The following is a 69,979-nucleotide window of genomic DNA, read 5'->3' on the forward strand; positions in this document are numbered from 1 at the left end:
AAAGGGTATGAATAGACTGTTCTCAGAACAGGCTCTTACACGTGCAGGGCTCCTACGAGTCCCATTTCTAGGAAATTGTTCTAGCAGTGTTTGTGTATACAGAAAATGAAAGTTGTATGACACTGAAAGTCACAGCAGCATTGTTTGTAATGGCAGAAGTAAACAACCAGCCAAGGGCTAGAATATTGTATTATATGCTTGCTAGAAGGTTTTGTTTGTTTGTTTGTTTGTTTGTTTGTTTGTTTGTAGTAAGGAATAGTGGTACTCTATGATCTCAGCACCTACCAGGTTGACGTAGGAATATTATGAGTTGGGGGCTAACCTGTGCTATATATATAGCAAAACTCTTTTTTAAAAATTTGGCATTTTTATGTTTATGTCAAGTTGACACAAAGTAGAGTCATCTGAGAGGAGGGAGTCTCAGTTGAGAAATTCCTTCCATAAGATGAGGCTGTGGGCAAGTCCGTATGGCATTTTCTTAGTGATTAAAGTGGGAGGTGCTAGCCCATGTGGGCTGCTCTACCCCTGGGCTGGTGGTCTTGAGTTTTATAAGAAAGCAGGCTGAGCAAGTCACAAGGACAGACCGTTAAGTAGCACTTCTCCATGGCCTCTGCATCAGCGCCTGCCTCCAGGTTCCTACCTTGCTTGAGCTTTGAACACCTCAGGGTAAACTGAATCAGGCAGTGAGGTGTGGTGGTGGTGTTTGGGGTCAGTGATGACAGCAGCTGATGAGGGTCAGTCCTGATAGCAACTGACAGGGACTGCTGCTGCCTGTGGTGGCCAGTGATCAGAGAAAAGGAAAGGGGAACCACACACACACACACACACACATATACATACACACACACACACACACACACACATACATACACACATACACACGTACACAGACATATACACATACATAACACACACATATACACACATACACACACACATACACACACATACACACATATACACATACATACACACACACATACACATGTACACACACAGATATATACACATACATACACACACATATACACACATACACACATACACAGACATATACACATACATACACACACATATACACACATACACACATACATACACACATATACACATACACACATAGACATACACATACACACAGACACACACATACATACACACAGACATACATATACATACATACACACACATACAAACACACACACACACACACACAAAGTGATTGAAGCAAAGGCAGACTCCAGCATTTTTTCTCTTAACCCTTTTTATACCCCTTAAGACAAAATTTTTCTGTGTAAAAAAATTACCTCATAGACACAAGTTACACATTCTCTAAAAATAATCACCACAAAAACATATTCTTCAAAAACAGATTAAAATCATGACACAAGAAAAAATTCTGACAGGGTTATTTGTTATGTATTCCTTTTTTGAATCCTTTATCTAACTAAATAATCTCATCTTTTTTTTTTTAAGATTTATTTACTTTATGAATATGAGTACACTGTTGCTGTCTTCAGACATACCAGAAGAGGGCATCAGATCCCATTACAGATGGTTGTGTGGTTGCTGGGAATTGAACTCAGGACCTCTGGAAAGAGTAGTCTGTGTTCTTAACCACTGAGCCATCTCTCCAACCCGCTTGTCTTTCTTTCAACAGGTTTATTGTAACCCTAAAGCATTAATTCTTTTGTCATAGATTAACAAAGTTTAAGCAGGCCAAGTCTGTATTAGCAGGTTTCTCCCTGTGCTTGATTGACAACAATCTGTAGTTACTAAGGAACAGGACATCTATCTCATGTCTTATTTTTGAAGTCTTGATCAGCTAGACTGGCTAATCATCTGTTCTCCATCCTTATACTCAGAATTGTTTATTCTTTATTCATAATCTTTCTATTTCATGGTGCACACCAAAACCTGTCACCTCATCCCTAGATCACAAGACCAAGGAACACAGGCCCAGCATAAATGCTTTCATTGATCATTAACTCGTCCAAGCCTGGTTTTCTTGCTGCTACAATTACATGCTTGCAATGCATGAGCGCTCACTGTGCTCCTTTTTCTAACTCATGCAGCTCCTGCCAGTCTATAAGGAAGGGGCACATTCTAGTCTTGATTCTAACCTTAAACTTTCTATCAACTATTCTGACATCCCAAAATTATTTAAATCAAGCTAACTTCCTAAAACTACTTGTATCAGGAATTCCATAAAACCACTAATTCATCTAAACAGCATTATCTCAAGAACTTTCGCCTTCATGATGGTCTGCAGGAAGCTTGCCCAACAGAGTGGGTTGTCACCCAGGAAGTAATCACACCAGGCTTTAAGCAGTGAGGGTCACCCAGTGTTCACTCACACCAAGCCAGATGAATGAGGAACATGGCCGTGACAAACATGAGAAAGCACATCAGTATCAAGGAATCCTGGGAGAAGTCTGGGCCATACCTTTCCAGAGCACACATTGCTGTCGCTCTAGGGAGCTCACTTGCCTACTGTAGCTCTCCCTGCAGAGCGCCCACTAGAACTTAAAAGCTATAAGGTAAAATAAACCTTTTTCTTCCCAAGTTACTTTTGATCATGGTATTTTATTGCAGTGGCAAAACCCTGACTTACACAGTGTGCTAACATAGGAAGATCACTTTCCACCACATACCATGGTAAACAGAACTTTTAAGCTAGGTGTGATGGCGTGAATCTAGAATCTTGGCCCTCAGAAGGTGGAGTTGGGAGTTCGAGGCCATCTCCGACTATATAATATAATAATATATATATATAATATATAATATAAGTTTAAGACCAGCCTAGGCTGCATGAGACCCTCTAGCCAACATTCAAAAACAAAAGGAAGAGTAAAACCAAAGCTAAAACACAGCTTTAACTTATTTTTGTTGGTTCGCTCTTTGACAGGTTCATACGTTTTGTTATTGATTTTGATTGCCGTCGTCTCACCCTCCTAACATCCCCTCGTCCCTGTCAGATCCTTCCCAACACCACTGGTCTCTTTGCTGGACTCATGACTTGGGTTTGTTTTGTGTCCCTTTAGTTTGACTAGGCCTTCTGTTTAAGCATTAGATTGGAACTATCACTGGAGCCTGGTGGGGTCACCAGTGGGAGGGGTCACCAGTGGGGAGGGGTCACCAGTGGGAGGGGTCACCAGTGGGAGGGGTCACCAGTGGGCACTCCTTAGAGTCTCCTTGACTCTAACGGTTGTAAATAGTTGAGCAGGAGGGGTGCCCCCCAGCCCCTCCTCCACCTATGCCTATCAGTAGGCCAGTTGTGTTGCTTTTGTTTTACATTAACTTATTATTGTGTGTGTATGTGAATCATGTACCATTATATGGATTCCAGACTCAGATCACCTGATTCACAAGGCAGACACTTTTACCCACTGAGCCATCCTACTAGTCCCCATGGGCCGTTCTGGGAAGACTCAGTCAGTGCACGCATGCATCCACAGCTGCAGTGAATTCATTATTGCAATGGTTGTGTCTTGCCCAGATAGTGGCATTTTGTGGCTCTACTTCCAGAGCTTTCACTTCCACTTCCTCTTCTGAAATGTTCTCTGAACTTTAGAGGGGATAGAGTAAGTGTCTTGTTTTAGGGATGAGCACTAAAGCACCATATACAGTCATGAGTCTTCGTTCACCGCCGTTCACTGGAGAGAGAAGCTTCTCTAATTGAAGCTGAGAGGAACATACGTCTGTGTGTATAAACATATTTAGAAGGCAGTTTAGTGCAGTAGCTGTTTTTCTAGACATCATTCAGTCCCCTCCCCTGTAGGGCTTTTGGTCAGGTTTGTCATACTAGACGTAGTGTCCTTCTGTAGAGCAGGCCTCAACGCCAATCAGAGACCAGTCATTTACAGCTATGACAGCAGTGCCACTGTTGTGCAAGTGGGGCTTCTTACCTGGTAAGAGGTCTCATAATTTGTAGGGTCACAGGTGGGTAAGACCCTTTCTCCTTCAGTAGCTTAATAGAAGCTTTTGGAATTATGAAAGCTATCCAGCAGGGGGAATCTTTCAGCTCAGTTCCAGTTTATTTCTCTGTATCATGCTACCAAAGTGTGTTGTCCTCAGCAATAAGCTTTTATTGTCTAGTTCTGGTGAGTAACCAAGAGGAATGGAAAGAACCTGTGTTGTTTTGGGGAGCGCTGGAACCTCCTTAACCAGTAACTCCTTACTCAGTATCCCATCCTTGGCACTGCTCTTTTGTTTAATAATCTATAGCTTCTAGGAACAGCTTTTCCCAACCATGACAGGTACCTTAGTAGGTTTCCATGTGACTTTTCATATGCTAGGGTAGCTACCCCTCCTTGTCTCTTCTTTCTCAACACCTGCCTCTTCCTCTTAAACCTTTCCATTCCAGTGTTCCGCATCTCTGCTTTCATAGCACCTATGTTCTACTTTATTCCTCTCTTAAGACAGCTTCCTCTCGATGGCCTCTTTAGAGTTTCCTGATGTCTGCAGTTTCTCTCTCTCCTTTTAAAAAGTCTCAATGGGCTTGAATTAGAAATGCCCTGTCTTGACCTCCCTGGGAAAGAACCACCACACCTGTCTCAAAGCTAATTTCAAAATGTATTCCTTTTCCGAGTGTGTGTGTGCGTGCGTGTGTGTTAACAAGTTTTTTGGAATTTAGACATTGAATAATTTACTATAAAACTTCAAGAGTATGAGAGATGGCTGAGCAGTTAAGAGCACTGGCTGCTCTTCCAGTGGTCCTGAGTTCAATTTCCAGCAACCACATGGTGGCTCACAACCATCTGTAATGGGATCTGATGCCCTCTTCTGGTGTGTCTGAAGACAGTGATCATATACTCATATACATAAAAAAACAACAACTAAAAACTTGATTTGTTCTCTTTCAAGTGTATCTTCAGTCTTTGTGAAGCCCCTAGGCTATGGCCCCAAACATCAGTAGCTTTGCTGTACGTCTCCTCTTTTTCCTTTCTATCCTGAAAAGACAACCTCTAAGTCTGTGACTCTTCATCAGGAGCCTCGCTAATACCTCTGCCTGCCCTGTCTTTCCACAGAGCCAGTGGCAGCCTCAACTGCAGCAACTGCGTGACATGGGCATCCAGGATGACGAGCTGAGCCTCCGGGCCCTTCAGGCCACTGGAGGTGACATCCAAGCAGCCCTGGAACTCATCTTTGCTGGAGGAGCCCCATGAACTTCTTATACCTGAACACCTAGCATATTGCAGAGGCTGTTCCTGCAGGAGGCACTTACGAAGTTGCTTCTAGATTCCCCACCCAACCCCACTCCAATATATCTGATGCTCCCCTTGCCTGCTGTGTCCAGTGCTTGGCCTTCCTATTGATTGTAACTGGTGGGAGCAGCTTAGCAAGCAAGATATATGGTTTTGGTGCTATGGTGTCAGGGTTCAGGTTGATCCTGAGTAGGAGATTTGGGGCCAGTGTCATGGGGGTGCTGTGTAATACCCATGTTCACCTTAGACAAGTCCCCAGCAATGCCCCCATCTGTTTTGGTGCTTTAGAGCCTGAGGCTGAAGCGAGCTACAACTCAGTCTTCAAGGGTAGTTGCTGAGTTACAGAGAAGGCCAGAAGAGACTGTGACCTCTGATGAAAGTCTAGGGAGTGACCCAGTGAATTCCGGATGTGGCAGGAGAGAATATTTGTCAAATGATTCCATGTCCCTACACTGACTGTGTCTCACCAAACATCCTTTGATGTATGTTCTGTAATTCAGGAATCAAACTGTGCCAGGAAATGTGTCCCTTTCCCGTGTCCTAAAGATATAAAGACAAGCGGTTAAAAATAATACTAGCACCAGCAGTACAAACAGAGCTGAACTTTAATACTGAGGAGAACCCAGCTGCTACTGATCTGTCTATGCCCTGGTTCTGAGGTATTTCCTGCAGTGTCATAGATATGTCCAAGTTGACAACGTGGGTTTCATGTGCTTCAAGTCGGTTAGGGGAAAAAAAGTCTATCCTTCAATAGTTCTTGGACTCATTTGGAGCTGATGTGATAGGCAGGCGCTCAGAAGTCTGTCCCAGCTTTGGTTTTGTCAGACATTCCATTCACACCATCTCCAGTCATGGCCATGTGGCCCCTGCTTGTCTCCTCTTGGGACAGAAAGTTTCCCATGAAAATATAATTCTTTTCACCTCAAGGAGCCACATGGAACTGGTCTGTGCTATTTCTCCACCTGTAGTTTAGTTACTTGGTGACTCTGTATGTCCCTTTGACCCATCCTCCTGATCTTGGTCCCCAGCACATCTTGGGCCGTCTGACCTTTGTGTTAGTAATAATCTTAATGGGAGGTACTCAGAAGGGGACATTATTCCAGATAGACCCTCAGCAGCCCATTTTACCTTCTCTACAAAATTTTTGAAGTTTCTGCATTTCCTTCATGATCCTGAGTTGATGTTGAGAAGTATTATGGTAGAAACAAAGGCCGAGGGCAAGTGAGGTCAGATGGTACTGATGCTGCCCCTCCTGTGCACTCGCCAGAGCTGGCCTCCTCTCTTGTCCTCTGCTCGAGGCTTGTGAACTCACGCATCCCTTTCTGTGCAGAACATTTGGGTGTCCTGGCTCTTTCTGGAACAACTCTTGGTACCTGTTACACAGCTTCCCAGAATTGAGCTAAACAGTTTCCCTTGTTTGTCAGGTCTTTCCTCCATGGGCTTGGCACATTGGCTTTGCTTCCTGTGGTCATATTTAAACAGTCCATGTTGGGCCTGATAAGTGCCCCCACTGGGCCCGGGGCTTTCCATGGGCTGAGGGCTCCTTCCTTGCCATTGTGCTTTTCACTCTTTCAACAAACAGTGAACCTCTATGTCATGTAAACATGGTGGCCTCCTTGCTCCTGAAGAGCTATGCTATTGGTAAGACAGGCAGACCTTGCCCACCAAACCCCGATGAAAGCTGGGCCAGGTAAGGCCAAGGTTGAGTGGACAACTCATGGAGAAGGAAGGTCATTTAGATTGGTAGTATGTGTGTAAGAGGAGCTGCCTGGAGACAGTGGTATTGGAGCTAGGATGGAAGGTTAAGGAAGGAAGTGCGTATGCTGTGTGGCTAGCCATGGAGAGGGATGTCGATGTGCTGTGTGGCTAGCCATGAAGAGGGGATGCCGATGTGCACCTGTTGGTGTGGAAAGGAAGTCAGAATTTTAACTGGGCAAGCACCTTTGCATCTTAGGTCATTCTGGCTTCTGGTTGGTGAACAGATTGACGAAAGACAAGGGAGAAAAGTGGAAAGGTTGAGGCAGTGGGCCACTTTGATTGGCAGAGGTCTGGCCTGGCAGTACAGGAGAGCCTTGGGATAGTTCTATGATTAAAACAGACTTCAGTCTTTGGGAGAGTGTACTACTAGCATTGCCGTTAAACAGATGGAAACAACAAGGTTCAGAGGAGAAACCCTGTCTACGATTTTGTGGTTAGGAAGTGGACAACTAGATGACTCTGGCACAGTTGTTTTTTCTGCACTCGTGGCCTCTGAGATGGGAGGAGTAGGTGGTGAGGGTCGTCAGCAGGCTGAGGCGCTCTGGTTCTCTCCTGAGGGGCTCTCAGAAGAACACACTATCCCAGGGATACCCCAGCAGATGCCCCTACTTTACTTACTCTGCAAAAAAAAAAAAAAAAAAAAATTTAAGTTTCCACATTTCCAGTCTTGGGTTGATGCTGAGAGGAGCATTTGCCCTGGCAACAAAGACTCAGAACTCTCTAGGCTTCTGGGTGCCAAGCCTTTTGTGCCTCAGGAATCTGCCTGGAGTCCTGCCTTGTGGAGTGTCTATGCAGGACAGTGGGGCGGGGTGGGGGTGGGGTACCAGATTTGTATGTGAGATAATCCAGCAGCTGTGTGGAGGCTGGCTTTGTGGGAAGTGAGACTGAGAATGGGTAACCAGTGAGAAGGTTCGTTATCTCCAGATGGGACACTAGGACCTGCAACCAAAGCTGCAACCGGAGCTCAGAGGAGGGGAGGGCTGTGAGGTGTGAAGGGCAGACCAAATCTGGGGGTGGGGGAAAGGGGAGAAGCAGGGCGTGAGTAGGTAGATGTTGATGCTGCCAAGGATAAGGAACTGGGGTCACATTTGGAATAACACAAGACCAGTTTGGACATGGTGAGCTTGAGGTTCCAAGACAGCCAGGCAGTGGTGCTTGTGCCGAGATAGAAATCAGGACATTTAAAGTTCAAGGTTGTGTTGGCATCATATGAGGAAATCATCTCTCCAGGAAGACGTGGAAGAAAATAGATAGCTCCAAAGGAGTTGGGCTTTATGGGAAATGGTGACTGGGAGATGTGGGAAGGAGATCTACTTCTGGAAAGGAGAAGGGGTCACTAAAGTGGGGTGGAAGGAAGTGGACAGGGCATGGTCAGTGGTGTCAGCCTGGTCACAGAATGCCTACCTTGCACTTGGGGACTTAAGCCTTGGTGACCTTGGGGAGATGTTACACTGGAGCTGGGTATCGAGAACTGGCTCTGAGTAAGTAGTGGGCAGTGGAGGCCAGGAGGCCAGTGATCCTAGTGAGGGAGAGGAGGTAGGGCCCAGTGAGCGTTTGCAGTTCAACAGAGGTGAAGTTGGAATTGATGACGAGAACTTTTCTAGGAAGCTAAGGGGAAAAAAAGGAAGAGAGACCCCAAAATAGAATATGCAAATATACCGAGATGGGTGAGCTTTCTGAACAGATCTTTCTCCTGATATAACTCAAATTTGGCTGGGCTGACATGGACTGGGCTGGCACAGCTTGCTGGGCACATGGGCCTGGGTTCTGCTCCTCGCCTCAGCCCCATCTGGCCTGGGCCCCAGACCAAGCTCTCAGAGCCCTACCCTGAGGTGGCTTCTCATTTCCTCTGCCACGGGCCTTGGCAGTGACTGTTTGGTGAAGATGTTGGGGGAATTTATTGACATGCCTCTCTGTTTGCCTCCCCTGACTCCCACGTTTCAGCCTTCGCTGGCTCTGGGCCATATTCATGTCAGCTTAGTTACACTTGTTCCTTATGGGCTTGGCCATGTCTTGGTCCCATATATTTATTCTGCAGTTGCTGGTAACAGAATTCAGCCTTCTCCAGGCCAGAAATCCCTTTTCACAAAGACCCAGGCTTCTGCCTCAGCAAAGCTAAGTCCCAGCAGTGCCATGCAGTAATGCTCATTTATTGGGCATCCCGTGCTGGGATTGAGTTGGGACCCACGGTGCCATCTCAGTGCATTCTTATAACAACTTTAAAAAGCAGGTTTTTATTATCCTGTGCCCATGAGTGCTGCCCGTGAGGAGACGTGACTATGCGTTGGGAAACCAGTCTTTCTAGGGCTTGGGTGAGAAAGTGTATCCAGCATAATCCCATCCTTACCGTCACCTAGGCTTTGTCCCCATCCCACAATCTGGAAGCTACCTGGGCTGAAGAGTGTATTAAACCCTCACCCTGAGAGTAGCGGTTTAGGCATGAGAGGGAACAAACTTCTAAGTCAGACCAATCAAAAGTTAAATCACTTCCATACATGGCTTGTATTCTGGAAGCCTCGGTTGTGTCCCGTTTGCCATTTTATTCTATGCCTGTAGATAGTGACAGTGTGTGTATCAGAGACACAAGGCACTCCAGAGCTGGGTTGGGGACTATTCAAGGAGTTGGAATCCTACCACCTAAGGTAGCACAATGGAAGTCTAAGGTAGAGGACTAGAATAACCCTTTCATTGAGGACCAAAAATCCAATTGCTAAGGGGCTAGAGAGATGCCTCAGTGGTTCATAGCACTGCTCTTCAGAGGACCTGAGTTCAATTCCAGCAACCACATGGTGACTTACAACCGTCTGTAATGGGATCCAGAGCACTCTTCTGATGTGTCTGAAGACAATGACAGTGCACTCACATACATTAAATAAATAAAATACAATGTGTCCTGGCTTCAAAAAAGAGGACATCTAAAAACAACAACAGTAACAACAACAAACCCTGCAAATTTGGGGTTGAAGAGATGGTTCAGTGGTTCTTTATTGAGTATTCAGTTCACAACTGCCTGTAACTGTAGCTCCAGGGAATCTGACACTTCGGCCTCTGAGGGCATCTGTGCACACAGGTACACACACACAGACACACTTAAAAAAAGATTTCAAAGAATGTGACCTAAATTTGTGAAGGGACCGTATTCTAGAAAGAGTGACTAGACAGGACTGTGTAGGTTTAGAGGGTAAATTTCGGACACTATTTGACAGTCTTCCAGAGGAAGAAACCTTTGTGCAGAGCTCAAGAAGATGGGCAGGGGTCCTCCATGATGGGGCACATTGTCATCAGAGGCATGTACTTAGAGGCTGTCTGAAGCCACGAGGGCTGTGGTAAGAGGCTCCCAAGTTGGATTGCATGCGTGCCTTTTGAGTACTGTGTTTGGTCCCAAGAAGTGCGATTCATGAGTTCTTACATTCGTGAGAAAAGGTGAGTGGTTTGGGGGAACACCAGTCTACATACATGTGGTCTTATCTACATGCATGTGGTCTTATCGATAGGGTCCTAGCAAGCCCAAGGATCATATAAGAGATAGTAGGGTTCATGGAGCCCTAGTAAAACATAGTAAAAGTACATGTAGCCCAGTGTCCAAGCCAAAAGGAAATGCAGAAGGTGGCGTGAGAATGCTTGATTCCAGTCCAGAAAGGAGCTAGGTTAGGTAAACAACTGCGTTAGCTCCTCTTTCTCATTTTGTAAGCAAAGAAACCGTGGTGGCTTACACCTGCCATCTCTGCAATACTCAAGAGGCTGAACGAAGCAGGAGGACTGCTGTGAGTTTGACACCAACCTGGACTACAAGAGAGTAAGACCCTGTCGAGAAGAAAAAGAAGAGGAGGAAGAGGAAGTGGAAGAGGATAAGGAAAAGAAGGAAGGAGGGGAGACGGAAAAGCAAAAAGAGGAAGAGAAGGGAGAAGGAAGGAGGAGGAAAAAGGAAGGCAGGAAGGAAAGAAAAAAAGAAAGAGAAAGGAGGAAAGAAAGAAAAAGAGAGAGAGAGAAAGAAAGGAAGGAAGGAAGGAAGGAAGAAAGAAAGAAAGAAAGAAAGAAAGAAGGAAAGAAAAAGAAAGAAAGAAAGAAAGGAAGGAAGGAATCAGAGTTGGCATGGGACAGGGCATTGCCAAATAACTTAGCCGCCAAGCTGAGATAGGAACCTTCCAGATCCATCTAGTCAGGAGATTTTGTTAGAACTGATGGGTCCCGTGTGACTTCATGTGATTGTATCTGTTCCAGGGCCTGGAGACGAAGAATGGACACTCAGAGATGGGTCTGTGGCCTGGGCTGGAGGGAGGGGCTTTCTCTGGAAAGGTTTGGGAATTTCTGTCCTGTCCCTAAGACTCGTTTGCTCTACAGTAGACACCAGGTGGCGCTCCCACCACAAGCCCAGTGCCACCTAAGGATCCTGAGCTGTCTCATCCAGTCATACTCGGGCTGACTGCCTTAACGGAAGGTGAAAAAGTCTAGCTCTAATCTGCCTGTCCTCACTAAATATTCCTCTGTGGATTTTCACCTTTTGATCTCATTGGGTTTTTAACAATTTAGGGTAGAGATCAAATAAAAACGTGTGTATGGTGACAGATATATGACAGGCATAGGCTGGCACTGGGCAGTGCAGACCAGGGGGCTAAGTAGTGCGTGTTGATTTTGAAGCCAGTTGGTAGCTGGTAGACTCTGATCTGACTTAAGGAGGGAAAGCAGGAACTTGAGAACAAGATGGTGAGGGTTTGGATATGTGTGTAGCAGTGAGTTATGGTACTGGGATACAGAACCTAAATGACTCTGCACTCACTCCTACCCAGGCACAACTAGGCATGCGGCCATGAACTATGGTGACTAAAGCTATTGTACCATGCTTGTGAGACGGGCAGGCATGATGTGCAGAATGGTCCAGATGTGGCCTCAAAACCGTTTTGTTTCTTAAAACTTTATGTTTTGGGGCTGGAGAGATGGCTCAGCGGTTAAGTGCACTGACTGCTTTTCCAAAGGTCCTGAGTTCAATTCCTAGCAACCACATGGTGGCTCACAACCATCTGTAATGGGATCCGATGCCCTCTTCTTGTGTATCTGAAGACTGCAACAGTGTACTCATATACATAAAATAAATAAATCTTTAAAAAAACTTTACGTTATTTATTTATTTATTTATTTATTTATTTATTTATCTGTGTATTTGGGTGTTTTGCCTGTTCACATGTCTGTGCACCATATGCATTCAGTGCCATCAGCCTCTGGAACTGGAGTTCTAATCAGTTGTAAGCTACCATGTGGGTACTGGGAATAGAACGTGGGTCCCCTGGAAGAGCAACCAGTGCTCCTACCCATCAAGCTATCTCTCTAGCTCCTAAGACATGGCATCAGGCATCTCTGTTAACTTTTCTGGATTATCTGGTGATGCTTTTATCTGATGATCTCTTTAAACCAGACAGTGTGAGCAAAGACTTAAGTTTCCAACTTCACTTGAAAAGCCAGTCTGTCTGCTGACGCTTTCCGTGGCCCCCACGGTCTGGAGCTGAGTAGCAGCTGTCCTGTAAACAGCATTCCACCCATGACCTGCCTGGTCTGTGTGCCTCTGACAATTAGGGGCCGTGAAGATGAGTAAATAGTTCCTGTTGTTAGAGGCAGGCCTGGGTGGAGACTTTATGGCAGGCGTGGCATCCTACATAAGGAGGACACTCAAAGGATGAAGCTACCAATAAACCCAAGCATTTAGATTCTTAGACTATTGTATCTGTGGACATTAGCATGATGGTCAACATGTGTGCATGTTGTATCTCCTCACTGGATCCTTGGGGCTCTTGTTGGGGTAGGTCATGTCTTCAAGGTCATGCCATGGAATCAAGACTGAAGGAAGCTTGGGAAAGGAGCACACTGAGTTTAGTCCTGAAGGGTAAGAGGCTCTGTTGGAATATTGTGATGGACCCCAGGACCTCTGCTGGTTCTAGGCCACGAAGCTCCAATCTGTACGTGTCCAGCTCCTTTGATTTCAAGGACACATGTTGGATTTGGCTGCACCTCTTCTGCCCACAGGGTGCAGGCCTGTATCCTTCCTAGTTCTTTTGCCTCCCACTCCTCCACTTCTGGAGTCATGTGAGGGGAAGCAGAGGTGTGTCTCCCCTGGAGACTTGTCATCATCTGCATCTGTTGCTTCTTCTTCTGGTCCTTCTCCATCACTGGTCATGAGTTGGGGGTATGCCTTGGTTCAGGCTCAAGAGCCAGCTTTGGATTCTAATGAGGCAGGCAAGCCGGTCACTACCTATACTGTTTTGACTTCCCTGTGTTACTTGAGTCAGGAAACACCCCCCCCCCCAAGCCAGTGCTGATACCTGTTCACTTCTGTTGCTTTTTCCTCTATAGGACCAAGGAACAGGCTACCATCTGGCCTGGCCCTTGGTCCCAGGGTCTGTCTCGGAGAAAAGACAGCCTTCAGCGCCACTTCTCACTCTAGCATGCAGCCTTGAAAAAATGCTTTGGCTTCTACCCCTAGTTTCCATCTGTTCCCTATTGCTTAGGAGGCTGAGTCTGGCCCCTGGCCTGCCCTTCTGCTCAGCACGCAGTAACCTAGCCCTGTCTGGGTCCTTCTGAGGATTGTTTAGACCCAGACTGCAGCCAAGTACCAGAGGCAGCATGCAAAGACACATTACACTGATGGAAGCTAAGGTGTTGGCCCTAGAGAGACCACCTGAGTTAAAGTCCCAGCTCTGTCTCTGTCCATCTGAGCAAGCTTGGGTATATTGTATCACCTTTCTATGTCTTAATTCACCTGCTTACAGAGAGATATGAACTGTAGCACCTAGCTCCTAGAATCACGAAGTCTGTGTTAAAATGAGACAGTGGAATGTACGTAGCATGTAATAGTAATCACACTATTGGCAATTGTTATTAGAGTCAGAAAACTTGGCTTTCTGTCTCCATTCACTAATTTCTGATTGATCTTAGACGGACTCCTGTTGTCCTGGGTGCCTCAGTTTCTTCCCTAAGATGGAGTTGTGCTTCCTTATTCAGAGGGAAAGAATGTAGATCTGGCAGGAATGATGTAGGCGGAAGTGGGTTGCATTTTATGAGTTACTGTGCACATGGGCAATGTTTTCATTTGAATTCTTGGTTCTTAAAGGCAGGGATAGGTGACTTCTTAAGTTGCCTCAATCATTTATAGAAATGAGGACACTGGAGGGCATAACTGCCTAGAAAATGAGTCACTGGGCTAGAAAGCAAGTATCATTCTTCGAAGTTACTTTGGCCTGGTCAGTTTGCCAGCTTTAGGGCCACAAGATTCAGTGCAGGTCTGGGAAGGAGTTCTTGGGCTGTCTGTAGCCTTTCCTCTCTGGGGTTGCCACCCTAGGCATCATGAAGGTAGTGACTCTGTGTATAGTGTACGAAAGCTAGCCCTGCAATGTCTCTAGACCCTTCCCCTCATGGAGATCTGGAGGAATTCACCTTAGTAGCGAGGGTACTTTAGGGCTTTCGGGAATGGAGAAAACAGCTAGAAACAGAATGTGCAGTTGGCAGAGGTGAGATTCACGGTATCAAAACTTGCTGCCCACAGAGCAGTGAAGCGGCCTGGCTCTGAGGTCAGGGCATCCTGCCCAGTGTCTTTGCCTGTGTCTGCAGCGCGCTCGGTTTGTCTAGGTCTGTGGGTTTTGAAGGTCGAGTCTCTGTTTACTCCTGTTCCCTCTTCCTCACTCTGTCTCTCCTTGGTGCAGTACACCTTAGACTTCATATACAGTAAGCAGTAGATAAGGACATGCTGACCTGATGAATTTCTCAGTTATGACACCCGGGGGGGTACAAGCAGAGTTAGGGAGTCTGTTCCATCTCCGGCCCAAGGGACATGGGAGACCCTTTCAAAAAGAGCAAAGTGCCTCTGGGACCATAAGCCAATGACAGAGTTCCCTGGGTTGTTCAGGTGACTGCAGAGGGGCTGGGGCCTGAACCCTCTGATGGAGCTACACCGGGTTACCAGGTCGCCTTTGGTATAAGTAACTGAGCCTTAGGCAGAGAAAGAGATCCCTTCAACTGGTCTGACCTTCCTTCTCCGACTGAGTCTCCTGCCCCTCACTTTTTTCTTGGGGAAGGGGCCTTCCTAATTATATCCCCCTCAGCGCACATGGAAATGAGTTTGGATTTTCTGAGCATACACCAGCTGGCTGGGGGGAGGCAGCCCAGAAGGCTGTTGGCTGGGGAAGGGAGGAGAAAGGAGAGGGAGAGGAGGGAGCCAGGCCAAGATGAAAAATTCCCAGTGTTCTCTCAGGCAGAGCAATAGTGGGGCGTTGTGGGCACCCCACACATCCTAGACCTCCCCTCTCTCCTCCACACAGGAAAGCCTCCTGCTCTGGCTGTTAGGATCAGCAGAGACCCGAGTCCCACTCTGGCAAGCCCATTCTCCCGAGAATGGTTCTCTGACTACACACCACTTAGCTGACAGCAAGGGGGGGGGGGGGTTGTCCGGTGTTGGACTCATCCATGCGCTGAGAGATCCTTACGGATTTCCTAGGCCTTTCTTTCCACTGGGGCGAGGGAAGTGGAACCGAAGCCCAGAGGAGGGATGGGATCTTCCCCTCACGACAGATCACAAGTCTGTCTTCTTTGCAGCTGGGTTCTCCCGGTGGAGTTGCCTGCGTGCGGGTAGCGAAGGTCCTCCTGGCAGCGGTCACCTCACAAGCTAGGGGGCCACCGGCAAAGCTAGAAAAGGCTGCGAGGGGCGGGGGGAGGGGCGGGGTGGGGTCAGGAGCCTGACTCCGCCTCCTGGCGCTAGGTTCTGCCTGCGGCCGGGCGCTGGCTCAGTCTCGGCTGCTTGCCGCTGTCGCTCCGGGGCTGCGGGATGACGCCTCCTCCTCCCGGACGTGCCGCCCCCAGCGCACCGCGCGCCCGCGTCCTCAGCCTGCCGGCTCGGTTCGGGCTCCCGCTGCGGCTGCGGCTGCTGCTGGTGTTCTGGGTGGCCGCCGCCTCCGCCCAAGGCCACTCGAGGAGCGGACCCCGCATCTCCGCCGTCTGGAAAGGTAGGCGGCGCCGCGCGGCCGGCGGGGCGCGGGATCGGACGCTGTGCCGGGCGGGTGCAGAGTGTGCGGCACCCGGAGAGAGTGCGTGTGCGCAGCTCTGCGGGTCTCAGGCTGGCCCCGAAGGGAGCGTGTGGGTCCCGGTGAGTGTATGTGAGTGTGCGTACTGTCACGCCGGAGCGGGCTGGAGCGCTGCAGCGTGCGAGCGAGTGGCTGGGGCCCGGGCCCAGCTAAGTGGCGCTCCAAGTCCAACGGCAGCTCTGAGCCCGAGCCGCATCGCCCGAGCGCGGGGGGAGGCTGCGGGCCCCTGCCTCACCGAGGCTCTTTGGCTCTCCGCCACGGTGTCTACTATACAGGACCCTTCTTTCCCCTGGGCAGCTTCCTCACCCCGACCTCCTCCTTGCGAGCTGCGGGCTCTGCTGGCACGCGGGGCTCAGGCTCGGCTGGTGAAGGGGGCGCGGACCCATTGCCGCCGCCGCTGCGCTCGGGCTGCGGGAACAAAGACCCCGCCGCCTGCCCCCGCCCCCGCCCCGGCCCGGAGCGCGGGCCAGACAAGGGGGTGGGCACCCTGCGGCGATCCGGGACAAGGTGCGATGCAGGGGCTCCGTGTACCTGGGCGCTGTCTCCGAAATGCTAGGACCAGCCGCTCCCCCCTTGCCCGCACGTGGCAGTTGTCACCAGAAATCAGCACTAGCACGGGAAAAGGGGACAGTGCCCGTTGGGTGGGGCGAGGCCATCGGGACCCCCCCCTCCCAAGCGGCGTGTCTGGGGAGGAGTGTGCAGCCTTAGGACTGTAGTGAATATGAGAACCTGAGGGACTGGAGTCTCTCCTTCGGGCATCTCAGTTTAGACCCACGGACGGTGGGACAGAAAGCTGGCTAGCTTGGGGTTGGAGGCTTTCTGCCACTAGGGACTGAGCTTCCCTCCCTGCATTGCACACAAATGCCTCCCCGCCCCCAGGCAAACTCAGCTCTGTACCCAAATTTGGCATCTCTGCAGCCCCTCCCCTAGTGGTGATGGGGGACTCACACCGAGGGCTGGGGGTACTGGTCTTGTCTGTCCCTACTGTCCCTTTGATGCCTTGGCAGTTTGCAGGGATTGCAGAAGTCTGAGCCTTATCTGGGGCAGGTATTCTTAGCAGAGGGGGGGAAACCCACATAAAATGAGTGGCCCGAACTGCCGCAGCAGCTCAGAGAATGTGACTTGCCCAAGGTCACTGGGCAGTGTGGGCACTCACTGTGCAGGAGGGGGCTCTGATCTGACCCTGGATCTGTCCTGGGCCAGAGTTAGGGAGAGGAGAAGGGTTTAGATGGTTCTCCAAGCATAAACGAGATACTCTGGTCTCCAGCTCCGCCATCCAGCCAGGTGTGCCTGGTGGAATCGGAGCATCTTATCTGGACTCTGGACCTCCCGTTCATGGTGCACACCTGCACCCACCACAGTCGCACCACTTCAGCCTCTCTTCTTCTGTCCCTACCAGCATTTTAACTTCCTCCGTCCTCTGGTGTCTTGGACAGCACAGCGCATGAGTACGCCAGAGGAGACAAACGGCTATGTTTGAGTGTTCTGGAATCTCCCTCTGTATCAAACTCCTTTCATTTGATTGTGCTTGCCCCCCACCCCCGACCCCCCCAAAATCCTTCCTTGACCTCCTGCCACATACTTAATGCTTCCCCACTTGTTAGCACTTAATGCATGCCTCTCTGTCCCCAGCACTTAGTCCTCTCTTACCCTGAGACTATTTAAAGCTGCTCTCAGCCCTCTTACCCACTTTTGAAGCTCCCAGCCCATCTCTATGTGGCCGCTTCCCTTGCCTGCACTTCAATGTGTGACCACACTGGTAATGCACTATTGACCCCCTCTGGCTGGGATCCACCAGACACTCACCAATCTTGTCCAAGGACAGTCTGCAGTCTCCTTCACAAGTGCCAAGTGCCCCACTGGCCAGACAGGCTCTGCCATTCACCTGCCCCCAAACCCCCAGGGCCACCAGCTGGTGATGGTGTGCCCGGCTGACAGCTGCCTCCTGTCTCCTATGGGGTAACACATGGCAGTCGGGTAGTAGGGAGTTTGGATAGGGCTAACCTAGGCACAGAGTGAGTGAGAGACTCTCGGAAGCTTTGCAATAGGTCTAGGGCCCCGTCTGCCAGTGGATGGGACATAGCAACCTTCAGGGTTGACTAGACTACGGCTGGTGGTAACCCCACATACATTTCTCTACAAGACATAGGTTTAGAGTTTAGTTTAGAATCGGGACAGAATGCGGACTGGGACAGGTATGAAAATGTCTTTATTGTCTTTGCTTGGTTCCCACCCTCACTCTAAGCCTTAGGGAAAGATTAAAGGAGGGGCTCTGAGAGGGTCCCAGACTGCAATTGTTTGCAACCAGATGAAAGCCTGGTGCAGAACAGCTTGGGCCTGGGAGAAGGGTGTTCCGTCACAGCCTGCTGGGTATCCTTAGCTCTGCACCTGTCTTTGACTCTCAGAGGCTGCCAGAACAGGAAGAGCTCTGGAGGTAGTCCCCACGGGGCCATCGCTAACTTGTGAGTCAGTCAACAATGTAAGCGTGTGACTCTGATCTTCCTTCAAACAAGGGCGGGAGACAGAGGATGGCAGGTGAGGGTGTAGTGTGGCAAGAAGTTGGTATACTTGTTAGGCTGTGTATTTCTTCCCAGGAGTTGGAGAAGGAGAAGCCCATGGAGTTCTGACCCCCAAATCAGAGTGATCCAGCCTGTCCACAGAAGGAAAACAGTCCAGTCTCCAGTCCCTCACTGCCCAGCTGGTTCTTCCCCCTCTGGCCCAATTAAACAACAGGATGTTATTGTTGACTTAGGAGCTGCTGGGTAGCCATTAAGGTACCACTCCCCAGGGTAGGGGTGTTGTTGTCACCTCCTCCAGGGGATGAGGTCACAGCTGTGGCTCTCCGAGCATCACCATTTCCAGTGGAAATCCCTGCCCCCTTGGGGGACTTAGATGAGTTCATCACCTTCAAGGTGAACCCCTTGCAGAACTGAGGGGGGGCAATCCCCAAGAGGAAAGGGGGTTTCCTGAGCTGCTAGAGATGCTTGGTGCCGTCCCCAGAAGCTCCCTACCAAGATTTCTGATGGCTCTGTGCTGAACATTGAAGATTCTGAGAGGAGCTGCAGATCTAAGTCGACTCAGTTGACTCTGGCACCTCGGGTAGAAATAGGTGGGAAGTCAGTCAGGAACCTAGTTCTGGCCTAAGTGTTCTGGCTTCATTTACTCTGTGACTCTGAGTGAGTCTGCCTTTTTCTGAGCTTCAGCTCAGATGTCAGAGAGACGGGGGTGGTGGTGGGGAGACTCTCATCTGTTGGTGGGCCACAATTCCTCCAGATTCCTTTTTCTTTAGGATGAGGAGGGCAAAGCAGAGGCTGTGGTGGCCAGTTTAGATCTTGGTGTTAAGTAACTGAAACCCAGGCAGTCAGGGGAAATCCTTGAGCCTTGATTCCTTTTTCTCTTTCTTATCATAGGCTGAAAGTCAAGGATCGGTTGCAGGGGATGGATGGCCTATTGGCTGTGACCTCAAGGGTGGACACACATTTAACAGGCGCTTTCCGAGTTCAGCTTTCTGCTGGTTCTAGATTGGACTCAAGAGTCCAGCCGAGAAACTAAATGAGTTAGTTAATGTCCTTGTAGCTAGGAAGCCTGGGCAGATAAACCTGTACGTACACTGACAGGATCTCAACAGAGGGTAGTCACGGGGCTGGGGAAGTCTGCCTGGCCAGCGGATGCGGTAGCAAAGCTGAGATGACAGAGGCAGAGAATTGGCTGAGTGAGGAAGGGACAAAGGAAATGCCTGTCTGACAGGGGTGAGTCAGCTTTGGCCAGGGATCCAGCAAGGTGTCCCCCCAACTCCCACTGTTTAGCCTCAATGGCCTGGAACTTGCTATGTAGTCTAGTGTGGCCTTGATCTCCCATAAATCTACCTGTCTCTGCCTCCCTAGTGCTGGGACTAAAGGCCTGTGTGTCACCATACCTGACTTCAGCAAGTTTCTTGGAGATGATATGTGAACCGGACCTCTTGGCACTACATGGACAGCCTTCTAGAGAAAGACAGTGGCAGGCAAGGTTATCCTAGGTCCCTGAGGAAATTGTGGTGGGGTCCAGGCCCACTAGGACCTCCCCATCAGCTCCTGACTAGGGGAGGGTTCTTCACGGAGGAGGCCTGCCATGCCCTTTCTCTGCATGTAAGGCAGAAGAAACTCCCTTGTATCCAAACCCTGTATTGCAGACAGGGCAAGCACGATTCATCTGACCAATTTCTCCTTCCAAGAACCTTGGTCCCTTTTGAGAATAGATAATTCTCTAGGCTGAATATGATGTTTTCTGCACTTGGGAGAAGTAGACTGTTCACTTGTCTTTGAGGAGTGTTAGGCCAGGTGGTCTGTGAGGCTCAGCCTGCAGGGGGCAGTCATGAGAACAATGACCCTAGAGTTGTCTGCTAGAATTGCAGCTGACAGCCTGGCCTCCACCGGCTTCTATACCCCTCATTGTATCCCAATTCAGGATGGCTGTGTCTTAAGAGACTCATCACACTTCCCTGTCTCTTACTAGCAGCTCTGAACCAAAAGGCTTCCGCTTCTTAGGTTCCTTTTTTGGCCACCCCAGAAACCTTGCTCCTCTTCAGAGATAGGAGAGACAGACTCTTGATCTGCCCTGGCCATGCAAGAAGGACCAGCTGCTAGATGTATGAGCATCTGGCTGTCAGTGAGCCAGGCAGACCAAAGAAAAAAAGGAAAGAGTAAAGAACCACAGCCCTGGAGCCATAGAGTCCAGAGGCTTCTACCTGCCTTAGCAAGCCCAGGTCCCAAGTTGCTGCCCTACCACAGGAGAAGGCTCTCCAAGCCTTTTCCTGCATCAGGCCTTCATCCTGTCTGGACTGTCCCATATGTAGGTTGTACTCTGACATCCTCAACACATTTCTGTTCCTCTGGGACACTCCGCTGCATATTCTCCCCTGAACACACAGCCGTGCAGGCCTCTGCTTCCTCAGAGCCTGATGTTGCCCTCTGGTTCTTCTCTCCATCCTTTCCATTCCCCACTGCTCCCCAGGGCATCCTCCCTGCACCCTACCAACCCTCCTCCTCAATCCCCTCCTCCTGCCTGTCGATTCTTTCTCAGTTCCATTGAGGAACCTTCTGAGATGACCACAATTTACCCAGCCTGACGGCACAGAATTCAGGGTGTGAGAAAAATGTCAGAGAGAAGCTGGGCCAACCACACTGGCCCCACATAGGGGAAACTAAGGCCCAGAGATGGCAGAACAGACTCAAGGTCACAGGGAAAATAGGTAGAACTAATGTCAAGGCTGTGTTTTCCTGCCCTGAGCTTACTGGTGGCCCAGCTCTCTGCCTCTTCCCAATTCCGAGTCTAAGGATTCTAAAGCCTGTTACCTCCTTGGTCTGTTTAAACTGAACCCAGAGACTTCCTAGCCACACCCACCAAGACCCTCAGATTTGGACCCGCTCCGCTCCGTATAACTCATGTCTGGTCTTTACTGAACAGAGCTTGGGTCTCAGGGGGCAGGTTGCTCTGTGTCATGGCTCAGGCTAATCTGGATTTAACCACAACAGCAGCCCGGGGATTAGGTTGATCCTTTGGGGCCTCCTGTACCCCTGCTTCTAATCAAGACCCCGGGCTTTGGGCCAGCATCCTGGGGACCCTCATTGTAGAGGGCAGCCAGCCCTTGACCCCTGCCTGCACCTTCATTCAGTTCCTGGGAGAAGGAAAGCAGGAGAAGCCCCGTGCCTGCCCCAAGGGAGCCATTAGTGATGGAAAAGTTTCCCCCTGGGAAGTCAGGAGTGCACAGCCAAGACTATGACAGAAGGTTGACATGGGTGATGCAGTCAGGGGAAGAAGAAGGAAAGAGAAAGGGATGGGGACACAAGGTATAGCTGCCGCTGTGCCTCAGCATACCAAGTGAGGTCACCATGATAAGCACTGTGCCTCATAGGTGGCTCAGGAACCTCTTCTAAAATGTCTGCTCCTCTGAAGAGTGCTAGGAGGCTACCCCCTCCTAATGGCTGGCCCTGCCTATCTTGCCCAGCCCTGGCAATGGACGGTGGGCCCTCCTTCGCAGCACCTCACGTATCTGGTGAAATTCCACCAGACCCGGGGTGATCTGAGAGAAGGGAACACAATCAGAGAGTGCAGGGCGGAGTAGTGGAGGCTGGGGCGTTCTGGAACACTTCCTGGAGCCAGGGGATTTGGGCTAGATGTTCAAGGACAGTGAGAGCCACGTACAGCGCAGAAAGGACGGGGCAGTGAGCACTGGCCGTGTGCACATGGGAGTTAGGCATAGTGGGGATGTTCAGAGACAGGCAGGCCTCGACTGCCCTGCTTTTGGGGACTGGTCCCCGCTGGGATGGACAGCCTGGGAGTGGTGGTGGGGTCCTGAGCTTAGAGTCAGGGTGGAGATGAATGGCTGAGAGCCTGGTTGGGTGTATAGTTGAAAAGGGCTGGTGTGTATACTCAGCCCAACCGCTTCCTATTAAGGACAGATATCCCAGATCTATCTTCCTGGTTTGTCATACTGGCTAGCATTTAGGGTGAAGGTGACATACCGCACCCCAGATTCCTGCCCCACCTTCGGGCATACTCATGCTCACTCAGACACACTTGTCAAGGTGTCACAGGTAGAGGTCAGGCATTTGATGGCAAGTAGCCTTTGTCTGGACTCTAGCCTCCCTTGGCTTCAGCCACCTCGGAGTTATAGAAGGGGCTACCCTGGAAGTCCCTGAGAGTCCATCCCTGGAGTACAGCCGGATACTTTCAGGTTCCAGAGTTGGTCTGTATCAGGCTCTGCTTATACCCAGCTGTGTGGTTCTGGATAGGTTGCTTAGCTTCTCTGTGCCTCACACACCTTATCTGTGAAGCAGAGCTAATAAGAGACCAGACATCATATGAGCTTAGTGATTTGCTGAGTTAATAGCTCTAAAAACCACTTGAGACAGCACCTGGCAGATCCTGGAGAGGGCTGGCTTCACCATTGCCATCCCCGTCCGTCCGTCTCTCCACTTTCCTCCCCTCTCCCCCTCCTCCTGCAGCATCTCTGGTTTCTCTTGGAATGCAGTTCTGCAGTTCTGGCACCCCAGACCCTTCCTTAACGCTATGCTGGCTGCCTGCCCTCACACCGTCCCCTGCTGGTCCAGGCCAAAGCTGAGGCTGGGAACCTTCTGTCTCACCAGAGTCGTCCACCTGTCTTTCTCCCTACTGGGCTGAGGTAGGCATCCTCTGCCTTCTCGCCACCCCTGCCCTGGCTCTGAGCCCAAGAGCAAATTCTGTACTTTTTGCCCGTTACTGCTTTGAAGCAGCCATTAGCTGACCTTTAGGGCTTTGGGAAACTGCTTGGCCAAAGAACAGCTAGGAGTTAGATAGGGTGTGGTGTTGGCTCCGGGCTTCCTGCCTTTCTGGGATTGAGCTCAGAACCTCCTCCCGGCTCTAATTGGGCTCTGTGACTACCTTCCATCTCCACCAGAGCCCTTGAGTCCTGCTCAGTTCAGCTCTCCTAAAATGTACTTCTCATCAGAACTTTGTCCCAGCCTCTTTGTCTAGCAGCCTAAACCCTCGGGTCATGGTGATATATGCAAGTGGTCTCAGCTCTTGGGTGCTTTGGAAGGGCCTTAGTTTTCCTCTCTGTAAAATGGGGATACAGAAAAGAAGGCAGAGATGTCTTGCCTTCTTTGCAGGGTAGTGGGGATTTGTTGGGCTAGTCAGTGGAGGCAGATGAGGTTGTTGCTTTTCCAGTTTCTCTCTGCTTTCTGAAAGTTGTGCTAACATCTTTAGCATACACACTCATGTTTTCCTCTAACGACCCATGGACTTAAATCTTGACTGCTTTGTATTCGTTCCTGGAATCATGATGGGTCATAAAACCCAGGCAGTACTAGTAACCCCCATCTCCACCAGCCCCAGAATGGGAAACTGAACTTAGGGAGGCCCTGCCCCAGCTCACAAACAACAGCCAGATGCTTGGATGCCAAAGAAAGTGGGTGGTTTCTTAGAGCCAGGGCTGAACCAACACCTGAGATATCTTCTCCTCCTACCCATGGCTGACCTTGGCAGTGGGTGTAGGCTTGCTGATAATGAGGGTAGACGTCTCATTACTCCAGGAGGGACACTACCACATTAGGGCCTTGCCACCCATGCTGGCCTGGCACTTGTCTGGCAGCTGGCAGAACCCAGCCCTGTACAGGTGTTACCAGTACCCTGACAGTAGCTGTAATCAGCTCTTAGCACCAGGCCAGTGCCATCTGGAAATGGGCATATCGGAGGCAGAACCAAGGAAACATCTGTCCCTGTGTGTCTGCCGCCACTGGGAGGGGTTCTCCTCACCACCCTGCCTTCCATTAGTCATGCCTTTGGATTAGTTACTAAAGGCCGTTGGGAGATAGGGTCCTACCTTGCAGGTGGATGGGTGATTCCCTTCCTTTATTAAGTTAGCGACTCTGTGCCTGGTGAATGAGGGCGGAGGGTTAAGGAGGGGATGGTGGGAGAAATGGGAGTTTGAGCAGCTTTCTCACCACAGTCCCTCAGAGAAGTCCTGCGTGAGGGAGGCTTCTGAGGGACATAGTGGCAGATGGGTTCCCAAGTCTGTGAGCCTCCCTTGGGTGTGTGTTTGCCTTTGGGCTAATGCCACAGCCTCGATGGCCCCCGAGTCTCCCTGCTTGGCGGCTGTCTGGATACCTGCCTTGATGTGTATTATGGGAGACCCAAAGGGTGGAGAGACTGCAGGTTAGCTCCCGAGCGCCACGCGGCTCTTCATTTTCTCTAAGGGTGAGGATGTGAGTGGGCCTGTAAGTCCAAAGTGGGACACAAGTGTGGGAGGAGGTCCCTGCCAGACGTGGCTGGGTCCCCAGTTTCTGGTTGGCCAGGCTCTTGCTCCTTGGTGACTTAACTCAGGCATTTCCTACTGGGACATTCTTGCCATTCTCTGCCCACTTTCCAAGGGCTTTTGGAGGTTAGCATTCAAAGCTGATGGGTTCAGTAGGTCAAGGCCAGCCCTCCTCGCTCCTTTTGTAGGCAGTAACCCTCGCTCTACCCTTCCCAGCCTGCCCTCCTCTTTCACAAGCGTGCAGGCTATGGGGAATGATAGAAGCAGATGGCACAACATCCAGAGTGAACGAGGGGAGGACGGATCCTTCATTAGGCAGGCCTGCTTTGAGAAAACCCACCGTTTTTCCAAAGAAAACCTCCCTATTTCCTACAGTCAGTTGATGGTTGGGACGGTGATGGGAGAATGGCTCCCAAAAGGGATCAAGCTTGTTTTTTGTTTTTTGTTTTCTTTTGCAATAGAATCAAGGCCTTGTGGGCACCCTGTCTGGAGTGCTATGTCCTCACGGGGCCACTTCCTGTAGTCTTCCCAACACTCACATCTGTCTACAACTGGGTCTAGGCCTTGTGCACCCTATACTGAGAGAAGGTGGGGGCTCAGGGACCCGTGGACCAGCTAGCTATGGGACTGCCTGGGGACTCTGCTCAGGCGAGCCATGATTGGCTCTGAATCACATGGGGTGGGGGGGTGGCCATTCTTGTGACTAGCCTGCCTTGAGGCCATGTCCTCTCTGTGTGCCCCTAGCCCCCTCCCCTGCCTGAACCCCTGGTTATTCTGGGAGCTTTTAGCTACCACTTAGTCAGCCACTAATGCGTCAGGCTGGGGAGTGAGGGGGGGAGACACCGTGCCAGACGGTGCTCCTTTTAGACACACAGGATGGAAAGGAAGCAGGGGAGCTGGGAGCCGGGAGGTGAGGGACTGCCAGAGGAAGGGAGACATTCCCACTCCGGGCCCTGCTCCTTGGTAGCAGGCAGTAGGAGAGACTGGTGGTCAATATGGGCTATCTGTGCCTTTCTTGCCCCACCACTAAGGCCTAACCTTCTGGATTCTTCTTTCATTAATTCTCCGTCAGGTAGAAGTCTTCTGTTACTATACACTGAGCTATGTTCAGGCTGTTTCCTCCGCTGGCACACCCCTTCCCCGTTTCTGGCCAGGCTAGCTCTTATCTGCCTTCCCATCTCTTTGGATTCACAAGAATCCAAAGAGCAAAAAGAAAGTGTTCAGGGGATCAAACACTTAGGCTAGACCTTTTAGAGGTCTAGTTTGCTCAGCCCCTGTCTAGGCAGGGCCTTGAATCCATCCCTTCCTCTGGCCTAACTTTCTCTGAGGTGATCCTGGCCAAAAGGGCTTGCTGCTGCCTTCACTTCCAGGCAGCCCTCCTGCCCAGAGCCCCCAGCGCCACCCCCCACCCCCAATCCTGTTGCCCCGAACAAAGCTTTCTTTCATGGATTCACGGAGCTGCCGCTCTGACACTTCCTGGGCACAATCAGGCCCTTTGAGGGCCTCGGGCAGTGCCGGGAGCCTGGGCTGGGGCAGCGATGGAGAATGGGCCAAGGTCTTGTCCTGGGGCTGAGCTGGTGCCATCTCCTTCCTCCCCCTAGTTCATAACACATCACCAGGCACAGCTCTGGGAGGGGCAGAAACCTGAGGGTCATGGGAGGGTTGGTCCTAAGCTTCTGTTTGTTCTGCAAAATGGGGCCAGCAGTCAGTCCATGCCTTCCCTCACTCTGACCTTGCCTTGGCTTGAGGTGAACAGGCTTGCAGATCAACAGAGTGCTGCCCTGGCTGTATCTGTTACCCTTACTCAGCTGATGCCATCCTCCCCTGCCCTTCAAAGCTTCTAAGGGTCTTCTGGAAGCAGCCTGGGCTCCCTCCTAGGGCTATCTGCTTAGTGAACTTCCTGTGGTGTGGGTGCCACTTGTCTACACTTCTGAGGAGAGCCAAGTACCCTCCTCGGGCTTAGTCCTTGTTTCTTCCACACTCCTTCACCCTTTCAGGACTGCTCTTTGACAGCCTTGCTGCTTCCAGACAAAGGCTCCCTCCATGGTCCCCTCTGGTGCCATTTTCCCCTTGAGTTAACTTGTACATTAGCTCTGCCTGTCCCTTCCTGTCCCTTGCCTGTGCCTTCTTGCACATCTCTGGCCCATTCCTGGTTGATCTAGCTTTTCTCTGTTTCCCCATCTCTGAATCCACGAGGCAGCAAAGAGAAAATGTTTCGGGAAGTAAACGCTCAGGCTAGACCTTTTAGAGGTAAACTCCAGTTTGCCCAGTCTCTGTTTAGGCAGAGCCTTAAGTGTGTCCTTCGAAAAGCAGTGGGAATGGGGAAGAGGAATGGGGAAGGGGTGGGCAGGACTTCTTTGGGGTCCAGGGTGTTGACCTTGATGTAGGTGCCTGGGAACTAAGGAGACTGGTGGAACTGGCCAGCGCGGCCTGGGAGTACTTCTTTTTCTTAGCTTTGTGGCTGTGGGTCTCAGTGACCCAGCATCCCCAGGTGCAGATATAGACCTTTCCTCCTGTCTCCAAGTCTGGATGATCTGGAAGTGTGGGGGATGTTGTGCTACCTGGGACCTGGGCTCTGGGCTGCTCATGCTGCTTAGGCTTTGGGTGAAAGGAAAGCCAAGAGTCAGGAAGACCAAGCGTCTGCTGCCTGCTGAGCCCGGCTTTACAGTTTTATCTCAGCTTTGCCACCATTGAGCACCTCTGTTCAGAAAGCAGCACAGAGCTGGGCTCTCCGCCCCTGCCCTGCTCATCTGGGGCTAATCTAATGAGAGACAGCTTTGGTGGGGGTCTAGGGTGTGAGAGGTAGGGTTCCTGGCCCTCCGTCCCCACCCTCGTTGCTGGATCAGGCCGTTTGTGTGGTGTGCCCCAGGAGAACCAGGTCAGTCAGAAGGCAGCGGACTCAGCATTTTAGTCTGTACCCAGCGAGGCTCACATCTCCAGGAATGTTCGTGAGAACTGATACTGTCCGGATGAAACATTTTACCCTGCTTGCTGATGTGACCTTGAGCCAGGCTTGTCCCCCAGAGGGCTTGGTTTCCTCCTCTACACAGTGAGCCAGGCCACAGCAAGATGCAGAATCTGAGTTATTCCCACTCTCTGTCTGGGATCACCTGGCTGTGGAGAAGTGTGTGTTCGGGAAAGGAGATGAGTCGTGCACTGTATGTTCCTGCCATTCCTTGCCTCTGATGGGTGCGGGATCATTAGGAATAGCTTAAGTAGCAGCAAGAAGGATTTAAGGCAGCCCTTGAAGAACTGGCATGTTTGTTTTTGCCTGGACTGGGTCATGTTCTGCTTGGGTGTTACTGTCAAACTGGCTGTCCCAAAGTTTGCTGCAGCTAAAAAAAACAAAACAGTGGTCAGGCCAGGTTCCGGGGTGAGGCCCAGGCTAATCAGAGGTGAGAGGACAGTGGCTACGGTTGATTGCCGAGGGCATGGCCATAAACCATCTCAATCCTGTAATTTAGTCCTGCAACCAGGACAACCTCAACAATGTCACTAGAGATGAGACAGTTTCTCCCTGGAGGCAATGGCTGCAGACAGTTTCTTTTTTGGGCAAAACTGCCCTGGTCAGCCCTTCTGCTGAAAGGCGTAGGCTGTACTTTTTGAAGGTCCCCTGTCCCAGAGTTGCTGAGTCCCAGAAGGAGCTGGCACCTGGACAAGTGAAATCAGGCTAGAGATTAGCTTTGGAGACAGAGCAGGGGGACTGACTTAGGGCCCACTCCCACCTGCTTTCCTGTGTTTGGGGGTTGTCTCTTCCTTGACCTGTTTTCCCAACTGTATAATGGGAAGGAGAAGATGTTGAGATTTGTTCCAGTTCTGAAATGGCCCGTTAAGGCCCTGGGGTAAGCCAGGAGGGGTTGGAGACAACTTCTCAGTTGTAAATAACATGGCAGCCCAAGGATCCGAACCCTAACTGGGGAGCTTCAAAGCCCTGCTGTTTGCTTTTGGAGAGACTGAGATGGAGGGAAATGGAGATTCCCTCCCAGTACAGAGCGATGGTCTTCCCATACCTGCACAGCCCCTCGGGAGTATGTGTATGTTTGGGAAAGGGGACTGGTCCCTAAGATCTCCAAAGTGCCCCTCCCTCTGAGACAACACACATTGTGGGGAGGAGGACTGTGACTTTGGGTGAGGTCAGGCGGTTGCTGGAGTCCCCAGGGCATTCCTTCCTTCTCAGGTCCACCTAAACCAGACCTTGTCTCTGAACCTTCAGTGCCCTGTGCTTGGAGCATTAATTAGCCAGCAGGGTCTTGTATGTCTGTGGGAACTCCAGGGTCTTCCTGCTCAGGGTGTTTTTCTCGTTCATGCTGCACAGGGCAGGACCATGTGGACTTTGGCCAGCCTGAACCACACACCGTGCTTTTCCATGAGCCAGGCCGCTTCTCTGTCTGGGTGGGTGGACGTGGCAAGGTCTACCTCTTCAACTTCCCGGAGGGCAAGAATGCCTCCGTGCGCACGGTGAGCTTGGGTGCCTGTCCTCCCCTCTTCCTTCCTGTAACATGTCCTTGATTCTAGCGACAGCCCTTATGGAGAAGGAAGGAGATGGCATATCTTTCTACACATGGCCTTCTACCTCCATCACCTCACACACGGGTCCTGGGGGAGGCTTCTACAGGTAGTCCACCTTGGAGCAGGGAGTCTATGAGGAGAAAAGCTGGGAGCTAACACACATGGCCAGGCAGTGCTGATGGGGTATCCAGGCTAGGAAGCTGGATTCCAGAACCCATAGCCTGCCTTTGGGGGATTGCTAGGCTCTGCTCCTGGTATCAGACAAAGCTTATATGACCTTGGGAAATGTGCCTACCCTCTCTAAGTCTCAATTACATCTGTGGAAGATGTAAAAGATTATAGTCTCATCCAGAGTTTGCCCTGAGGCTGTGTGGGCAGCGCTTCAGGGCCATCTCACCCCCGGAAGGGAGAAGATTAATGCTTCTCCCCCTCCTCCAGGTGAACATTGGCTCCACAAAGGGGTCCTGTCAGGACAAACAGGTGAGTCCGGGCAGGGACCAGGGGAAAGAGCGGGCTCCTTGGGGAAGAGGGAGAAGATCCTGAGAGCCTAGGAAGGGAGGGAGCATGGCTTTGCCCTGTGGTCTCTATATGGCCAGTCCTTGGATCCCTAGACAGAAGGAGAGAGATAGGCTCCTGACGTAGGCCTTGTTCACTGGGTGATAGAGCCAGCTGTCCTGGGTGGCTGCTCTCCGTGCTCAGCCCTTTTGGGTGTCTTCTTTCCTAAGACCTTGCTTGGTCTTAGTGTCTTCTGGGCCTGCCAGGGGCTCCCACCCAATTCTCTCCTTCCCCACACAGGATTGCGAGAATTACATCACTCTTCTAGAGAGGCGGGGTAATGGGCTACTGGTCTGTGGCACCAATGCCCGGAAGCCCAGCTGCTGGAACTTGGTGAGAACCCTTCCCGTGTGCCTGAGTAGTCCCCATTTCCTGGGTGGGTGTCAGCCCCTCATGGCTAGACAGAGGTGAGAGATTCTGAAACTGGCATTACCCTAAGCAGAATCTCTGGGAGAATAGGCTCTTGCCTGGGAAACTGACCCTCCCAGGGTGCAGTGGCCGGTGGTCACGTGGCCATCTGCACCTCTGATCTCCTCCAGGTGAATGACAGTGTGGTGATGCCACTTGGTGAGATGAAAGGCTATGCCCCCTTCAGCCCGGATGAGAACTCCCTGGTTCTGTTTGAAGGTAGAACAGCATTGGGCAGGGACCCCGGGAGAGTGCTACTGCACCAGGCTCGGGGTAGGAGGGTCAGCCCCTTGTTCAGGGGCCCGAGCCTGGGGGAAGACGTTATAGAAGATGTTGCTCTTATCCACACGTCCTCCTACCATCACAGGGGATGAAGTGTACTCTACAATCCGGAAGCAGGAGTACAACGGGAAGATCCCTCGGTTTCGCCGCATTCGGGGCGAGAGTGAGCTGTACACAAGTGACACTGTCATGCAGAGTGAGTCGGATCCTGATTGGGTCGAGGGTGGCCTGAGGGGTGAGAATGCTCAGGGTGGCAGATAGTCTCTTGACGTGTCCCAGGAGGACTTCCTAAGAGGCACACATCTGAACAGTCAACACTAAGGGAGTCTGAGTTGTGAGAGAGGAGGGATCGCTGAGAAAAAGGTGTGGAGGCCAGCTGGGTCTGAATAACTCTGGGAACAAACACAGAAGAAGCCGAGACCTAGCAGGAGGCCCACAGAGCCAAAGTTCGTCTTTCTCATGAACCCGTGTGGGCCAATGGCCCCATCTTCCTCATTAAGGCTCTCTTGATTAGGCAAAAGCGACACAGGCACCCCAGGGACTTTCCTGCAGTCCCCAGGCATGAAGTCATTGCTCCTGGGCCCATGACATCTTTGTAGAGGAGGACATAACAGGTGTGGGGTATTGCTTTAGAGTCGAGGGCCCCATGAGGCCTTCAGCGCTGTCCTGAGTTCATGTTCATATATATCTGGGAGAGGGATGCAAGGTTGAGTGGCTACCACACAGGTTTCTAGCCTCATGCCATATCACCCATGTCCCTGGCAGACCCACAGTTCATCAAGGCCACCATTGTGCACCAAGACCAAGCCTATGACGATAAAATCTACTACTTCTTCCGAGAAGACAACCCTGACAAGAACCCCGAGGCTCCTCTCAATGTGTCCCGAGTGGCCCAGTTGTGCAGGGTGAGATAGCTCTGTGAGGGGTGGCTGGGTGAATGAGTGTGTCTACGGCCATCTACATACAACATCTATATACATATATACAATAGGAGTGCACACACACACACACACACACACACACGAGCGCGCGCTCATGAAACTGTGGGAATGTGTGCACAGGCTATCATGTGCCTGTGAGTCAATATGGTTTAGCTTTGCATGCATATTGGATGAACAAACTTGTGGGTATATAAGTACACGTGTGTTTACCTGTGTTGTGTGTTTGTATACAAGTGTGCAAAGGTGAAAGCAGCAGATGTGTATCTGATCCTATCTGCTATGGAGGACCCAGGATGTTCATCTGCAGGGCCCCAATGGGTCCTGGGCGTAGCAAGCTGGAGCCTACCTGAATGTTTGCCTAGGTCTCCACAGATTTCAGCCCCTGGAAGCCTGCCCTGCTTTGGGTACTCGGGGTGCCTCTGGTGTGTCAAGCAGATGCTGAGGGGATTCTTCTGCCTTCTCATCCTTCCAGGGGGACCAGGGTGGTGAGAGTTCATTATCTGTCTCCAAGTGGAACACTTTCCTGAAAGCCATGCTCGTCTGCAGCGATGCAGCCACCAACAGAAACTTCAATCGGCTACAAGACGTCTTCCTACTCCCTGACCCCAGTGGCCAGTGGAGAGATACCAGGGTCTATGGCGTTTTCTCCAACCCCTGGTGAGGAGTAGTTCCTGGCGTTAGCAGCATGGTGGCCAGCAGTGTGGTGTGTGTGTGTGTACTGTTGTATTTTTGCCTCTGTACATGTGATGTGTAGCCATGGGTCACATGCCGTTCCTGCCTATGTGTTCCCTCATATGTGTGCCCACAGCTGATACTAGGCCTCTGGAAAGGGTGCTGGGTGTGATCACAGCTGCTTACACACTGCCTGATAATTTACACTCTTTAATCATTTTCATTGATTGAAAGTAAAGCAGGCAAGTGTTGGGGGTGGAGAAAGACCCTGATCTGGCTCGTACGTGCATGGAGCCACAGACTGGGCAGGACCTGAAGGTCTGGGGCCCTGAGGCTTCAGCACCCTGCAGCCTGTGACTTGGGGGGTGGAGTGGGGGGCAGATAATGACTCAGGCTGTGGTGAGGTTTCTTTTTCTTTTGGTAGGGCAGAACAGGTGGCCTTTGAACTCAGTGATGCTGTAACAGAACCCAAGGTTGTGGTTTTAGATTGTAGTTGGGGAAGAACTTAGTTGAGTTTCCCTTCTTCCTTCCCTCCCTTCTTCTGTCCCTCCCCTGTTAAAACCTTGTTTGACATGCTAGGCATTGGCCTCTGCTCCAGTAATAGTTCAGGCCTGCAGAGCTTGCAGGCAGAGGGCTGTGGTTGTGTCCTGTCTGGCACAGGGCTGGCCAGGGCAAGTGGAGGCAGGTACATTCTGGGCACTTTACTGAGGTGGTTTGTATATCCCTGCAGGAACTACTCAGCTGTCTGCGTGTACTCGCTTGGTGACATTGATAGAGTTTTCCGGACCTCCTCGCTCAAAGGCTACCACATGGGCCTTCCCAACCCTCGACCTGGCATGGTGAGCCATTGACCAAGCACGACCCAGACCCCAGCCCTTCCTGGTCTCACCATCCAGTCACCACTGACCTACTCCTCCTCTCTTCCCCAGTGCCTCCCAAAGAAGCAGCCCATACCCACGGAAACCTTCCAGGTAGCTGATAGTCACCCGGAGGTGGCCCAGAGGGTGGAACCCATGGGGCCACTGAAGACACCATTGTTCCACTCCAAGTACCATTACCAGAAAGTGGTCGTCCACCGCATGCAAGCCAGCAATGGAGAAACCTTCCATGTGCTTTACCTAACCACAGGTGATGGGCTATCCCAGAACTCCTTTTATTTTTTTAACTCTATAAAAACAGATTTGAACTGGGAGTGGTGGTACATGCCTTTAATCTCACTACTCGAGGCAGAGGGGCAGAGGGGCAGAGGGGAAGAGGGGCAGAGGGCCAGAGGGCCAGAGGGGCAGAGGGCCAGAGAGACAGAGGGACAGAGGCAGAAAGGCAGGGGCAGAGAGGCAGAGGCAGAGAGAAAGGCAGAAGCAGAGAGGCAGAGAGGCAGAGGCAGAGGCAGGTGGATCTCTCTGAGTTCAAGGTCAGCTTGGTCTACGGAGTGAGTTCTAGACCAACCAAGGCTATATGGTGAGGCAAAGCAAAACAAAAGACATGGAAGGTACAAAGAACCATGTCAGTCACATTTGCTTGGGCATTTAGGTAGATGGAGAATTGAGTGTTCAGAGCTGTTGGGGATTAGTGCATGCAGCTCTGGAAGCTCAGGCAGAGTGGGAGGGCCTCCTAGAGGATGTGAGGCAGAGGAGAGAAAAGAGAAGTCATCCTGAGTTGACAGAAGATCATGGATTAGAGCTTGAGGCAGAAATGCAGTGGGTGAGCAAAGCCAGGTGTCGCTTCGGTCCAGTTGTCCCACCCTATGGAGAAGGCACAGGAAACAACACGGAAAGCCAGGGGGCTTGAGCACTGGGCCTCCTGGGAGCCTCTGCTATTCAAGAACCATGGGCCTTCCATTAGTCTTTGGGGTTATGCAGGTGAAAAGAAGAGTTTGAAAGTTGGTAGGACAACGAATTCGATGCCATGTAAAGGAGTTTCAGATGGCAAAACCTCACAGAGGCCTGAGACACCCTCTCCTCTCTTTTTCCTGGGGAGGCTTCCCTGGAGGCGGCTGAGTGAATGCCCTAGAGATGCCTAGAAAGCCTTGGTATACCATGAGCTTAGTTTGTGTCTATCTCCTCATCTCCAGTTCATAGTGGGGTGGTAGCCTGCAAATCTCTTGAGAGGCCATTGTGGCCCTGGCCAGAGACCTTCCTGGAAACTAGAAAGGACCCAATACCACCGGGACCATTCATCAAGGTCCAGGCTCCATCCCTCCATTGTTCAAACTCCCTCCAGTCGCTTCCTGTTGCTGCTCCACTTTGGGGCTTCCTTGGCCATGTTGGCCTGGTTTGAAGCTAGAGACCTGTGTTCATTGTTTGGATCCTGGAAATCTCAAAGAGAGGATTTTCCCACAGGACATTAGGGACGAAGGAAGGGAGGTCGCACAGTGCAAGACAGGGAAGGCTGGCCAAGAGCCCTGTTACTCCATTCTTACATGTCTGGGCTATATGCACACTCAGGGATTATGGAGGGAGTCTCTTCTCTTTCCCTGTGGCCCATGGGAAAGACCAGTTTAAAGCCTGCAGCATTTAGAAATAATGGGGCCAGATAAAAATAAAGAATTCCCTAGGTTCTCAACAGAGAATGGAAGCTCTTACAATGGGAACTGGGGTCTGTTTGCCTGTTTTATCTATATCTGTGTGTCTGTCTTGGATAAGGTCAGAGGCCATGTTGGGGGTTTGTCAGGTTTAGGTAGTCTGGCTACATCCCAAAGCCTGCAGGTTGAAATACTGAGCCTGGAGGAACGGTCTTAGGTAGATATCATCTGACTGCTTTTTTTGGGGCAGATGATGCCCTGGGAAATGGGGGTGGAAGGAGAGAAGGAAAAGGCTATTCTAGAAACTGGGACAGCAGTTGAAGTGGGATTAGGAGGACCAGGGTCAGGGTCCCCATTAGTCCCCAACAGGTGCCAATGGGGAGAAAGCTGCTGTAGCAGACAGTCTGGTTATGTGACCTTGGGAGCCCTCATATGGAATCTAAGGTTCTTTTCAGATCTAAGATTTTACAGAAATTAAAATATCCCTTAAGACTGAATGCAATGTGGAATCCTGGATTGACTCCGGGAACAAAAGAAGGACTCAGTGGAAAAACCCAAGAAACCCAAATGAAGTCTGTAGCTGAGTGAATAGGAACACACTGGCGTCAACTGCTCAGTTGTGACGATTTAATCTGGTTATATAAGATTCCCAGCTGGGGAAACTGGGAGAAGGCTAGACCAGGACTCTGCATACTATCACAACTTTTCTGAAAAACCTAAAATAAACAATTAAAGACAATATATCCCCTAGGCACCTAGGATGCAAGCAACTTGTAAGAAAAGGCCAGATGTGGGGTTCTGACCTGTCTGGGTTCCGATTGTTTCCTGCTGTTTGCAAGTCTGTGTGACCTTGAGCAACTTGCATAGCTTTTCTACACCTCCCTTATCTGCAAAGTAAGGGAGATAACGCCTACCTCAAAGGGCAGAGGAGGGAAGGGGTAACCAAGGTCATGAGAGCGATGATGAGCCTGGCTTGCTTTTGAATTTTGCAGCCTCCAGTAAGCCTTTGGCATATTGGGGGCACTCACTGAGGAGATGACTTTCGGGGATCAGCCTTGGAAACTTCCAGGCTGCCCTTGGGCTCTCTATTCCTCCTCAGTCAGCTGTCTTCACTCCACCCTACCCCAGTCCTGTGACACTCGCCTGAGCCATGACTCCCAAACTCTCCCCGCCCAGTGTCTTTTCCTGGCAGCCCAGCCTTGAAGAAGGCTGTTGACTGAGGTGGGCTTCTGTCTATTGATTCTCTCCTCTGCTCACCATCCACAGACAGGGGCACCATTCACAAGGTCGTGGAATCCGGGGACCAGGAACACAGCTTTGTCTTCAACATCATGGAGATCCAGCCCTTTCACCGCGCAGCTGCCATCCAGGCCATATCATTGGATGCTGACCGGGTGAGCTATCTCACCCTTCTCTGTACCCTTGGGACCACCCAGATATCTGGCAGAGGAGAGGGCTACTCTGTTTGCAGTTTGCGTGCCCTTTCAAGGACCTCCAAGGTGGCAGAGTCCCTTCTTCAAAGCCTGAGAACTCAGCAGAGGGCTCTGGCCTGACCCAGTCTTGCTCTCTTTCCAGCGGAAGCTCTATGTCACCTCCCAGTGGGAAGTGAGCCAGGTACCCCTGGACATGTGTGAGGTCTACAGCGGGGGCTGCCATGGCTGCCTCATGTCCCGAGACCCCTACTGTGGCTGGGATCAGGACCGCTGTGTGTCTATCTACAGCTCCCAACGGTACATTGACCCTAAGGGAAAGCAGACCTCAGAATGGGATGAGTTGAAGGGCTATGGAAGGATCCTTCTGGGGTCATGAGGAGAGGTGGGATACTCAGTTGCAGCCTCTCAGCTGCTGATGTTTGCCCTTCCTGATTCTAGGTCAGTGCTGCAGTCCATTAATCCAGCTGAACCGCACAGAGAGTGTCCCAACCCTAAACCAGGTATCTCATCTAGCCCTGACCTTGACCCCAGGCTGATGAAGGAAGCACAGCTATGCCTCCCTCAGTCACCTTGACCTTGACCTGAGGCCCCTGGACCATATCCTGCTAAGGGAATTCCCATGATGTCTGGTGTTTTTGTTTTGTTTTGTTTTGTTTTGTTTTTGAGAGGGCTGGGAATGTGGGAGAATACGAGAAAAAAAAAAAAGTCAGGATTCGCACCCCGTCTCCACCATGTTCCACTAGCCTAGCTCGAGAAGCCACGTGTGCAGAACTCAGCGGGCTCCCGAGTGACCTTGACTCCTCCTCGTGTCTGTTTCCTCCTTTCTCAGATGAGGCTCCGTTGCAGAAGGTTTCCCTGGCTCGGAACTCTCGATACTACCTGACCTGCCCCATGGAGTCCCGCCACGCCACCTACTTATGGCGCCACGAGGAGAACGTGGAACAGAGCTGTGAACCAGGCCACCAAAGCCCTAGCTGCATCCTGTTCATAGAGAACCTCACGGCCCGTCAGTATGGCCACTACCGCTGCGAGGCCCAAGAGGGTTCCTACCTCCGTGAGGCTCAACATTGGGAGCTGCTGCCGGAGGACAGAGCACTAGCCGAACAGCTAATGGGCCATGCCCGGGCCCTGGCCGCCTCCTTCTGGCTGGGGGTCCTGCCCACGCTCATACTTGGTCTACTGGTTCATTAGGGCTTCTAGGAGCTGGGTGTACCCCAGGCTTCTGTAGCCCAGGAGAACTAGAAAAATGTCACACTCAGCCGGCCGGCCCGGGAGCTCCCTGTCCACTGATTCTTCCAGGGGTACTGAACAATCCAGTGGGGGACAAAGGGACCTGGAGATGTCCAGCCGCAGGCGGCTGCTGGGGCCCAGGTTGGGTAGGGACAGTGAGGGACTGTAAAACGAAGGCACCGACTGTGAAGCTGGGCCATCAGCAACTCAAGACTTTATCTTCTCGAGAATATTTTTCAAAATCTCCTCACACTTGACTTCATGCAGTGATGCACCTGGCCTGAGAGCCCATTGGCCTGGCAGTGGGCTTTGGGAAGGGGAGCTGGGACCCCCATCTCTGGACCTTGGGGCTGAGTCCTTTGGGACCAACTGTACCCAGCTACTTCCTTCCCTGCTCCACTGCTGGGTGGCCAGTGTCCCTGCAGACCCGGGCTGTTCCTCTGTACCTCCCTCACAGCCCGGGTCCCACCGGACAGCGCCTTGCATGTTTATTGAAGGATGTTTGCTTTCCGGAAGGAAGGGCGGGAAAAGCTCTATTTTTATGTTAGGCTTATTTCATGTATAGCTACTTCTGACTGCATCTGTATGAAAAATACCAAAACTACATGCTGGGGGTGGGGTGGGGTGGGTAGAGGGAGGGTCTGGGAAGGGGGGCGGTGGCTGATTCCAGGCTGGGGCTCCCTGGGATAGGATCAGAGTCCAGGGACAGGCATGGGTTTGAAGAGAGTGGCATGAACTGACTCTGCCCTGGGAGCCCAGTCTGAGGGCATGAGCCTCCAGTGTGGGGTGGTTATGGGAGGGGTGGGTGAGGGAGACAGGGGAGAGCGAAGAAGAAAACTGAGCCCTAGGTAGAATTGCCGTGGTCATTTTGAAGGAGGAGCCGGGTCCACAGGGGGAGGTTCTAGGACTCTGCCCTTGGCATTGTGGGTTGGGGGGCAGGGGGAATCTTTCCCTTCCCCTCAGCCCTCTTCCCCAGGGGCTGTGCTTCCATGCTCCTGACCTCCCACCTTCAGCTCAGGACATGTCCTAACTTAGGCTAAACTGTGAAAATTCCCGTGGAGGTGGCCCAGGCCGAGCTTTCCGAGTGGGGCCTCCCTGCCCCTAGTCCATAGATTTCAACAGAGAGCTGACCCTTCTCCAGCTGTGTCTGGGGCAGGGCCTGGGGCCGGGGGCCTTCCAGCTTCCGTCCCTTATCTCTTCTCAATGCACTTTAATAATGTAACATATTACTAATAAACAAGCTATTTATTTACCTGTGTCTGTTCCCTGTCTTCCATGCCTGTGGTGCTGAGTGGGACTCCTGCTTGTCACTCAGTACCTCCTGCCGGTGTGAACATCATCACCACCTCAGCTTTCCCTGGTGATCCTGTTGGCAGGCAGGCTCAGAGGACCTTGACTAGAGAGGGGCAGGGATGGGGAATATGAACTTGCAACCACTCAGCAAAACTTGAGCCTGCAGCCCCTCCCCTCCCATAGCTCCATCCCCTTTCCTTGGGAGGCCTGGCTAGATCACTGTAGAGGCAGTTACCAGGACTCCCTATCTTCAAGGGTAGCCCATCTGAGGGGCGGGGTGGGGGAACTGACCAATGAGGAACACTGGGATTTGGTGATAGAAGGGTGTGTGCAGGAGGCTGGTGGTGCCAGCATCCGGCCAAGGGATGGTTGGTTGCTCTTGGCCAGGCTGCTAGGAAAGAAAGGAGATGAGACTGGGAGAGGAGGCTGCCTGCCATTACTCTGTCTTGAGCATCCCCTGTTTGAGAGAGAAAGGGCAGAGGTGGGGGAGAAATGGGGAGAAATGGGAGGGAATCAGGCTGTTCAGTGGATGGAGGTCAGGACAAAGGCCAGTAGCAAAGGGATAGATCTGGGCTAATACCTGACAGCTCAGAAGGAATGTTCCCCCAGTGACCTTCCTTCCTATTTCCTCTGCCCCATTAAAAATGTAATATATATATATATATATATATATATATATGTGTATGTGTGTGTGTGTGTGTGTGTGTGTGTGTGTGTGTGTTTATATATAATATTTTTATTTAAATGTTACATATTTTGTAATTTGTTTTATATTTTAAAGTATATAAATTATTTTATAAGTATATAATATATAACTTCTATTTATAAAATTTATGTTATTTTTGTATCTATGGGTGTTTTGTCTGCATGGATGTCTGTGCATCACACGCACGCTTAGTGCATGCAGAAACCAGAAGAGGGTGCTGGATCCTTTGGGAGTGAAGTTACAGATGGTAATGAACCAACGTGTGGGTGCTGGGATTTGAACCTGGGTCCTTGAAGAACAGCCATAGCTTTCAACCACTATGCCTCCTCTCCAGCCCTCTGCAGGGACCCAGGCCTTTGGAGTTTCCTAGGAGCTTTCTATTGAAGCAGTAATTGCTAGAGAGGGGTGCATGGCCAGTTGGAGACAGTTTCTGTGAATCAGCCAAACTTCTAGTGAGCTGTGGAGGAGTCCCTAAGACTGGGATAGCCTTCACCCACAGCATTTCCTGTTCATTTGCACCAGCCTAGGGCTCATGATTAGGCCATGTTTTCCTCCTAATCTTCCCAAGGTAGCAAAAGTAGTGAAAATGGTTGGGACTATGGGCCTTGAGGCATCCGAGGAACCCAGATGTGTGGCTGGAGCAGAGTCCTCAGCTGCTGGTGCCTGTTGTGGTCTGGGGCGCACGCCTTCCCTCCAGAGCTTCATAGGGTCTAGTTCAGTCTATTTGTTCTCCACCTTATACTTGAGGCGGTGGCGGCAGCAGCAGCAGCAGATGATGATGATGAGAACGACGACGACCACTTCACAGCCTCCTCAGGGAGACCTCAGATGAAGGCAAGAAATGGGCTTCAGTCCCCAAGTGAGCAGAGCAACTAGTGAGGAATGTGAGTCTAACCCTGACTCTTCCCAGGTCACCGGGTAACCTCTAGGGTGATCTCTGCCTTCTCTGTACCTCAATAGCCTTCCTCTTCCCTTTGGGAATGTCCAGGGTATCTTGATGAGTCTGTAAAGGACTTGGGTGATTAACCACTGTTGTGGTAATTATTTAAAAAGGCCTCTGGCTCAGGCCAACTATCTAAGCTGCAGCGGCTCTGCCTAGCCCAGCCGCCATGTTTCTCCGCCTGAGGCTCGAGGCAGCTAGAACCGGCCGCCAGAAACACCAGCCCTGCCACCCACTAGATGCCAGCGTGAGAGATGGCTCTGCCAATCTTCCACTCTGTCTCCGCAAGGCAGGGCATTGCCCAGACCATTCCGCCATCCATGCGGGTCCAGTAAGAGAATGAGACTCTAATTCTTATAGATTAATCAAAGGCTTTATATGTTTGATAATGATTAATAGCAAGATGCCCATACAAAGAGAGTTGTATCCCAAATAGCTAACCTAATTGTAAGTTTATAAGTCGTTCCCCACGAGTGTTCTCCATACCTGTGTGGTTCTCCATCCTCCTACATCTCTCATTTTCCTCTCCTGTCTCCTAGCTCCTCCTCTTCCTTTTCCTCCTCTCCTCCTTACTCCTCCTCTCCCTCTCCTAACTCCTCCCACCTAAGCTCCTCCTACAAACCACTCTCCTTTGTTTCTACAAAGGTACCAGGAAAGGCCTAGCCAGGCAGAAGCCTTGTGTATCCAGGCATGACCTGAGCCTGTGTAGATCCCATCAGACAGAGGGCAGCACGGGACAAGGCTCTTTTGTATGTTTGCCCTGATGGGTGATCAGCACCAGGGGCCTCAGTCCAGCAGTGGGTGGATGGGGCTGTTAGGCTAGGCCCAGTGGTAAGCAGACCTGCTGCTAGGATGGCCACTGGATAGCCACGATGCCAAGGATGGCTGAGGATGGGACTGTGCCTCATCCCTCTACCTCTGTCCTAATGCATTCTCATTTGGAAGCAAAGGAAGAGCAAAGTCTGTGAAGGACCAGAGGCTAGCCACTGAGGAGCTAGCTCATCTGCAGATCCCTGCTTGCCCTGACCCCTGCCATTCCTGGGACCCTGGCAGGCAATAGAAGCTTGTTTGTCTCTAAAACCCCTTTAGCCACTCCCTCTGTCTGCAGGCCCATGAGGCCTGAGCTACCCTCATGCCCACCTTTCAGTCTTCCATCTACTGTTCCTGGAACCCCCACACCTTGATCCCTGTGCTTTGACTTTCTGGGATGTGAGGAGGAGGATGCTTCCCAATGGAGATTTCCTGATGACCTGGAGCGAGCCTCTCTGGACTCATCACTCCTCAGCTTGCTTGCTCCAGAGGCTAGAGGAAACGTTTGGAAGAATTTACGTAGATGCATGTCTCAAGGACTTAAGGCTCTGATCCCGAAGTCCCTCAAAGGCTGGTAGGGGATAGAAGCTAGAGGATAACCGTGACCATTGATGAGATGAATCCAGGTCAGAAGTGGGAGCCTGGAGGTCACCCAATCTACCTGGCATGCTCAGAAGAGGATTCAAAGGGTGTATAAGCTCCCCTGCCCCAGGAAGAGAATGGCAATGGAAGAGAAGGAAATCATTTTGCCAAGGTGGGGGCAGGGGTATGTGGGCTTGTGGGCCTAGCTGAAGCACAGTGAACTCCACGAAGGCAGGATGGCTCGCCAGTGCTGTTCACAGCCATGTCCCCAACACCTGGACCAGTGCCTAGTCCCCGGGAGTACTCCACACACTCTGATGAATAAATCAGACGAAAGGAAGGAATGTCAGGAAGTAAGACTGGACAACTTCATCAAGTGCCAGATCCAGCGAGCTAAGGCCCCAGATCTTTACCCTGCAGGTGCTAAGGAGTCATTGCAGGACGGGGTGGGGGATGGTCATGAGGAGGATGAGATGGGTGGTGCCTGAGGTCTGGTTAGTTCTCATACCTGAGCCTTACCTGATTCAACCAAAACACCACACTCCTCCTTTGGTGCCCAGAATTCCTTCCGAAGCCTAATTTTAGTCTGTCATTATCTAGCTGAAGAAGAATATGGAGCCATCCCAGCTAGGGTGGGTGATCCCAGTGAGGGCGCCAGACAGGAGGTCTGTGGGTGTGGGCTTGTGGAAAGCAATTTGAAAAAGCTAAATCAGCCTCAGGAAGTTCTTTTATGTTGGTATTGGTTAGCTAGGGAGGAAGAAACTTTGGGGAGAAAACAAACATTGTCAGGGTCACCAGTGGCGGTGAGCCAGCCCCACAAAGGGAATGACAGAGGACCACATCCTGGAGGCACTTGGTGCCAGAACTGCTGGCCTTGACCATGACAAGAGTTCTGCGCTTAGACAGACACTTCCCCAGGATAAGCAGAGTGAATGAACTTAGAGAGGTACAGAGAGAAGGGCACATCCCCAAGGTGGGGCCTGTATCACCTTGGACAGACACAGGCCTGCTCCTTGACCTAGCTATTGCTCCTGCAAATACAGATGTCATTTTTCAACAGTGGCATTTCTTTCTCCTGATTCAAATGAGTGTTTTCCTCTGCCACTGTACCCTTCTGGGGTCACTGTGCCCTCCAAATGTGACTTATCTGATTTAAGATGTCTAGCAATGGTAAAAGACCCACTAGACTTCAAAGAAATCTAAATATGGGACAGGCATTTATCTTAAATTGCTATGTGGACATAGCACATTGCAGTGATAGGTTTGGCTTGTTGTTGTTATTGTTTTGTTTTATTCGAGGTGTGTCTGACTGCATAGTGCTGGCCTAGAACTCACTATATGTATCAGGCTGGCCCCAAACAGAGATTGCTTACTTCTGCCTCCCAAGTGCCAAGATTAAAGGCGTGTGCTACCACACCCGGCTGTTTTAACAATCCATTTATTATTTTTGTTTATGTATACATGTATATACCTTCGTGACTTCACGTGCACCATGTGTGCATGTGCCCTGGAAGCCAGAGGGTGTTGGCTCTCTAGGAACTGGAGTTACAGGTAGTTGTGAACAGCCTGCTGTGGGTACAGGGCGAGGACCAGGTCCTACGAACGAACAGTGAGTGCTCTTGCATTCTGAGCTACCTCTCCAGCCCCCTCCAATCTCTTTGTTTTATTTTTGAGACAGAGTTACACTGTGGAACTCTGATAGGCCTGAAACGCCCCACGTAGACCTTGAACTCACAGAGGCTCCGTCTGTTGCTGCTGCAGGCTCCTGGATTACAGACCTCCGTCTCTGCCTCCAGCTAATTTCACCCATTTAGAAAAAGAACTTTTTCTTAAGGTGACTTACTAGAAAATTTATAATTATTTATATGGTTCAATATCACAGTTCCACAGAGCCAGTGCCAGTGAGGGTGGAGAATTTTGTCTTGTTTGTAACTGAACCTCCAGCAGCTAGAACAGTGTGGGACACGTAGTAGGTGTGCAGTAAGATGTTCGCAGATGGAATGAGGGTGCCCATGTTCTGCTGGGAGAGACCAGTTCACCCAGTGGAACATGTTTGCTGCTCGGAGGCTATGTGGTTCTTCCACCGCTGGGTTACCGCCCCCATCTGTGCTTTTTAGACTGTAGCTCTTCTGCTCCTCAGAAGGGCAGCTGAAGGGGGACTTGGATGCCTGGGTGAATGCTCTGCTCCCGTGAGAGTTTTCTAAGAGAGGACTTTCGATTCCTTCTGCTCAGGAAGCTGGGCAGCTTGCAAATAGTATGGAAATCACCTCTCCACACAGCGTTTGCATATGGGGTTGATGGAGATGCTTCCAGTCCACTTTCTGCCCCAACGCTGGTCCCTAGAGACAAAAGAGGAAACTCTGAAGACCTTGAGATCTTGGTGGGGTTATGGTGTCTTTCAGGGGAGTGGGCCACCTTAGTCTTTCCCCAGTGAACAAAGTCTTGTAGCCTGGAGCATCCTTGTCTCTCAAATCGAACAGGAGCCTAAAAATAGTCTGCAGTTCCAGCCTCCCCCACAGCCACCCGCGCCAAACCGGGCCCCGCGCCCGCCAGCTCCTCCGCAATCCAGACTGTCTGCACAATCTGCCCAAGCCACTGGCCGGCTCCTCTGTGTCCTGGCCCTGGGGACCCTGAGTCAGCACTCCTCTCTTAGGCCTGTGGAGGTCTGCCTCCTGTTCTCCCCACCCAAACAAACTGAGCCCACTGGTTCCTGGGCCTCCAGATGATGATGATCTAGTCGCTTGGTTCTTGTGGGAACTTAGGCAAACTCCAGGTCCCCAGGGCAACGGAACCTTGGGGCAAACTGAGAGCATGTGTGAGAATGCAGCGTGTGGCAGAGTAGGAGCCACTGGGGTTATGTGGGGATGGTTAAGCAGGCCTGAGGAGGAGGAGTATGAGGCCAGTGATGGCAGTTGGCTCCATTGTACATGCAGACTCCCCTGGGTAGAGTGGCATCTCTGTCCAGCCGTTCATATTTCATGCAGCACTTAGGAGTTTCTCCCTATTTAGGGGCTTCCACATTTATCTGTAAGAAGTCCTATGTCTTCCTGCCTTGAAATTCTTGGACTTTCCACTTTTGGGGCACTGCAGGGAAGAGGGAAACCTGTTCCCATAGGCCCAGTAAAGGCAAGTCCTTTGTTTCAGATGTGGGACCAGGGCTCCATATCCTGATTCCCAGCCTGGAGCCCTCCAGCTCTGGTCGCGGATGCTGGGTACTGTGAGGAGCACATCACGTTTGACCTATAGGGCTTAGAGGTTCACTCTTGAGAGAGCTTTCCTGTGGCAGAAATGAGTGTACAGGTGACACAGCAGAACTGTGAGTTTCCCATGCTCGGAGCTGAGCACGGGCCCTCCTGCAGGAAGTGGGCCAGCAGAAGCCACAGTCACCTTCCTCTCCCGGGGACAGCTTTAGGGAAACCAAGAGGAAGATACGGAGATCCTGGGGTGGTTCTTCCCACGGCTGATGCCAGAATTCTACCAACAAAGCCCTGTCTTGTCATGTCATTTCCCAATAGCCCTTGGAGGCAGAGTGAAGGTCTAGACTCTAGGTCCCCCATTAGACAGACAGGGAGAGGATGCCCGGGAGAACCAGCCTCGTGCCCAGAATGAACTGACCATTAGAGCCAGGCCTAGAAGCCAGCACTCCTGACTGCCTGTTACTACTCACACACAGCCTCCTCCCCCAAGAAAGCAGGTGTGGGCAGAATCTAGAGGGCTCCCATGGAGGTGAAGGTGTGGGGAAACATTTCAAAAGTTTGAGGTTTTCTCACCTCCACGCCACCCCTGCTTCTCAGCCGACGTGAGACCTTTCCACTGTGCGTTGGTCTCTCAGGCTGGGTCAGACAACTTCAGGACCTTTGCCTCTGGCTCTGAGTGTTCCTCTCTCTCAGGTACCCCAGGAGCCCTGACTCACTCTGCATCCTGCCCGACTAGGTCTTTATCTAGTCTTCATTTCTTTTTCTGTTGCTGTGAAGAAAGATTCTGACAGAAGCAATTGTAGGGAGATAAAGTTTATTCCTGCTCAAAGTTGAAGGATTGACATTCATGACCAAGAAGTCAGAGGTTAGTAGGAGCCTGGATCAGTTGGTCACATTGAGTAACACACTCAAGAGGCAAAGAACAGTGACCAAATACAGTCCCACAGATGGCCCTCTCCACTTATCACCTAGGAGCCCCTGACCAGGGCATGGTCCCACCTCTAATTAACATGGTCTTCCCTATTAATTAATTTCATTTCCATTCTCCTTAGGCATCTCATTCTCCTTAGGCACGCCTAGAGGCCCATCCCTCAGATGGTTCTAGGTGGTATCAGGTTGGTAATCAACACCACCACGGGAACCCAGACTCATTTCTCAGCTGGGACAAACTGTAGCCCTAGGAGAGTTTTTAGACCAGGCTTAGGAATGAGGAATTGTAGGACCTGTTGCCTAAGACAGCCCTTCCTGACCTCCACCTGTAGACTCTTGACCTTGTCTGGAGACACCTAACCCTACGCACAGGCAAAGCAAGAAGAAAATGCAACGGGACCTCCACCCCTGTGATCAGGGGCTCATTCTGCTGCTGTCTCAGGCTCATTCTCTCTGTATGTTCTCCACCCCCTATTCTCTCTTGAGTCTGTTTTCTTGTTTTCATTCACCTGAAACACACGCGCGCGCACACACACACACACGAGGGGGGAGGGGCAGCACACTCATGTGCCTAAGTGCACAGGCGCCAACATCTGGGCTGTTCACTTGAGTAAACACACAGACATCTGTGCACATGTTCACTTCAGTCCTCCTTCCCAGGATCCCTGGGGAAAGGGCATGTGGGAAGCTTTCTTTGTGTGCTCACTGCTGGGAAGACCCAGGCTGAGAACACCACCCAGGGCTTTAGTGGGGAACACTGGGCCCTGGTAACCTGCCAGAAAAGAGAGTCAGGGGCTCTTTGGAGGCAAGGGGAGAAGTAAACTTTGCTGGGGATTTGCTTAGATGCACTGTAGCCCACCTGAGGCTGGGTCCAGGGGCTCACTGGACTACAGTCTCCAGGAAGGAAGCCTGACTTTGTGCCCCACCCATGGAAAGCTTGGGACTAGATGTCCCTGGGGTGGACAATCATGATGACTAGGGCTCTGTTTCTGTCCCTGCAGGACAATGGGCCGGATAAGGCCCCACCAGGTGTTCAGGCTTCCTGGGCCAGCTGGAACTTCCTGGAATGACCAATCTTTTTGCTGTCCTAGGACCAAAGGGATTCCACAGAAGGGGGGTTGGTAAGGGTGGATAAGGGTGGGAGAACAAACAGGAAGTCTTTAGAGACACCAGGGACACGTCCTGTCCTTGTGTCTGGGCTCAGGAGACACACAAGGCCTGTCTCCCTTGATACCCCCTAACATACAACCATCGCCTGCTCAGAGCACCTGTTTTTTATGGGCTGTGCTGGAGGAGGCCTGTAGGGTCAGATAGGGCCAATCCTGGCTCTAGGCAAGGCCACTCTCTCTGCCAGACAGGATTAAAATCCTCCAAGCCTATTCCAAGGGCTGGGCTAACCCAGCAGAGCCCAGAGAGCATTCTGAAACATGTCACTTCCCTCTACCTCCCACCAAAGAGGGACACTATCAGTCAACCAGTCTGGCTTCAAAGTATTCAGTTTAACTGCTAATTAAATATAACAGAGGTAAACATATATCAAGTAACACACACCTACCTGCCTAAGACTGGAAACATGGCAAGGATGACTCAGTGGGCAAAGGTGCTTGCTGCCAACCTGACAGACCTGAGTTCGATCCTCCAGCATCCTTGTGTGAAAAGGAAAGAACTGGCTACCAAAAGTTCTGTTCTGACATCCACAGGCATGCTGAGGCAAGCACCCCTTCACTCCTTCAAGCATGTACAGTCAAGTAATGTATGTAAAAATCACTTTAAAAAAGAAATATGGTTTATCTTAGAGATTCTTCATAAGCTCTTTGGAGATTGGTGCTGACCCACCCCAACTCTGTGTGTGTGTGTGTGTGTGTGTGTGTGTGTGTGTTACTAAAAACTGAGCCTACATGCTATAGGCCCCACTACTGTGCTATACCCTCAGGTACTCTTCCTCTTCTTCCTGTCCTCATAGATGTTTATGTCCTTTTTAAGGGGCTGGGATCACCTGTCCCAAGACACATGATGCTTAGAAAAGTGAGGTGCTTAGCCATTCTAACTTCTTCGGGATTAGAGATGACTGGGTGGTATCTGGATCTGGACCAGAGATGACTGGGTGGGATTTGGATCAGGCCCCTTTGTTTAGCTGGGAAGTCTCATGGGCCAGGGTGGGGATGACAGCTTTGTCCTTTTCTGGTTTCCATCAAAACCAGAAAACCAGGGAAGAGCTGAGGTGTAGCTCAGTGGTGAAGTACTTACCTAATATGCACAGGAGGGTGGGCGGTGGGGTGGTGATTCACAGAGCAGCTGTTCTAAGGGTAGAGGGCACCCACATCCTGTCCTGTTACTCCACATAAACATCTGTGAGTTAGGAGCACCCCCATGGGGACCTGAGGCTGAATAAGACTGAATTAGAACTGACTTAGTGGAAACTTCTACCCATGGCTTTCTCCAGTGGGATACTGTGGTCAGACCAGTCCATACACGGCCAGCAATGCATGCCAGAAAGGCACTGTTGGGAGGGAACACTCATCCTGGGGCTCTGTCAGACCACATCCTGCCTCAGAAAGACCCTAGGAGGTACTGACGTTTGGGAAACTGCTGTCACAACAGGACCTGGACAAAGCAGGGACGGAAGCTGGCTTTGGAGCTCTTTTCTAGCGTGACATTTGCTTAAAGCCAAGGACAAAGGGAGCAGTCCACTGGATGGCCCCCAGCCTCTCTGGGGCTGGCTTTCCCCACCTTCTCGAAGGGACATCGGTAAGGTATGGGGGCTCCTCGGGGCAAAGGCTAATTAGTGCGACAGCTTTGCAGACAGACACAAAGAGAAAGACAAACCAGCCAGCCAGCTTTGTCCACTCATGCTCGTTCCTGGTGAGACTGCTGCCCTTCACACAGTCTTCACTGAGAGGAAATCCACATAAAAAAAAACAAAAAACTCATCAGTTTCAAGTGAGCAATCTGTAGTTCTCATATATTCCCAGTACTGTGTGATGATACTTACCACTAATCAATTCCAGAACACTCCCTCACTTATAAGAAACCCGGTTCCTACCAACAGTCACTTTCCTTTCCCGCCTCCCTTTACTCTACTTCCTGTCTCCGTGGATTTTGTCTGGGTCACATGCCAGGAGACCTTTATGAATGGCTTCTTTCACTTAGTTTAATGCTTTCGGCGTTGTCCCTGTCGAGGGACAGATCTACACTCTTCATTGTTTAGTGCTGATGACACATTCACAACTCTGTCATATTTGGCTTATCTAAACATCAGCCAACGGACACCTGAGCAACCTCCACTTAGGGCTGTTGCGAGCAATGTTGCGTGAAGATCCGGGTAAAGTTTGTGTGAGATCATGTCTTTAATTCTTTGTGTATTTAACTGGAATGGGGTTGCACAATCAGGTGGTAACCCCGTTCGACTTTTAGGGGGAAGCTAAGTTGCTTCCCAAGGGTAATACTCTTTCACATTGCCATTCTCGATGTAGCTTTCAACCATTACACAACCTCACTAACTTACCTGTTGATTTGTATGTGATGTACGTGTGTGTGCATGTCTGTATGCACACACGTGTACACGCGCACGTTTGTACTAGAGATTGATATCCCCCTTTGGGAGAAATCCAAGCTCTGAAGACTTTCCTAGGGTCTTGTTTGGTGTGTGGGTGAGGGCTGGGTGACTGAGATCCCCAGGGTCTGGAAGAGCTGGTTTCTCTTCTGCCTCCCTCTGTTCTACCTTTCTTGTCCCCTTGAGGCACTGAATTCTGGGTTTTAGATGGTGGTAGGGCTGACTCTCAGCCAACCCATCTTGGTTCCCAAGGGTGAGTGAGGGAGGGCTAACCTGGAGGTAGGAGGCCTGGGTGAGCAGACCCAAGCATGGCTGACCCACTATGTCCATGAGGCAGCCTGAGAAGGTTTACTCAGTGAACTCATGCTTTGTAGAACTAAGGTGAGGCCAGTGGCTTTCAATCTACATCTGCCTTGATTCAGAGTGTCCCAGTGAGTCACTGACCATATAATAAGTCATATGTCCATGTAGGCGTGTGTGTGTGAGAGAGAGAGACATCCTGTTCTCTCAGCATGTTCTTGGTACTACTAATAAAGGCAAAGGTAGTGCCTATAAGGTATTAAAGGTGGATCCAGTCTGACAGGATGTTCAGGCCTTGCCTAAGCCTAGAGGGTCATTTCTTTACACTGTGACCAGTGGGCTCTGAGGTCACATCCATATGTATTAAAGATGCTTCCACTTTAAGGCCTTGGAAACGCTAGGCTTGTCAGGGACCTTGTGGCCCTGTAGGAGGCATCTGACATTGTATGTCTGGCTCACACAGCTTCCCAACAGGTGTGGTAATGTGTTAAGAACTCTGTGCTCTGGAAGAGAAGCCCACCATGCTAGAGAAAGGCTCCCTTAACCTTCTGCCTCTGACCCCTACCCAGGCCACTAAGGAGTAACTTCAGGGACTGAGAGGAGGCCCAGTATTTCTCAAGTCCACACTTACTCTGTGCCCACTGCTCTCTTTTTCTTTGCCTCAGGTCTGATCTGTCACCAGGCAGGTTCCAGAGGGCCACCATGCAGAAATGGGAGTGGTAGGGAAATTCCAGATACTGTCATTAAAGTACCTCCCAGCCCTGGCCTCAGGACGGCTCACTTCCCCATCCTGTACTCCAGCTGGGCTTCAGGGACAGTTTCTGGGTCTTTAATAAGGGGCCTCCGAGGTCTGGCTTTTCCTGGGGGCCTGCCTTGGTGTTAAACACCAAGAGTTGGGGTTTTGACACTGCCAATTGCTGATGATGGTCAAAACCCCCTCAAACCTCACAACTCAATGGTCTTAAGCATAAATCCCCATTTTGCCCTAGCCAAATAGGACTTCATGGAAGGATTGACCTCAGGATGACCCATTTATAAGGGAGAGGTACTATCTTGATACACAGGTGCTACCAAGCTAGTCTAAGTGATCCTTTATTCTGTTAGCCGATCAAGGAAGTGGACTGGGGCAAAATAATAGGAAACAGAAGGACTTTGCTCGGTGTGTCAGTCAGCACAGGTAGGTGGGGCAGGAAGGCAGAAACCAGTGAGAGCTTCTGAGGGGAGTCAAGGGCTTAGTCAAACAACAAGAACGTTCCTGAAGCCAGCAAAGGGACTGAGAGGGAGCCTCCCAAATACCTATACATCTGTGCAGGGTCTCTTCTTTCGGAAGACTGGCATGGGTCTCTGAGGCGTCCAGGGACTCCTACAGCCCCCACCCTGTAGCAGATGGTAGCTGACTCAGCCCTTGCCTGTGTGTGTGTGTGTGTGTGTGTGTGTGTGTGTGTGTGTGTATGTGTGTAGGGGGGTTCCCTGGGAGCCTGAGCCTGGGCTGCTTCTCCTGAGCTGCCCTTGGTCAGCACCTGAGCAATCTCTTGTTGGGGTCTGGCTGTCCTGTGGCCTGTTTCTGCTGGCGTTTGGAGAATTCTACCCACCTTGCAGCTTCTGAGGGAGCCATCACCATGGGACCATAGGCAGCAGCCAGGAGAGGAGAGCGCCAGGTGACTAGAACTTTCTCCCGAACTTGAGCAGTCTGCCAGTGTTTGCCCTGGGTTCCATTTGCCTTTCCTCAGCTAAATTAGAAATGTTCCAGCTGAGCTGCTGACCTCAAACACACCTTGATGAAGGCAGAGTTGGCCCAGGTCCTCCACGGCTTGGATCCCCCTTCTGAAGGAGGCAGGGTGGCATAGAGCCGGAACACGAACATGAATTCTGAGCCCTTTGGTTTGGGGTCCAGATCGTGGCTCTGCTGGCGGGGGTTCGGGGGAGGTGAGGGTGATATGACAGTGAAAAGCAGCACGTCACATCTTTCTCATGATTTCTGCAGCAGGGGGGTTGTCCCACAGAGACCTGCATGAATACAACATAAATGCCTGGTAATTCCTGTGACAGGAAGGGACTGGAAACACCCTTCATACTCCACCAGAGGGGACTGGCAGCAACTATGACGTGTCCTTGTGCCGGAATAGTATGCAGCTGTGAAAAGGGAATGTGAATGGTTCCTGAGAATGAGTGTGTAAATCACTCTGGGATTTTTTGTTGAGTGAAAAAGCAAGCATAAGTCATTTTAGAACAGAGACAGTAATGGATCACTAGGCCAAGGTGCAGTCAGCATGCCCAGTGTGCTTGCAGCCACGGGAGAAGGAAAGCAGCTTGGGAGAGGCCCTGGGCTCAGGGAAGAAACTGAAAATTGCCAGAGATCATGGGAAACTTTTGTGCTCAGCACCCACTCACTGTGGTGAGTGGGTCAAGCCTCTCAACCATCTAAACCCTTGTGCTGCACTCAGCCCCATTTACAGACATGGGAATGTAGCACAGAGAGTGAGGGAACCTGCTCAAAGTCACACAGCAGAATTAGGACCAGAGAAAGACCCCAGCAGACTGCCAATGCCAAAATCAGATTGATCATTTTCTTTTCTTTTTTTCCCTCTCTTTCTTTCTTCCTTCCTTTCTTTCTTTCTTTCTTTCTTTCTTTTCTTTTTTTTTTTTTTTTTAGACAGACTTTCACCATGTAGCTCTGGCTAGCTTGGAACTCACTATGTAGACAAGGCTGACCCAAAACTACCTGAGATCCATCAGTCTCTGCCTCCTGAGACCTGGGATGAAAGGTTTATGCTGCTACCTAGGCACGTTGATAGTATTTACTTTGCCTTTTAGAGTGGTTATTGACTGGAATGGGGCGGCTAGAAGAGAAGGGTGGTGGAAGGTGTTATGAAAAACCCAGAAGGCTGTTACGAGCTGGATGTTCAGATGAGAGTAAGAACTGAGGCATTGCCAATGGTAGCTGGTGCACGGAGCGCTGGGCTTGATCCTCAGCGTGGAAGAAACTGTCCATGAGGGCTTAGGAAGGCAGCAACGTGGCAGATGGGAGTCGGATGCAGAATGGAGAGGTATTGGAGCTGCAGTGGTGAGTCAGTGGTTTGCTGCTCTCCCAGAGGACCGGAGTTCAGTTCCCAGCACCATGTCAGGTGCTCACAGCTGTCCGTAACTCCAGCTCCAGGGCTCCGATGTCTCTGGATTCTGCGCTCCCATGTGCATATCTGCAGGCAAGCACACACATCCTGCACAGAATTAAAGAGAATACAAATAAACCTTCACACAAGAACTAAGAGATTTTTTAAGACATGGGAGCAAGACTTAGTGGTGAACTGGAGAGGATGCCGAGGAAGAGGAGGGAGCCTAGGGACTTGCATCCATTGGTTAATTTATTTATGTTCCAGAACGTTGGGCTGGGCCACAGGTGCTGTTTCCAGCACCGAGTTTGTTTCAGTTACCAAGTCAGAGGTAGACATGTCCCAAAGAGTTTCATCCCTGCTGGTGGATATCAGAACTGGAGAGTAAGCAGCAGGGAGGGGCTGGAGAGATGGCTTAGCGGTTAAAAGCACAGGCTTCTCTTTCTAGAGGACCTGGGTTCAATTCTCAGCACCCCCACAGTGGCTAACAACCTTTTGTAGCTCCAGTTCCAGAGTACCTGATACCCTCTTCTGGTCTCCAGGGGCACAGCACATGTGCAATACACAGGCATATATGCAAGCAGAACAGCCATACATGTAACATTTAAAAAATATGATTAAGACATCTATGATTCCTTGGGCTCCACATGGTGGAAGGAGAAAACCAACTCCCTAAAGTTGTCCCCTGATCTCTACACATACACCGTGGAGTCTCCCCATCTAGGCACACAAAATAAATAAACGAATACATTTTTCTGTTTTGTTTTCAAGAAGAAAAAAACATGTGATGATTGTTAAAATCATGGGAAAACAAAGACAGGTTGGTATGATTGACAGGTCAGTATGATTGACAGGTCAGTATGGCTGACGGGCCGGTATGATTGACGGGTCAGTATGATTGACAGGTCAGTATGATTGACAGGTATGTATGACTGACAGCCTCTGCCAAGCAGATGTCTAAAATGTTAAGTGGGGTTGTCAGGGACACTTAGACATTTGAATGAAGATTCGGAGAGGAAGCGAGCCCTGTAGATGACGATGGGTGGCAGAGGTCTAGACAGGGAAGGGAGCAGATCTGACGTATTTCAGAAGCAGAAGTGTCATAGATGTCACCTCTGAGACTAGCAATGTCCATTTCTCTACTTCTGGGCCTAGAGAATGGCCACACCTCTCTCCGAGGCTAGGCACGGTGTGAGATTCCCTGTAGCCAGAGAGATGATGGGAGAGGAGGATAACCCTTCCAGACCAAAGCATCTTTGAGCAGATGAGTGATTGTGCACTCCCACATTGTCTGATAGCAGGTGATGCTGCATGTGACCTGGAGTCAGGATGATGCTGGCTTTGTGAATGAGCATGCCGCTCTGCGTTGTCCTGAAGGAGAGCCATGCCCACATTCCTGTGTACAGAGGAAAGACCTTTACCTGTTGCTGGGCAAAAATGAGAGTAACAGATGTCCTCAGGGACACGTCAATCAAACAATTGGTTTCTAACTTGAGAGGAATGAGAAGCCATGGGCAAAGTTTAGGTAGGACGGAGATGGGACCCCCACGGCATCTTACAGGCAGTGAGCAAACTGGCTGGAACAGGAGTGGCTAAGGATGCCGTCAAGAGTCTCTGAGATGATCCAGAGGGGAAAGGATGCCACATGGCTTGGTCCAAAGTGGTGGCAGTGGCCAGATGCTCTTGTCCTTTGACACTTGCTGGTGGATTAGAGCAAGGGAGGAGACCAGGGTGTTCTCACAGCTTTTGGTCAGAGAAATAAGGAGAGAATGGCTATGCTGGGCTAGTGGAGAACTAGGGATGGGGGGGGAGAGGCTGAGGCACTGCAGCTGGAATGCTGTGGTCAGGTGTGAACCTTGGCAGGTGGTCAGGTGTGAACTTTCACAGGTGGCCAGGTGTGAACTTTGGCAGATGGTCAAGTGTGAACCTTGGCAGGTAGTCAGGTGTGAACTGTGGCAGGTGATCAGGTGTGAACCTTGGCAGGTGATCAGGTGTGACCTTTTGTAGTACAGCACAGAAGATACTGTAAACCTTAGAAGGGGCCCCTTCAGCACCCAGGTCACATGAGGACAATGGCCGAAAGGGCTGATAGTGGGTAATAACAGCCTGGAATTGATGTCTAGCAGGCACTGGGTTTATCTTGTCTGGAGCCAGAGGGCTGAGGCCTCAAGGACACAGGAACAGAGCAGGCTGGCTAGGGGAGTGATTTGCTTCCCTAGGAGGGATCAAGAGACGAGAGGCCAGGGCAAAGCCCTGGGTGGGGCACTTCTGAGGGAGGAAGGGGAACAAAGAAGGGTCCAGTAGATGGAGTGGCCAGAGAGGCAGGATTCTGGCTAGGCCTCTCAGAACCCAAGAGGTCATTTGAGTGAATGATTTGGAAAGACAGAGTGGCCTACCGGTAGATATGACACAGAAGATCTGAGCCTGGTGTGACAATGCTGTGCCAGGGACACAGTGGCAAAGGAGCCATTTGGCCTTGGTTGGGTGCTGAGAGGAACATGGGTCCCAAGGGTATGTATAGAGGAGGCAGATGATGGGGGTAAGTGGAGACCTTGAGGTAGAAGCTAGTTGTTTGGGCTTCTGCAGGATGGGGGACTCAAGGAAGTGAGGGCTGTGGCCAAGAGGAAGCAGAAGGAACTGAAGGGAGGTTGAGCATGTGGAGACAGGTAGGTTCCCTGAGGGTCTTGCTGGGACACATTAGACTGGAGTGACACTGCTGTTTCCCGGGGCTTCTGCGAGTTGAGTCTGTTGGAGAGGTTAGCAGGTTCAGAACTGGGGAGAGAGGCAAAAAGGAATGGGGGCCTCCTTCCACACTATACCCCGACTAAAGCCCTGGCAGCCTCCAGCTGTTCTGCAAGGATCACTGGTGGCCTGACATAGGTGAGGAGATGACAGGAAAGTCAGGAGGAGCCTTCCAGGGAGCTCCTAGTAGACACCAAGTTCCCAGGGTGAGGTCCCAGGGTGAGAAAAGGGTCATGCGAAAGCTACCTGGCAGGGAAACTAGTGCCAGCAGGATGGGAAAGATGATGGGGGAGGGGATGGGGACAGGGATTGTGGCTGGAGTGTTGGCCACACATCCTAACCAGAGATGTCTACTGCCCTTGAATGTACCTCGAGGGCTCACAGTCTCCTCTAGGTACACCCGGAGATGCCGGGAGAGAGCAGATGATGGGGTCAGAACTCAGGGGAGGGACCTGGATTTCACAGCCTTTCCTGTCCGCCTAGGTTTTATCTACTAAATCGTTACCACAAAACACTTGCCTGCAGGGTGGATTGCTACACTCTCCTAAGGACCTGACTACTTCTTTCCTGAAAGTCAGGAAAGAAAGTCTGGGTAAAAAAAAAACTAGCTACTGTCCACACAGGAGTGGTCACTAGACACCTGGTGGGACTCTCAATAACCTACGGGAAGTTGTACCATTGTTTTCTTGGCTTGATGGGAGAAGCTGGCGGTAGGATAGGGGCCCACCCTGGATTGTGTGGGATGGCTAGTCTGTTGAGGTGGTTGACTTGACGTGTCATTTGAGACTGGCTGTGAGGTATTTTTGTCCCCTAGACAGGGCTGCCCACAGGCCGGTGTGGTAAGGTAAATTCCTGCTTTCCCTGTCTATCTCTAGTGGGTTCCTATGCCTGTTACAAAGGAATAAGAGTTTCCATCTTTGGTCACAAAACTTCAAGCAGGATCCCACACTGTAAGCATGTGCTTCCTCATTCTGGCTTTGAAGGTTTGGGGCTCCTTCCTCTGAAGCACTATGAAGGCGGCATGAGTTCCACAGCAGGCTGGATCACAGGCTCTCTGATGACAGGGCTAAGCCTTAGCCTCTGTCCAGTTGTATGCTGAAGTGTTGGCAGTGGTTGTCATCCTGGGAGGCCATTCCTGAGAAAAAGAAGGATCTGGAATAAAAAAAAAAAAGATGTAGAAATTTCTCCTGGTAGAAATTTCTCAGTCCTTCAAAGAAGCACTGTGGAGCCTGAGTGAGCTCAAATCCTGGGGTGCCTATGAGGTCCCTTATCACGCTCCTTCCTGTAGCAGCTTAGAGGCCCAAGAAGGAGGTAAGAACAAGATCAGGCAAATCTCCTCCAGTCTGTAAGGTATCTAACCCAGGGACTCAGCACTTCCTTCCCTCCAGGGGCTCCTTCCTGCAAACTCTCTGCTTGTGCCTGAGGTCTTCAAGGCTTTGCTCTGGTGTCATCTTTGTAGTGACGCCCTCTCTGACCAGCTGCCTGGCTTCACATCTGTCCTTCCTTTTCTACCTGTTTGCTCCTGAGGTTGGGGTTACGTGTGTCCCTACGGGACGGATATTGTTGGAAGGCAAGGGATGTCTGGATTAGAAGGCTTAAATGCCTTGGCTTTCCGGCTGGGCTTGACCTGCGTGTGTACTTTATCTAAGCTCTCTCTAATGCCTTTACAAGAAATTTTATTATCTTCATGAATGAAGCTGCTGCTGGGAACAGGAGAAGGCTTGTGTGAAATCACCCAGGAAATCTCTGGTAGTGAGGAATTTGAAACAAGGGCCCTGTGAGGTTTGAGATGTGGATCCAGCCCAGAACTGAATCCAAGGTGGGTGTCCTGGCTCCGCGGAATGTGGTATTGGGATGGAGTCCCTAGGAGGGAGGGACTGAGGCTGGGGAGGGTGCTGACAACGGGTAGCACCCTCCACGCAAGGGGAGCTGACAAGGGAAAAAGCACAAGGCAAGGTTGGCCAGTGGAGGAAGCCCAGATAAGGGACCAAAATGCCCTAGCTGGATGTGCAGGTGGATAGACTTTGGATGAGGATACATAGATCTGCCATAGCACCACGGGGGACTGCCCAATATCCACACCAGGCTTTGCAACTCTGAGTTATGCATTAAACCTCTCTGTGGCTTGTCCGTGTTGGAGAGGAAGGCCTAGTGCAGCAGTACCTGCAGTCTGGCTCGCCTTTGCTCATGTTTTGCACTGTTTGCTGAGACCCTGCACCCAGTCACAGGGGCAACACCAGCAGTCTGGAGCCCCTGGCTTGTCAGCTCTGCCTCAATCAGTTATGGTGTGCTCTCTCCTGGCCAGCAGGGAGCTTCTAAGCCCCTCTCTGGGGGCCTGTCCCAGGGTTCTTTTGGACTCCTACTTCTAACCTTTTCTGGGCCCAGGGTAGGAGCAAAAATGGAAACTCCACACACCATATGTCTAGATGCTGAAAAGTTGTACACCAAGCCAACACACTGCTAAATAGAGCATGCGCTCTCCGCCTACACCAACAAGCGCACAGACTAGTGCACCCTCACGTCAACCTGGGAGGCAGGGCCCGTTTAGCAGTTGTGGACTCCTGGAGTACAGTCCTGAAAAGAAGCAGTGTCCTGAGGCAGGTGCTCACTCCTCCCCTAGCATGACCTGGACTGACACATGTCACTGACCCATGCTATTCTTCCGCAGGGCATCCCCATACTAAGCAACCCAGGCTGTTGGCTACCTCCTAGCCCAGGCAAAAGACCTCATAGTGAAGGTTAGGGGTCTTTTAGACAGGGAATTCTGGGCCTTTCACTGGAGGAAGGAGAGTTGCCTTGGGTGGGCATGTCCTCAGGTTTGGCTCCATTGGAGGGGTGACCCTGGAGGAGGCTAGAGTGACCATCTCTAGAATCTAGAATCCAGAGCTGGCGGTCTTATTGCTTGGCTGGATTGAAGGGCTGTACTGTACTCTAGGCTCTCCCACTCCTCCGGTGTGGATGGCCTTACTCTGCTTGAACCCCGTATTTGAAGCATCTGCTAACTACTGGAACCACCATACATGGCTAAACCTACTACTGAGGTACATGGCCTTCTCCCTTTCACCCACATCAGGGCTTCTCCCCAGAGCCAGCCCTCCTTCTCTACCCAGAATCCCTCATTCTCTTCATGTGAAAGAAGAGAGGGGGTTATAGCTACCTGTCCCCTGCCTGTTTAGGACACTGGTCTCAGCCAGCACATAGACTGTCCCGGCCTCATCTGGTTGTGTGTACACCTCAGTGCAGAGGTGCCTCACTCGGACCCTGCAGGCAGTGGGTGGCCCTCCCCAGCTTGTGCTCAGAAAGTGGGACACCAACTCCACTTTTGCCAGTGTTTCTCGCTCACTCAGCTGAAAAGCTGCAGCTTCCCCGAGGCTGCCAGGCCTCACCCAGCACTGACAGCTCCTTCTCTGATGCTGTGTGACAGGCCAGTGTCAGGGCTCCCACACCTGCTCCCCCGCCACTGCTACCTCCTGCCACGGGGGGGCACAACCTCTGCCACAAGGGCACCAGGCATCAGCAGCTCCACCACACATGCTGCCACCTCTTGGCTCAATCTTTCAGGACTTTCTGCCTGTGCTGTGGGAATGGCAGGAAGGCAGGGGTGGGGGTGCTGAGGATTCGAGGTCCTTCCATCAGCAGAGGAAGGCTCTGGTGCCTGGGATTCTGAGCTATGCCCACATAGGGCCTTGAGCAGTCCCGAGTCCAAATATGTAATCAGGAACCTGCTGAGCTGAGATCTAGGGACAGAGAGCTCACATAGCTGGATGCCACCTTGGGATCGACTCTGAGACAAGTCTCTTCTCAGCTGTTCTTTGCAAACTGATAGCCTTGTTCTTATAGTGTCAGCATTTCATGGTTCCCTCACCCCACCCCCACCCCTACCCTCAGCCCCACCCCAAGGCTTGGATATATGGTGCTGTTGCTAACATGGGTAGCATCAGATATCCTTCTTGCGGGAGGTTGTTGCTAGCTAAGTGGGGACCTGGTCGAGAGGCAGGGTACCTACCCAAGCCTGCAGGAGAGGTATCTCCCAGACACATGTGACTTTCCTAGGACAGGTTTGTCTTGCCTTAGGTGGTCCCTCTCCCTCCTTTCTCTTTGATAGGGTATCCAAGCCTTGTCCTCTTCCTGTCAGACTACCTGTCCTGGTTAGACCCGTCAGTACAGGAACTCTCAGATGAAGGACACCACCGTGTGTGTGTCTGATCGTATCAAATTCAAAATCGACTGTGAGTAACGTGATTAGGTAACAGTGAGACTCAACCATGAGACTGTGAACCCAGACCCTTACCAACTAGCTGGCCCCACGGTTGAGGTGAGGCCACGTTTGAAGGTAGATACACTTATGAGAGGAATCCATGGGTCCTCAGCCCCTCCACCCGCCAAACCTGCTGCTCGTCTCTGGGCCCATTTTCTTCTTCATTGCCAGGGCATCACCCGCTCCGAGTAGCCCTCCTGACTATAAAGAGCCTATCCTAGGTCTTGGTGAAGGACTTGTCATAATCAGTCTTTGTTCTGAGTTGAGACCTCTGGAAACTGGGGAGACCCTCTGGATCTTACTCACCCTGTGGGGACTTGGTTCATTCTTGCATGGAGCTGGGAGACCCTGGCCCGTGTGTAAGCTGCTTGTGGAGAAACAGGGGCTCAGTCATATCCTCTGTCAGAGGCAGACCATTCCGCCCCACTCTGCTATTTCCCTGCAGGACCAGCCCAGCTGCATCCCAGTTAGGAGCTCAGGAAGAAACAGAGGCTCCAACCTCATGTCTGTCTGTTTAGCCCTGCCTGGTGTGGCCTCTGTGATGGAAAGGAGGCAAGCAAGGAGGTGGGGGTGCAGGATTAGTAGCTGTACCTGACCTAGACCCTGGGTTAATGGGGAACAAGGGTTCCCAACTAAGGAGTGACCCAGGCTACATTGTAGCTGGGCATGCCTTCCGTTCCAGACTGCTTCCACCATGTGACGAGGGCTTTACCAGTGGATACCAGGCTTCAAGCCTGCTGCAGGTCTAGGAGCTGGGAGAAGGCAGTTTGAGGCTAGAGCAGACTCCGTCAGGCAAATCAGGAAGGCTAGGTTCCCTGTCTGAGGACCAGACACTTCCTCTCTAGGGACTGCACCTTTCTGATGAGATCCCCACCTGCCTGGCTACCCCGCCCACTCCCTCATTGCAAGAGCAAATGAGGTGACGCAGAGACTCTGAAAAGCATAAAGGTGGCATTATTTTTAGCAGGAGTCGTATTTGACTTGCTAATTAGCTTTCTAAAAATAGCCTCATTTATTATAGCACAGGGAGAACCCTGGGTAGGAGTTGGAGCCCTGGATCCTTGGTTTGACTCTATGACATTTCTGCTGTGTGACCCTGGCTGGGCCCTGACCTCTCTGGACAGTTAGGCAGTTAGATCATCCCCGAGAGCCATAGGCCCTGAGACTGAACTGGCATCTGAATTTGAGATTGAAGAGGAAGGAGACTTCATCTTGTCTGGAGTGAGTTCCGGGAACTGGATTCCTCTGAGTCATGTGTTAGAACAACTGGTATCACCAAGGCTATCCCAGAACCTGCTGGTGAATTTATACAAGGCTGTCTTGTCTCGATCATGGGCCATATGCTTGGTCTCCACCATGGCATCTAGTCATCAGGAAGCTTTTCAGGAAGGAGATGAGAATGGTTAGAGATGTGTGGGGGCCAGGCAAGGTAGAGAGGGATGGAAGGGTTACCGCGAGGCAGGCCTCCAGTTAACTGGCGAACCCATTCTCTCTGTGATGTTTATTGAGTATGTCTGTGCCCCTGGCACTGTGTCCCGTGCTGTGGAGATAATGGGGCAAACCAAACCAGGACCTGGTTCTTGCTTTTCTGGCCCCTCAGATCCTGTGGGAAGGAACGGGCACCATTTATACAACTCAAGTCTTTGTCTGACTACAGAGAGGGGTGCCGTGTTGTGAGAGTGACCGAGAGGGAAGGCCAGAGTCAGCTCCTTAGAGGGGTGACACAGGTCGAAACACAAACAAATAATAACTGGGCAAAGTGGGGTTGAGAACAGGGGATCTTGAGCAGAAGAAAGAGCAGGAGCAAAGGCCCATGGTGACTGATGGGAGTGGAGGGGCTGGAAGAAGCTGGGGTCTCTGACGTTAGTACTTCCCATTTGCAGCTCTTCCTGGGGGGTCAAGCCAAGGAGCATAGCATTGTAGCCAGAAGAAGCTGGAGTCTCTGACTTTACTGTCATGTGATTCCCTGAAAGAAAGGCAACTTCCCATTTGCAGCTCTTCCTGAGGGTCAAGCCAAGGAAGGAGCATAGCGTTGAAACAGGGTGAGGGTGGAGGCGTTGATGTGGAGGGTGAGGTGCTTAGCTGTGAAATTGAGAGCAAAGGGACACAGATGAAGCTTCAACATCATCATGAGGTGGTAGGAGGGTCACGCTCATCGCTGAGTCACGGAACGGCACGCCTGCCCCTCGTCTGGTTTCTGTTGCTCCTGAGGAAATGGTCATCCCTTGGCTGTGCGAGTCATCCGTCTCTCCGCCTAGTGCCAGTCAAGCAAGCTCCGCCCTTTCCCTAATATGGTCTTATCTCCCTAGTATGGTGTCTGCTGTGACTCCCCAGCCCTGGTCTCTCTGGGCAGTGGAGAACTGTAGGGAAAGACTTTGATGAGGCTTCACTAAAATTGCCTGGCTGTGGTAGCCTCAGTGGCAACACAATGAGGCAGTGGTGAAGAGGCCCTCAGAGGGCAAGCTGGGCCAGCCATGGTCCTTCCTATTCCCCTCTGCAGCCCTCTCCCATGAAGGGGCCTAGCAGCTGGTCCTGGGCTGACCAGACAGGGTATGACAGACCGGCTCACACTAGGACCTCTGTAGGTGGCTAATAGTGAGAGGTTCTGCCCTAGGAGTGGCCACAAGCAGGATCTAGTCACCTGCCTCAGGTCCCAGGACACGATAAGGCTGGGGTACAAAAGGGATTCATCAGAGGCCTGCTGGTCCATTCTGTCAGATAGGGGTCTAAGGGCTGGGCCAAGTAGATGAGGTAGGACCCTAACTATGGGATCCTTTTGATCTCTGGGTTTTAATGTCCCATCTCTTCTGTCTTGCCTAACCCGCTTCTCTGGGGCCGAGTCACCCAAGGGTCTCTCCTCAGGGCCCAAGAGGGTCATCTCTATTCCTGGAGCCCTCCTGACTGGCCCTTCTCACCTTCACCCCATTTCCTGTCCTGGGGGCTGAGGTGCACACCTCTCTCCCCACAGCAGCTGGACCATCACTCTCTACCCCAGTGTGACCGCATGAGGACCTTCAGCCTGCAGCTTCAGGGGTTTTCCTACTTCAGCTTAGCTTCCATTGCAAGTTGGCTTTCTATGCGGCTATGGCCTGGACACATTCCTTTTCCCCAATCGTTGCCATCTCCTGAGAGCGGAGTTGGGATAGAGTTGAGAACATTTCTAGAATGTTCTCTCAGCTGGACACACAACACAAAAAGAGAGGGAGGGCTTTTTTTTTTCTTTTGTGATCAGGTTAGAAAGGCCGAACCCCTTTTGTTACCCCTGCCTTATTACGTCCTGGGACAGTAGGCAGATGGCCGGAATCTGAGTGTGGCCTTTCTGGGGACAGCAGTGCTCCCTACTGGCCACCTAGAGAGATCACAGACAAGATGTTGTGTTATAACCTGCTGGGTCCACTCAGGGCCAGCTGCTGGCCCCTTCAAGGGAAGAGACTCAGGCTCCCATGAAGGCCCCGTGGGGGCTGCAGAAGGGAACGGGAAGGACCATGGCTGGCTTAGCTTGCCCTCCATAAAACGGGATAGTGAGATTCAATGCCTGGAGCTTGCTTGGTGATTAGACTGACTAATGCTATACTCTGAAAAGATCTCTGCAGGCAGAGGATGTGGGTCAGAAGCGTGGGTCAGAGGAGAGCAGAGTGGAGTTCTGGAAGTTACCTCAGAGGCCAGCCTGGACTCCTGCTGTGGTTTGCTTTCTGTTGCTGTGATGAAACACAGTGACCAGAAGCAATGTGGGGAGGAAAGGGTTTATTTGGATTACTCTTCCACGTCACTGAGGGGAGAGGTCGGGGCAGAAACTCAAGCAGGAGCAGAGGCAGGAACCACAGAAGAGTGCTGCTTACTGGCTTGCTCCCCGTGTCTTGCTCAGTTTGTTTTTGTTTTTTTTTTATGTCTCCAGGCACCACCTGCCCAGGGCTGACCTTGCTCACAATGGGCTGGGTCCTCCTGTATTGATCATTAATTGAAAAAAATAAAAAGTTCCATAGACTTTCCTACAGGCTAGTCTGATGGAGGCAATTCCTCGTCTGATGCTCCTCCATCCCAGGGGACTCCAGCTTGTGTCAGGTTAACAAAAAACAAACAAACAAACAAACAAACAAACAAACAAGTTAACTAACCAGTATAAGTGCTCTCCTAGATCCTGCGCCAGACTTTTTGGCACAGGTTGAAAGTCAGGTGGCACCCTGCTCCTGGGTGGTGAGAGAGGCCTGGGGTCTGGTGAGGAGAGAAGATCCTTCCTGGCATAGCTCTACCATCTAATGCTACCACTGTTCGTGTAGGCCAGACCTCCAGTACCCCAAGGCAGGATGGGCTGTCTCTGTAAACGTCTCCTGGTACTAAGGGGCACAGGTGACCAGAGACTTCAGACTTTACCCTAAAGGCTCAGCGACCATCTTAGGTGCCAACGAGTACTAACAGTCTTAGGCTCCTGGCTTCCTTTCTCCTTCATTATGTCCCCTTCTTCCAGTCCCCGTCAGCCATTCTGAATTTCTTCTTAAGGTGATAGATACTCCAATTAAGACAAAAAGCACAGAGAGGTTAAATTTCCTCAAAGTCACACAGCAAGTGAGTAGAGCAGGGGTGGAGTCTACCGGAGTCTGGGGCTGCCCATGCTTGTGTGGGCCATGGGAGGAGGGATAGAGGATTGTGTATGTGGCTGTGTTGAGGAGGCTAAGGAGCTGTGAGCTGGGTACCCTGGAAACACGCGGGGAGAAGCCGCTGATCAAGATTGGAAGTACAGAGTGGGTAGACATTGATGGGGGTCCAGACAGAGAGAACCACACCCAGACACAGGGAAATAGGTACCAGAGAATTGAGGTGAACCTGTGGGTAGAAGATATACAGAGGGATGCTTCCCTTCCCTCTCCTCCCTTCCTCTCCCCTTTCCTTCTCTTCCCTTCCTTTCTCTTTAAAAAACTGAGACAGGGTCTAACTTGCATTCCAGACTGGCCTGAAACTGGCTATATAGACAAAGCTGGCCTCAAACTCACGGAGATCTGACTGCCTCTGCCTTCTGAGTGCTAGGATTAAAGGCATGTGTTAGCACACCCTGTGGGAGGCTTATTTTGGGGTGCATGTGTGGTGGTGGGGAGTGAGGGTAGCATCTCCCAAACAGAGTCCTAACTGAGGAGACCGAGCTCCTCCCCAGCCTCTCGGTCGGGTAGGTGCCCTGTGCAGAGGTGGTAATAACAGACTCAAGACCAGCGACTACTTCCTAAGATTTACCCAGGCGCACCCTGATGGTGACCCCAGCTCTTGGAGACTCATCTACTGCGTGGGTAGAGGCTTTCTACTTGGCCAGGAGAGGCCTCTTCCCTTTCTAGATGCAATCCTTGCTGCTGGGGTGTTTCATCTGGATCCTTCATCCCATATCCACCCCAGGCTGGCCCTGGGTGGGCTGAAGACTTCCTGCCTGGTTGGCACAGAAAGAGTGGCAGAGGGAGGCCTCCTGCGACATCCCAGCTGGCCTGGGGGCTGCACTCCCGGATTGGCCCCTGGGAGGGGCTCCTGACATGTTTCTTTAGATATGTAATTGGGATCTCATGGGCTTGGTAATTAGGGGAGGCAGCAAAGCACTCTAGAAATGACTGTAATTACAGTTACAAACCAGCAGCTAAGCCAGGAGTTTCGGTGATCACCTGGGGGAAACTGGCTCCGGGAGAGGAGAGATTTGGCCACCGAGGGTTTACTGTGAGCCAGATGCCTACTATGAGCATCATGGACCAGACACCAGGCCCCTCCACAGATCTCTGGGGGCTCTAGACACCCCCACAGGCCTGGAGACCATCTGGCTTCTGGCCCCAATATGACAGAGGGGACACGCCTGGAGCAGAGTGGGGACTTGGGCAAAGTGACAGAGCATTAATAGCAGAACCGGGGTGGAACCCAGATGTCCTCTCAGCCAGAGAGAGAGAGAGAGAGTAAGCCTCACAACTTTGGTTTCTGTTCTATGCCATGCTCTCTCCTCTCCTGCCAACCCCCCTCCCCAAGCTTGGCATACTCCCTGCCCCCTCTCTGGTGTATTTAGAGTCTCCCTTCAGCTATGAAGTATCATTTCCTCCCGGGAAGCCTTCTCTGTCTCCTGACTGACCACGCTAGCGTGAGTGGGCGATTTTCCTCAGTTTCCTGCAGGGGGCTGTGCTAAGCTTGTGTGAACCTGAGAACCAAGCATTGTTTTCAGGAATCTTGTGAGGGTTGTTAAACACAGCTACTGTTAATAATTAGGTTACATAAACTTATAATTAGGTGTATTTATACACACTGGAAACATCGTCTTCTAACTTTGCTACACTTTTCAATTATCTGAGCTCGTAGGTTATTTGTGCCTATTGTAGCTGGCGTTAGAGACTCACTGAGAGTGGTGTGAATGTGAACCGGCTTAGTGTTCAGTGGTGTAGTGCTGGGGCCTACTTGAATGAGGAGGTCGAAATAGTTAAAACACTTCAGTCTCACTCCCCTAGCTCCCGGCCCCCAGCCCAGAGAGAAGGTTGTTGGAGTCTCCAGCTTCCACTGGCTCACCTTTGACCTTTTGGTCTCTGAGCAGGCCTGGCATCCAGCAGGGCCTTAAAAGATTGGAACAGAGGAGAAAGCTCTGGAGACACCATTACCTGTTTTCAACAGCTGCCCTCAGGGTTGGCTCTGGGTTCTGCCTTACCCTGAGGCACTCAATGGAACAGAGGCAAGTCCCATGGATTAGTAGGTCCTGGGATGGTGGGAGAGCTGCTTTCTAAGGCAAGGGCAGCAGGGCCCCAGATAGCCAGGTAGGTGTGGGTGGTTTTGGCAGGATTCACAGGTAGCTGGGCCCAGGAAATGTCCTGCCTCTTCCTGCCCCAAACGGTCTTGGCAAGGTGCCACCTTCTGGTACTCCTCTCTACCAGGCCACATCAGGAAAATGGGTGGAAAGGCTTTGGAGCTGGGCCAGCTTCTAACAGGCATCTAGTGGGTGAAGGCCAGCGGCCATGCATAGGACAGGTGAGGTTGAGCAGAGCCACAGTGAGAAGATATACTTGAGTATGAATTCATACCAGGCACGAAATTCCCAGGGGCCCTTCAACCCAAGTACAGGACTCACTGGAGGCAAGAAGGGCAAACAGCTTGTTCCCCAAGCAGGTTCCTTTTGTAAACTTTGGGAGTAGTATACAGCATGTGCACAATAGTGGCTCAGTAAATGTCCGTCCAACTAGGGAAATAAAGAACTAAATTCAGAAAGGGATTGGGACTCAGGCTTGAGACCATCGCCACATTTGCCCTGACTTCTCTTAGGGCTTTAAGATTTTTAAGGTGTTTTGAGACAGGTTCTCGCTATGTAGATCTGGCTGTCCCTAGAACTCACTATGTAGACCAGGCTGGCCTTGAACTCACAGAGCTCCATATGCCTCTGCTTCCGGAATTAAAGGAATGTGTCACTCTACTTGGTTATCACTTAGGGGTTTTGAGGAAACACAGGAAGGATCTATAGAGGTACTGTGTGTCCTTCTCAGACCTGGTATTCCCGTGTCTCCCTGTCTGCCTCTCCCTGTCCCAATTTGCAATAGCATCTTCCTCATAGGAAGCTGGGAGAAGGGAGCGAGTTAATGTCATGCAAATCACCTAGATTTGGTTGACCCAAAGTAACCTTCTGAAACAAGTGAACTGCCATTGGCACTGTTTTTACAAAGCCCCTCACATCTTACCTGAGTTTGTGGGAACTCACCCAGGGCTTTTTCTCTCCCATTTTCTGCTGCCCTCTAGTGGAACTCAGCAGTATCGTCCCGCGAGAACACCGTGAACTTGGCTGCAGAGGCAAATTCTTCAGGTTTCAAGGGAAACCCGCCATTTAAAAAAGGTCCATTTTTGTATAGACTAAGTACCCTGTCCTCTTCTGTCCAAATAGAATTCACCTGTGGGTAGCCATTTCTTTTGTGTGGGGTCTTTTGTAGCTGTTGTTAAAAAGTAGCAAAAATGCAACAAAGAGGTATCTTTTTCTTCTTGACGTTGACAATTGACTATTGGTCAGTTTTAGGGAGTTCATGACCTGCAACCTACCTAACACACTACTGCTGGCATTCTTACCCAATTAAGATCCTCCAAACCCGGGGACAACCTGTCAGTTTTCTCAAATTCTTATTCTTTGTCCTACAGTAATAATGAGACTGCGACCTTGTGTTTTGTCTCCTGTCCTGCCATTCTACTACACGCTGGAGCAGCATCTTTGACGTGGGGTACAGAACAGAATTCCCTCTTCTAGTTCTGGAGAGCTGGGAAGCCGGAGGGTGAGGACTCGCATCTGCTGAAGGTCTTCTTGCGCCACCATGCCTTCCTTAGCGGGCAGCGACAGGGTGAGTGCGGACGTGGAGGAACAAGAGGAACTAAGTGCCGTGATACCGAAAGTGGCCCTCTCTAGGGCAGCCCTCGAGTCCCACACACTGTTATTATTGTCATTATTCTGAGACTGAGTCTCAGCTCCCTAATTACCTCTTACAGGCTTCATCTTCCATTACTGTTGTATTAGGGATTAAGTTTCCAACACAGGATTTTTTTTTTTGGTGCTGGATAATCTTTTCTAAAGAAATGTTATTAGCATATGTTAGTTATACATAATAATGGGTTCTTTGTGACACTTCTTGTATGTACACATTGTCATCAGAGAGTCATTCCCATCACACCCTCTTCTTCCCTTCCCACTCTCTCTAATCCTCATTCTCAGTAGTGTGTGTGCGTGTGTCTGTGTGTCCATCCCAATGAATTTCATTAGGGTTGTTTACCGGAGCATGGATACCTTACCAGTGACTATAGCATCACAGAAAACGTCTCTCCCTTTCCCATCAGTTGTTAACCCTGAATAAATCTTTGGGAGGGATGGGATCCCATAAGCAACCATCCCCCATGACAGGGTGTCATGAGCCCAATCTTGTCCAGTTGACGACGTGCAATGTTGGATGCCTGGAAGTCATTTCACGCTTCTTCCCACTCCAAACCCTTCTTCCAGAACTTAGGTTTTCTGTCCCTCCTTCCGCAATGTTCTCTGAGCCAGAGGCTGATGTAGGTGTTCGATGAATTGCTGGACATTCAGGTACCTTGGCCAGTTGTATACGTTTCTCTGACCAAAGCTGATAGCAGTGTTATTCTGTAGGCACAAATGTAGTGTTTAGATGGCAGATTTAACAGACACGTCATGTCCACTTAGCCAAACAACAGCTATGACGTCTTCTTGATCACAGACTTCTGATTTGGATTACATGGATAGCAGCAAACATGCTATTGTTGCACAGTGGGCTCATCTTGCCTGGCTGGTTGGGACTGTCCCACTTAGTGGCCATGGCTAAGTTAGACTAGAGATGACAACTCTCCCTCAGCAACCTGCATAACTCCTTCTGGCACACTGAGGGCTAGTCAGTAGGAAGGAAGCTTTCAGTCTAGTTCTGGCTTAATTTCTGTATTCCCTTGGGTAAAGGGGCAAGGCTCTTTAGGGGTACGATCATCTACAGGAAAGATTTTCCTCTGGTACCTGACTCAGAACCGGTACATGCTAGATGCTCAGTGAGGAACTATGGATTAATAATAACTCACTTTAGCCAGAGGAGAAAAGAAAGGACCATCACAAAAGATAGGAGACCCTCTACTGGCTGCCGGGCCTGCAAAACTATCCCTGGAGAGAGGCTGCTTTAAGAGAGAGATGAGGGTAGAGGAAGGTATGGCTAAACTGGAAGAGGGCTGGACATCTCCTTTGTTCCTCTGGTGGGAAGCCAGCAAGAGCTAGGGGAGGAGCCGGTCAGTATCTTGACTTTATCACCGCGCCACCGCCACCCTCAGCCCCCACACTACGGAACCAGAACTCTGTTTTGGGAGAGGTAAGGTACAGAAGCATGCACACTTTGCCCGAAGGAGCAGCGAGCTTGACTCTTCTTAGTACACCCGAGGCCATGTGTTCGTGCGCCTGAGGACAACATGGCTAATGGCCACCCTAGATGCCAGCTAAGAACCCACCACACCTGCACCAGGCTTCTACACCTTCCTCACGCTGTCCTCTCAAAACCCACACCTCTCAGCCCATTCAGGTCCCACCCCCTCATCCTCAGCTAACCCTCCCTCGTCAGTACCCCAGCAACCCCTGAGCATCCAATGAGGGAGCCGCTGAGCCCCGAGCTCCGCCCCCTTCCACCTGTCTCTGTGGTCTGTATAGGGTACCGCTCAGCAGCAATTGCTCTGCAAAGCCTTAAGCTCTGCAGAA

The 69,979-nt window shown here is 51.1% G+C and overlaps 2 protein-coding genes across 5 annotated transcripts in view; both read left to right on the forward strand.

The window, feature by feature from the left end:
* The window catches only part of Ubl7 (ubiquitin like 7), a 17,391-nt gene extending 12,105 nt beyond the window's left edge, over positions 1 to 5,286 (forward strand). For 3 of the 4 annotated variants that reach the window (XM_028774439.1, XM_028774440.1, XM_028774441.1), the window contains one exon: positions 5,031 to 5,279. In XM_028774439.1, coding sequence (XP_028630272.1) covers positions 5,031 to 5,168 — 138 coding nt within the window. In that variant the 3' untranslated portion in view covers positions 5,169 to 5,279. Of the gene's footprint in view, positions 1 to 5,030 lie in introns of all 4 variants that reach the window. The other variant, XM_028774438.1, reaches the window with a different exon arrangement.
* Positions 5,287 to 15,738: 10,452 nt separating this feature from the next.
* Positions 15,739 to 38,603, forward strand: Sema7a (semaphorin 7A (John Milton Hagen blood group)). The gene is made up of 14 exons (XM_028774534.1): positions 15,739 to 15,949; positions 29,116 to 29,258; positions 29,748 to 29,789; positions 30,105 to 30,197; positions 30,404 to 30,491; positions 30,640 to 30,750; positions 31,320 to 31,459; positions 31,968 to 32,152; positions 32,898 to 33,006; positions 33,097 to 33,295; positions 35,955 to 36,082; positions 36,264 to 36,418; positions 36,560 to 36,621; positions 36,951 to 38,603. Exons 1-14 carry the CDS (start codon positions 15,772 to 15,774, stop codon positions 37,310 to 37,312), a joined length of 1,995 nt encoding a protein of 664 aa, XP_028630367.1. The 5' UTR covers positions 15,739 to 15,771; the 3' UTR covers positions 37,313 to 38,603.
* Positions 38,604 to 69,979: the final 31,376 nt, after the last annotated feature.

The sequence above is a fragment of the Grammomys surdaster genome, unplaced genomic scaffold, assembly GCF_004785775.1.
Source record: "Grammomys surdaster isolate TR1022 unplaced genomic scaffold, NIH_TR_1.0 241, whole genome shotgun sequence".
Lineage (NCBI taxonomy): Eukaryota > Metazoa > Chordata > Mammalia > Rodentia > Muridae > Grammomys > Grammomys surdaster.

Bases quoted from the DNA above. Each gene is read 5' to 3' on its own strand.
- Sema7a (XM_028774534.1), top strand. From the start codon at position 15,772: ATGACGCCTCCTCCTCCCGGACGTGCCGCCCCCAGCGCACCGCGCGCC. The intron at 33,007-33,096 runs GTGAGCCATTGA...TCTCTTCCCCAG, and splicing joins CCAACCCTCGACCTGGCATG to TGCCTCCCAAAGAAGCAGCC. The intron at 33,296-35,954 runs GTGATGGGCTAT...CACCATCCACAG, and splicing joins TGTGCTTTACCTAACCACAG to ACAGGGGCACCATTCACAAG.